General features: G+C 45.1%; 3 protein-coding genes and 1 long non-coding RNA gene across 5 annotated transcripts; 3 read left to right on the top strand and 1 right to left on the bottom strand.

Annotated features, from left to right (window-relative positions):
- The first annotated feature begins 32977 nt into the window (after positions 1-32977).
- On the top strand, positions 32978-50899 carry zc3h14 (zinc finger CCCH-type containing 14). 2 transcript variants are annotated; one of them, XM_079525583.1, is made up of 17 exons: positions 32978-33212; positions 33543-33585; positions 34501-34615; positions 34770-34810; positions 35602-35776; positions 35926-36280; positions 36705-36868; positions 41442-41545; positions 41857-42033; positions 43884-43964; positions 45525-45678; positions 47279-47493; positions 48015-48156; positions 48735-48874; positions 49471-49550; positions 49650-49756; positions 50739-50899. In XM_079525583.1, exons 1-17 carry the CDS (start codon positions 33177-33179, stop codon positions 50740-50742), a joined length of 2133 nt encoding a protein of 710 aa, XP_079381709.1. In that variant the 5' UTR covers positions 32978-33176; the 3' UTR covers positions 50743-50899. The 2 variants fall into 2 exon arrangements, with proteins under 2 accessions (XP_079381709.1, XP_079381708.1); XM_079525582.1 differs by having other exon boundaries at positions 48012-48156.
- A 582-nt stretch (positions 50900-51481) lies between these two features.
- Positions 51482-52599, bottom strand: LOC306940487. The gene is made up of 2 exons (XR_013792026.1): positions 51979-52599; positions 51482-51941 (listed from the first exon to the last, which is right to left on the bottom strand). It is a non-coding gene; the product is annotated as an uncharacterized lncRNA (long non-coding RNA).
- Positions 52600-56489: 3890 nt separating this feature from the next.
- On the top strand, positions 56490-58124 carry LOC306940558 (uncharacterized protein; the record flags this gene model as incomplete). The annotated part of the gene is made up of 1 exon (XM_079525654.1): positions 56490-58124. The coding sequence occupies one exon, from the start codon at positions 56490-56492 to the stop codon at positions 58077-58079; it is 1590 nt and encodes a 529-aa protein (XP_079381780.1). The 3' UTR covers positions 58080-58124.
- Positions 58125-60065: 1941 nt separating this feature from the next.
- LOC306940557 (exocyst complex component 4-like) lies at positions 60066-63461 on the top strand (the record flags this gene model as incomplete). The annotated part of the gene is made up of 2 exons (XM_079525653.1): positions 60066-62241; positions 62650-63461. The coding sequence occupies 2 exons, from the start codon at positions 60066-60068 to the stop codon at positions 63459-63461; spliced, it is 2988 nt and encodes a 995-aa protein (XP_079381779.1).
- Between the last annotated feature and the right edge of the window lie 8628 nt (positions 63462-72089).

Raw genomic sequence — 72089 nt, 5'->3', positions numbered from 1 at the left:
TAACTCTTGAGATTGTACAAAACGCAGCCAAATTGACCCCCTCAGGTACATTTGGTAACATAATCATGTTTCAGAGTATATGAACACTCAGAAATGTACGGTGCAATTACCGAATGCTACAGTATTAGAATCATCTCATGGAATCATCTGCAAACAAAGAGTCTGTACATATGTTGCCTATCAAATAAGGGGGGGGGGGAGTGGAGGAGGGGGAGTGGAGGGGGGGGGGGGGGAAGGGGGGGAGTGGAGGGGGGGGGGGAGGGGGAGTGGAGGGGGGGTCACTTGTTGAAGCCAACCAGCTGCAAATTGTTGCTGTCGGGCAGAAACCTTGTATCTCCATATTTTGTTTGTAAAATTAACGTCCTACTTGATCATCATACAAGAGTTTCGCAAAGAAATAGTGAATATAGCAGATCTACAAGCGAGCTTGTAGATCTGCTATTTTTGAAAAATCGTGAAAATGTGGCGCACATCTTTGAATGTATATTCTTTCAGAGTGAACGTTTTTAACTAAAATCTTTGCGTCTACGGGGGGGTCCCTGGAACAACATTTTTTTTTTAGATGAGGGTCCCCCCGGGGTCAAATACAGATAATTCTGGGGGTCCTTGACATGAAAAAGGTTGAGCACCAACTGACATATAGAAACATAGGGTTTTTCAAAAAACTGTTAGGATTTAGAAGACATTTATTTAGAATCGGCCTCAGGTCTAAATGGGTTAAAATAAACAATTATAAAGAAGGTTTTGGACGTACAAGGTTTCCACATGACAGCAAACGAAATGTAATCAGTAAAGGTTGTTACACATGACTCGCTGAGGCATGCCAAGACCAGGGTTTTTGTTAACAGGCTTTGGTTACGGCTACACATTTTTACAAAGAGTGGCTGAAAACTGAACCTGCATCTGTCACTGATTCCCCATTTACACTGACTTGCTAAATGCACAGCGAACAAAATCATGCTTGTGTTACTGCGTGTGTGTGTGTGTGTGTGTGTGTCTGTGTGTGTGTGTGTGTGTGTGTGTGTGTGTGTGTGTGTGTGTGTGTGTGTGTGTGTGTGTGTGTGTGTGTGTGTTACTGTGTGGTGTGTGTGTTACTGTGTGTGCGTGATTATCACATTTTTGATAAGAAATCCAGTTATTCATGGGTTGACTCAAGGAAGCAGACCACGAAAGCTGGCACTGATTGTGTGTGTGTGTGTGTGCGTGCGTGCGTGCGTGCGTGCGTGCGTGCGTGCGTGCGTGCGTGCGTGCGTGCGTGCGTGCGTGCGCATGCGTGCGTGCGTGCGCATGCATGCATGCAACGTGCGTGCGTGCGTGCGTGCGTGCGTGCGTGCGTGCGTGCGTGCGTGCGTGCGTGCGCATGCGTGCGTGCGCATGCATGCATGCAACGTGCGTGCGTGCGTGCGTGCGTGCGTGCGTGCGTGCGCATGCATGCAACGTGTGCACGCGACGCGTCCGTGTGTCGTGGCTGCGTTCGTGCGTGTGAATGAATGACTTCATTTTCATGTCTTGTCCCAAGACCCATCCCTTACGGGATTTGACACCAAAAGCATAATTAGACAAAGTCACATTAATTCACTTCTCATTAACTGGAAAACTGCGGCCCAGGCGGTGGCGTAACCGTCTGGGCACCCGACTGGTAATCCAGTCGCAGTGTGCCGCGGGTTCGACTCCCGAGCCCGACACGGCCTTTACTGCATGTCTTCCCCCATCTCTCTCCCGTTTCCTGTCAGCCTACTGTCTGTCCCTTCAAAAACCAATAAAAGGCGTAAGCCGCAAAAAAATATCTTAAAAAAAAAAAAAAAACTAGAAAACTGCACGATAGGACAATTTACACAAAAACACAAAACATTTGTGTGAATGCTTGAGGATTCAAGCATGTACATACAGTATGAGCCAGAGGAAGACAGTGCTATATTGCAGTAAATTGACACTTTTACTTAAGTTAAAATGAAATTGTGATTACTTTTTCCACCACTGATAAAAACAGGTTGTTGTCAAAACTGAGATTGTTACAGATAAATTCACCTCCTTTTCAGCTCGTTTTAAAACCCATTCTGGGCGGGAACCCCCTTTGGTGTTTTAACTAAGCATCATGCTATGCTTTAGCTATTGAAAAATAGCAGATCTACAAGCTCATAGCGCGCCACCGAGTGGCGCGCTATGAGCTTGTAGATCTGCTATTTTTGAAAAATCGTAAAAATGCGGCACAAATCTTTGACGTCAGGCCTAAATGGGATAAAGAGGAAGAGGTTCCACATGTATACGGTACCTCCTTTTCAGCTTGTATAAAGAGGAAGAGGTTCCACATGTATACGGTACCTCCTTTTCAGCTTGTATAAAGAGGACGAGGCCTCCACATGTATACGGTACCTCCTTTTCAGCTTGTATAAAGAGGAAGAGGTCTCCACATGTATACGGTACCTCCTTTTCAGCTTGTACAAAGAGGAAGAGGCCTCCACATGTATACGGTACCTGCTTTTCAGCTTGTATAAAGAGGAAGAGGCCTCCACATGTATACGGTACCTCCTTTTCAGCTCGTATAAAGAGGAAGAGGTTCCACATGTATACGGTACCTCCTTTTCAGCTTGTATGAAGAGGAAGAGACCTCCACATGTATACGGTACCTCCTTTTCAGCTTGTATAAAGAGGACGAGGCCTCCACATGTATACGGTACCTCCTTTTCAGCTTGTATAAAGAGGAGGAGGCCTCCACATGTATACGGTACCTCCTTTTCAGCTCGTATAAAGAGGAAGAGGTCTCCACATGTATACGGTACCTCCTTTTCAGCTCGTATAAAGAGGAAGAGGTTCCACATGTATACGGTACCTCCTTTTCAGCTTGTATAAAGAGGAGGAGGTCTCCACATGTATACGGTACCTCCTTTTCAGCTCGTATAAAGAGGAAGAGGTTCCACATGTATACGGTACCTCCTTTTCAGCTTGTATAAAGAGGAAGAGGTCTCCACATGTATACGGTACCTCCTTTTCAGCTCGTATAAAGAGGAAGAGGTCTCCACATGTATACGGTACCTCCTTTTCAGCTTGTATAAAGAGGAAGAGACCTCCACATGTATACGGTACCTCCTTTTCAGCTTGTATAAAGAGGAAGAGGTCTCCACATGTATACGGTACCTCCTTTTCAGCTTGTATAAAGAGGAAGAGACCTCCACATGTATACGGCACCTCCTTTTCAGCTTGTATAAAGAGGACGAGGCCTCCACATGTATACTGCACCTCCTTTTCAGCTTGTATAAAGAGGAAGAGGTCTCCACATGTATACTGCACACCTCCTTTTCAGCTTGTATAAAGAGGAAGAGGTCTCCACATGTATACTGCACACCTCCTTTTCAGCTTGTATAAAGAGGAAGAGGTTCCACATGTATACGGTACCTCCTTTTCAGCTTGTATAAAGAGGAAGAGGCCTCCACATGTATACGGTACCTCCTTTTCAGCTTGTATAAAGAGGAAGAGGTTCCACATGTATACGGTACCTCCTTTTCAGCTTGTATAAAGAGGAAGAGGCCTCCACATGTATACGGTACCTCCTTTTCAGCTTGTATAAAGAGGAAGAGGCCTCCACATGTATACGGTACCTCCTTTTCAGCTTGTATAAAGAGGAAGAGGTTCCACATGTATACGGTACCTCCTTTTCAGCTTGTATAAAGAGGAAGAGGTTCCACATGTATACGGTACCTCCTTTTCAGCTTGTATAAAGAGGAAGAGGTTCCACATGTATACGGTACCTCCTTTTCAGCTTGTATAAAGAGGAAGAGGCCTCCACATGTATACGGTACCTCCTTTTCAGCTTGTATAAAGAGGAAGAGGTCTCCACATGTATACTGCGCACCTCCTTTTCAGCTTGTATAAAGAGGCCTCCACATGTATACTGCGCACCTCCTTTTCAGCTTGTATAAAGAGGAAGAGGTTCCACATGTATACGGTACCTCCTTTTCAGCTTGTATAAAGAGGAAGAGGTTCCACATGTATACGGTACCTCCTTTTCAGCTTGTATAAAGAGGAAGAGGCCTCCACATGTATACGGTACCTCCTTTTCAGCTTGTATAAAGAGGAAGAGGTCTCCACATGTATACGGTACCTCCTTTTCAGCTTGTATAAAGAGGACGAGGCCTCACATGTATACGGTACCTCCTTTTCAGCTTGTATAAAGAGGAGGAGGCCTCCACATGTATACGGTACCTCCTTTTCAGCTTGTATAAAGAGGAAGAGGCCTCCACATGTATACGGTACCTCCTTTTCAGCTTGTATAAAGAGGAAGAGGTTCCACATGTATACGGTACCTCCTTTTCAGCTTGTATAACGAGGAAGAGGACTCCACATGTATACGGCACCTCCTTTTCAGCTTGTATAAAGAGGAAGACGGTACCTCCACATGTATACGGTACCTCCTTTTCAGCTTGTATAAAGAGGAAGAGACCTCCACATGTATACGGTACCTCCTTTTCAGCTTGTATAAAGAGGAAGAGGCCTCCACATGTATACGGTACCTCCTTTTCAGCTTGTATAAAGAGGAAGAGGCCTCCACATGTATACGGTACCTCCTTTTCAGCTTGTATAAAGAGGAGGAGGCCTCCACATGTATACGGTACCTCCTTTTCAGCTTGTATAGAGAGGAAGAGACCTCCACATACCTCTCAGAGTATGCAGGAATCCACACGACTACAGTGTGAAAACCTGAGTGTTCGTATATATATATATTGAAATTCTTTATTTGGAATACCCCTTGAGATACAATATCTCGTTTTCGAGAGGGTCCACAAGTATACAGTCGCACAGTATACAGTCAGTACAAGGTAATTACAAGTAATTACAGTACAAGGTAATTAACAGAAAATAAAAAAGGAAAAGAAAAGAAAACAAAACAAAATGTATATCACTTGGACAGTGTGTATAAGAAGATAACAGACCCGACGTCGAAATAAATTAAAAAAAAGTCTTCTAAATCATGACAGTTTTCTGAAATACCTATGTTTAGGTATTAGTGGTGCTCAATATTTCATGTCAAGGACCCCCAGAATTATATGTAATTGGCCGCTGACCCCCATCTGAAAATTTGTTGTTTCAGGGACCCCCCCCAGAAGTAAAGATTTGAGTTAAAAACTTTCACTCTGAAAGAATATATACTCAAAGATTTCAGGCACATTTTCACGGTTTTTCAAAAATATCAGATCTATAAGCTCGTAGCTCTGAGCTTGTAGATCTGATATTTTTCAATAGCTAAAGTATGATTAAAACACCAAAAGGGGTTGGCATTATGTTATGCTTTAGCTATTGAAAAATAGCAGATCTACAAGCTCATAGCGCGTGGCACGCTATGAGCTTGTAGATCTGCTATTTTTGAAAAATCGAAGAATGACTGACATAGAAACATAGCTTTTTCAGAAAACTGTCAGGATGTAGAAGACATTTCTTTAATCTGATCTCAGGTCAGAATGGGTTAAGCTTTGGGTCACACCGATGTGACAGAAATTCAGAGGCACCTGTTGAGCCATTTCTGCATAGCAGTATAGCACAGCAATGCATTATATTCAATCCACCATAACATGCACAACTCTTATGCCTGATTTAATGAGATGTGTTGTGAGCTTGTAGATCTGCCATGTTTCATGCGGGAATCATCATACGACAAAGGCATTTAAGAGTCAGATGTTTCCCATCTACTTTTGAAAGTTTCTTTTTTTTATAGCTATCAAACTTCATTAGTTTAATTAGGGCTACACTCCATGAAAGTGGAAGTTGTAATGATAAAGTGTGCCATTCAGACTATTAAACCACATACTTTTTTATTGTGTTATTAAGAGACTAAATGAAATGCCCTGACAGTCAGGCGCTCCTATAAAAAGGCCTAATTTCCTACTTTGTCTTATGACCATGTCACCCGCCGGAAATAACTGATTTTCGACTTAAAATCGCAACATGATAAAGATGAGGTACAAACGAATGAGCCATAAGACAGACTGTGAAAGTGGTCCCAGCTGTGTGTTCCTTCTGACTTGGTGGTTGAAAGCCTTCACAAGTGTCCCACCCAGTCAGTCTGAGGGGGATTTGGCAACAGTGAGAGGTCCAGGGCCATCTGTAAACTTTATTTTTTAAGGGACCATGCCCAAAAGGACTTTTTGGTCCCTTATTGTATTTGTCTGTTTGTTTATTTCTTCTCCTCCTTCTTCTTCTTCTTCTTCTTCTTCTTCTTCTTCTTCTTCTTCTTCCGCCAAAAATAGCAGTTCTGGCTGAACCGTGCACTCAGTTTTCACAAAACTTGGGGCTATGCCAAACGGTGAGGACGCGAAGCCCACGACTATTGGCCAAAGGTATAGCACTCAATTGAAAATGCAAACTTTGAAGAGCAGTTTGAAAAACTCTTAAACCTGATTTAACATTGCTGTTCCTTGGAGTGGTTGCACCACTCACAAAGCTAGGACATTATGTGTGCACGTCACGTCCTCTGGATCCATCGGTTAGTATTTTCATATGTTCAAAAAACATTGATGCTTGTAGATCTGCTATTTTTCAATAGCTAAATTATAACATAATGTTTTAAAACACCAAAAGGGGTTCCCGCCCAGAATGTGACTATGTTACTATGAGTACCAGTTAGGGGCGCTGTTGTGCCAGAAACACAGAGAGAGATATAGTGCTGCACTGTTGCCTGCTAATGAGAGAGAGAGCGAGAGAGAGGCAGGGGGAGAGGGAGTTGCACCACTCAGTTCACACGGGTGTGATTTTTCTTCGATATCAAACAAAATAAAATAAAATCCTTTTTTGGGGGGGTTGGCCTCTCCTTCTGCACCATACTCCTTGCTGTTTCGCGCATGCACGCTGCCGTCCATCACTTCCTTGTTTACGGCTCAGAAATAATGGTTTGTCTCTCCTAATCTAGGGCAGGGGGTTCTCAACCCGTGGGTCGCGACCCCTCGGGGGGTCGCCAAATTATTTTGGGGGGTCCCCAAATTATTAAAAAAAACAAGAATTTGTCTTGAGTGGGCTGCCCTGGGCCGCGGCTAATCCAGCCTGGCGGTGTGCCTGTCCTGGGCCACGGCTAATCCACCCCTGGCCAGCCGGGGCGCCTGATGGAGGGAAAAGGAACTGGTCGGAATAACGTGTTCCTTCCACGCGCTACGTCCGGCCAGGGAAACTCTCCCCTGTCAGGTGAAAAGAAGCAGCTTGGATTCCTCATGCATAGAAGGAAGCATGAGGTCAGTCCACTCCCCCCCCCCCCCCCCCCCCCCCCCCCCCCACCCAGGTTGGCAGAGGAAGTGTAGCGCCCAGGATTACATTAGATAATTGACACTGGGTGAAAGAAATGCGTTGCAAAATCGTGGGACAAAAATAGTAAAAAAAAAAAAAAGAAATGAGATTGTGTGAAGTATTTCGTGGCGTGGTGTAGAACTCCTCGCAGACCCGTGCACTGTACCGTAACTATGATGTCACTGTACAGTAACTATGATGTCACTGCACCGTAACTATGATGTAACTCAAAACCCAGGACTATACAATCAATGTCTACATTTTCACACAATGATGGGGCTGGTGACAGGCTTGCCCCCTCCCCACAACGCACGCGCACGCACACACACACACACACGCTTTTAAACTGTGTTTTGTATCGACTGTTTTTAACTTGTTGTACGGTGACCTTGAGCGCCCTGAAAGGTGCCTTAAATAAAATGTATTATTATCACACACACACACACACACACACACACACACACACACACACACACACACACACACACACACACACACACACACACCTTTGTGCCACAGTAGTGATACGATCTACTGCCATTATTGTACCACAATATCGTCTACTTAATTACTTGCACAGGTCTTTGAGTACAATGCTGTTCCTCTGGAGTAGGACTCTGGCCTGCAACAGCTGTTACCACGTGGACTTGTCCTCACTCAACCTCTCCTCTCCTCTCCAGGTGTCTTTGTGTGTGATTTTTGCATATGACCGAGTCAGGAGTTTTAGCGTGTGAATTTGTAAATGTGTGGAATGGATGCATCTCTCTCTCTCTCTCTCTCTCTCTCTCTCTCTCTCTCTCTCTCTCTCTCTCTCTCTCTCTCTCTCTCTCTCTCTCTCTCTCTCTCTCTCTCTCTCTCTCTCTCTCTCTCTCTCTCTCTCTCTCTCTCTCTCTCTCTCTCCTCTCTCTCTCCTCTCTCCTCTCTCTCCCTCTACGCAAGAGTTTGTACAGACATGCAGCTGCATCTTCATTCATTGCAGGTGTCATCCCATCCCGGTCCAGGACAGCCTATAATATCAGCTTACTAGACACTGTCAGAACAGGTGCAATGAATTACCTCCTAACTCGGCTCCTTTTGTAAAAGCCTTTTTGTCCGAACCTAAACCCATTATCCTTTCCTCTTTTCCTTACTCTCCTTACATCCTCAAGGCAGGATCAAGACCTATTAGTAGCACACTGTAACGTGACACCCAAGAAGTATTACTTTCGCTGATGGCTGACAGGTTCCAGAGGAGGACAACAGGAGCACTACACGGTGCCACTGGGTCAAGACCAAGGGTGGTGGTCCAAACAGGAAGGACCATTGTCATTGCTACACGTGTGGTGATAGAATTCTCGGAAGTGCATCAGCTGATTCAGCTGATTCGGGGGCCCCAGAGGCTCAGATTTGGCTTCAGTGTATTTGTCACAACGCTTCAAAGCAAAAAGGGAAGTGACACAACGACGGTTCTGAGCAGCAGCGGTGGTGACAGACACCTACCTTTCTGCCACAGAACAGATTTACCGGCAGGTGCATTTTACAGACGAGCAGACCGACAAGACATATCGGATACAGGAGTGACCAAACACCCATGATGAACACAATAGAATTTCTCCCAGATTTTCCATGCACAATTCACAAAGTATGGCAGGATAAGGATACATTCAACCACATTACTGCAGATGTCCCAGTTTGGGGCAAATCTTCGACTAAAAGGATTTTTTTCTAAATCCTTCAAAAAGGAGCAAATCATTCAATTTCAACCTTATCTACATGTTATTGGTCCTCACGAATGATCTTTAATCACTTAAACCCCAGCGTCCATATTTTATCCATATAAATAGCGGGATCTGTACAAGATCACGGTGTAATGTGTTTTGAGCTTGCGTATCAGCTAGCTATTTTCAGCAAAGATATTTCATGGCCGAAAACAAAGAAGTCACTTGGGAGGGACTCTGTTCAACAAAGTGAAGGGTTAAATGGGGCTCCATTTCTGTCTAACAGCCTACTCTCTGTCTGTGTCTCAGACGGGCTTTGGACTATTCAGAAACCTTCCTACCAATGACATCATCGAAGGGGATTCCTAGCAAATAGGAACTATACTTTCTCTTGCCGAAATAGAAGTCCCAATAGAAGTCTAATTGTAGAATTCCAATACAACTATTGCACTTTGTACTCTTTTTATTATACAAAAATCACATCCGTGTGAACTGAGTGGTGCAACTCCCCTCTCCCCCTGCCTCTCTCTCTCTCTCTCTCTCTCTCTCTCTCTCTCTCTCTCTCTGTGTAATTAGCAGGCAACAGTGCAACACCATCTCTCTCTCTCTGTGTTTCTGACACAACTGCGCCACTTTTGCCCCTACTGGTACTCATAGTCACATAGGTGAAGACAGACGGACATTGCTGTTCCTTGGAGTGGTTGCACCACTCAAAAATAGTGAAAATAGCAGATCTACATATATAGGCTACAATGTGTCGCAATGCTTGTGGATATATTTCTGCTATTCATAGGGCTTAAGTGGTTAGCTTTCTCACAAGTGGTCCTCATGCTTCGGGGTCACCTGACCTCTCTGCCTTACAGAAACATACCGTAGCTTGTGGTCCTCATGCTTTGGGGTCACCTGACCTCTCTGCCTTACAGAAACATACCGTAGCTTGTGGTCCTCATGCTTCGGGGTCACCTCATGCTTCGGGGTCACCTCATGCTTCGGGGTCACCTCATGCTTCGGGGTCACCCCATGCTTCGGGGTCACCTCATGCTTCGGGGTCACCTGACCTTTCTGCCTTACAGAAACATACCGTAGCTGCCAGTGATCACCTGACCTCTCTGCCTTACAGAGACATACCGTAGCTGCCAGTGATCACCTGACCTCTCTGCCTTACAGAAACATACCGTAGCTTGTGGTCCTCATGCTTCGGGGTCACCTCATGCTTCGGGGTCACCTCATGCTTCGGGGTCACCTCATGCTTCGGGGTCACCCCATGCTTCGGGGTCACCTCATGCTTCGGGGTCACCTGACCTTTCTGCCTTACAGAAACATACCGTAGCTGCCAGTGATCACCTGACCTCTCTGCCTTACAGAGACATACCGTAGCTGCCAGTGATCACCTGACCTCTCTGCCTAACAGTAACATAGCGTAGCTGCCAGTGATCACCTGACCTCTCTGCCTAACAGTAACATACCGTAGCTGCCAGTGATCACCTGACCTCTCTGCCTAACAGTAACATACCGTAGCTGCCAGTGATCACCTGACCTCTCTGCCTAACAGTAACATACCGTAGCTGCCAGTGATCACCTGACCTCTCTGCCTAACAGTAACATAGCGTAGCTGCCAGTGATCACCTGACCTCTCTGCCTAACAGTAACATACCGTAGCTGCCAGTGATCACCTGACCTCTCTGCCTAACAGTAACATACCGTAGCTGCCAGTGATCACCTGACCTCTCTGCCTAACAGTAACATACCGTAGCTGCCAGTGATCACCTGACCTCTCTGCCTAACAGTAACATACCGTAGCTGCCAGTGATCACCTGACCTCTCTGCCTAACAGTAACATACCGTAGCTGCCAGTGATCACCTGACCTCTCTGCCTAACAGTGACATACCGTAGCTGCCAGTGATCACCTGACCTCTCTGCCTAACAGTGACATACCGTAGCTGCCAGTGATCACCTGACCTCTCTGCCTTACAGAGACATACCGTAGCTGCCAGTGATCACCTGACCTCTCTGCCTTACAGAAACATACCGTAGCTGCCAGTGATCACCTGACCTCTCTGCCTTACAGAAACATACCGTAGCTGCCAGTGATCACCTGACCTTTCTGCCTTACAGAAACATACCGTAGCTGCCAGTGATCACCTGACCTTTCTGCCTTACAGAAACATACCGTAGCTGCCAGTGATCACCTGACCTCTCTGCCTTACAGAAACATACCGTAGCTGCCAGTGATCACCTGACCTCTCTGCCTTACAGAAACATACCGTAGCTGCCAGTGATCACCTGACCTCTCTGCCTTACAGAAACATACCGTAGCTGCCAGTGATCACCTGACCTCTCTGCCTTACAGAAACATACCGTAGCTGCCAGTGATCACCTGACCTCTCTGCCTTACAGAAACATACCGTAGCTGCCAGTGATCACCTGACCTCTCTGCCTTACAGAAACATACCGTAGCTGCCAGTGATCACCTGACCTCTCTGCCTTACAGAAACATACCGTAGCTGCCAGTGATATCCTAATACAAATAATGCTGTGATAAATGTCTCACTAAAGTTCTTTAAAACCCATTTAGGCCTGAGATCAGATTCTAAAAATGTCTTCTACATCCTGACAGTTTTCTGAAAAAGCTATGTTTCTATGTCAGTCGTTCTTCGATTTTTGAGTGGTGTAAACCACTCCTACAACTGGCTTTGTTAGTTTACGTGTCTGTCTGTCTGTCTGTCTGTTCGTACCAAAAAATGAGCATGGTTGCTATGGTCACCCAGTTCACACGGGTGTGATTTCATTACGTCAGACATTACGTCAGACCACAGTTGATCAGTCTATATAAGACCTTACACCACTCAGTTCACACGGGTGTGATTTTTCAAAAATAGCAGACCTACAAGCTTGTAGCGTGCCACTCGGTGGCGCGCTATGAGTTTGTAGATCTGCTATTTTTCAATAGCTAAAGCATAACATAATGCTAACACCAAAAGGGGTTCCCGCCCAAAATGGGTTAACTCTTGACTTGAGATTTCCAATCAAAGCCCCCCCATGACAAGCAGGCATGAGTGCTTTCGAAGGACTAATTAGGATAATAATAATCATACAAATAAGAAAAGATTAGCAAGGTCAAGTAGCCTAATATCTCAGAAACAAGGCAAATATGTTATTATCACTTATATGTTATGTTATATACTTGTTTATCTGAGACCTATATGGCATGCATCACCTGGGATTAACAAGTGTGGAGCAGACTATAGGCCACAGCGAGAGTGCATGTGTTAGACTAGGCCACAGCGAGAGTGCATGTGTTAGACTAGGCCACAGCGAGAGTGCATGTGTTAGACTAGGCCTCAGCGAGAGTGCATGTGTTAGACTGCAGCCGTCTAGACAGCCAGCAGATCCTTCCCGTCATTGTTGGTTGGCATTGAACGGCTGCAAAACAGGAAACATTCTCAGAGGGAAAAACATACAGCTTCAAACCTTATATGAAGTCTAGCACAACAAGTTGGTTCTCAAATGTTTTAATTTGCATGGGTTTTTGGTTAAAGCAAGCGTTTAAATAGCATTGGACTAAATTATTTTCGCTCCTATGCCACCAAAATGTGGAACGCCCTACCAACAGTCATTAAGACATGCGAATCCCTTTGACTCCTTCAAAACCGCTCTCAAAGGGCACCTACGGACGGCTGCAATTTGAAACTGGCCCCCGTAAAATCTGAATCCCCCCCCACCGGTCTTTGTATTGAGTTTGTGCTTGAAATGTACTGTAATTCTGCAAACTGTTAATAAATATTCCAATCAATCAAAAAAACACACATACTGTAGTAACACATCAGGTTAAGTTGACACAATTGGTTCAAACTAGATTTAACTGTCTGGCAGGCTAAATCACAGGTATATGACTAGAACTGCACCTCCTTTTCACACATAAGTAATACATCTATGCTGTCGGGCAGAAACCAGCGAACCATGTCCAAAATATGAGAAGAAAAAAAATAAAAGAAAACTGCATCAAAATACTGCCTCGTCAAAGTTGGTATGGTGACTTTATACATTCTCAGATCACCTGAATGTGTCCTTATGGTACCATCACTTTACCCAAATCCAGCTCAAGTGGAGTTGGCCATTAATGTTGATATAGTTCAGGGGTGGGCAACTGGCGGCCCGGGGGCCACATGCAGCCCCCACCTTCACTTAATGCGGCCCGCATGTTAATATCAGAATACTGATATAGTATTGATTTCAGCTGTTACAATTCCAAACCCGCTTTAATTACTTCATGACTAGTATTAAATGATTAGTACTTAATGACTAGTATTAAAATGTTATTGTCTTTTTGTGTTCAATGTAGAACTAGTTAACAGTTCATAAAGTTAACATAACTATAACTAAATGCATTTGAAATTCAATAAAGCGGTTACAAGGTTCCAATATAGCGAAAATATCTGATCTACAAGCTCAAAACGCGTCGCATTGCGACGGCTATTTTTGCTACGACAGTAATATGCACTGTGGCCCTCTGGAGTGAGTGTGGAAATATATTGGCCCTCGCCATCGTCAAAGTTGCCCACCCCTGATATAGTTGTTTTGTCCATCATTGATTAGAATGACGAAGTCAGGTGGTTTGAACGACAGTTTGAAGATGCAATGGAGTTAGGAGGTTTAGTCAGAATCGCTTTTTAATACTTTTAATTAGTTCAATATTTGTAAAACCCACACGCAGACATAAAGGGTGTTCAATAGCACAGATATTTTAAGCCATTTTAATACTTGGCTTGTCTGCCTTGATCTATATCTGCATGACTCTGAGATTCCTGTTCAAACAGCCTATTGTATGTCAACCATTCTACGGTCAGGAAGGCGAATGCTTTGCTGAAGATATTTCATGACATTAATTATCTCCTGTAATAATATAATCAATTCAGAGTGGCTATAGTTGCTTTCCTAAGACCTGCTTGTATAGTGGTCTGTTGTGCCATCTGGTGGCTGGTGGCTTCAACTGCAAGGTGACTATGACTCAGTATTCTCTATAGGCTATTTTCATTCTCCCCTCTGGATGGAAAACGTTTGAAACCGTCTTGAAGACTTGACTTCAAGTAATCTCTATAGCTATATGAAGGCTAAAGTAAAGTCCAAGCTCTAGAAAAAGAATATTTCCAAAGGTACCTGTTATATTACGAGTTGCCCATGTACATCTAAGTCTGTGTACTTGAACTTGAGATACAGTGTACTTGATATGTATTGTGTATACTGCCTGTACTGTAGCATACTTCATGGATAGGCTATACGAGAGACATCCCAGCGCCAGCAAGGTCAGCCTTGCTGCATTAGTCACGGTACTTTGTCTCATATCTTATTGTCACGTCATTATGATCCAGCACTATATTTCCTATTTGTGTAATAAACTTTGTGAACCTTTAGCGTGATACTGTCTCGTGTCGCGTTATTGTTCTCCTGGGCCCGCCACCGCAGTCGCCGTACCAAAGGAATATTCAACCGGATTATCACACACCACCCAGCCTGCACACACTACCTGTCTGTCAGAACCAGACAAGGGTCCAGTTTAGAGAACACAACAGTACCATGTTTCTCAGGTCTACAACTCATGTGGAGTGCAGCTGTTATACTAGAACTAAGAAAGGTGAAACCATTCAGATATCTGCTCTAGCTGGTTTCTAGTGAGTCATATAATAATTAGGGGGCCAAGAAAGAAATGAATGATGGCGTTAAGCAATAGGCCTACCTAGTACCTACATAGATAGACAATAGGTTTGGCAACCAATGGGCACCTATGCCACAACTGACAACTCACAACCTTCACCATCAACCACAACACAACAACACAGTAGATCCATCTCTTCCTTTGTGCAGGTTGGTGCCTTGCATGTTTGGATGCGTGTGAATGTAGAGTGCTTTGGATAAAAGCGCTATATAAATGCACCACTTCTTACCAAACCATTTACCAAACTCACACATAGGATAATTGAAGTGACAAAGAGCCACATACTAATATACTGTAGCCTCAACTCATCACCTTCAACAGCAGAAACACAACATACCGAGCATTCAACAGCAGAAACACAACATACTGGTCCTTCAACAGCAGAAACACAACATACTGGTCCTTCAACAGCAGAAACACAACATACTGGTCCTTCAACAGCAGAAACACAACATACTGGTCCTTCAACAGCAGAAACACAACATACCGGTCCTTCAACAGCAGAAACACAACATACTGGTCCTTCAACAGCAGAAACACAACATACCGGTCCTTCAACAGCAGAAACACAACATACTGGTCCTTCAACAGCAGAAACACAACATACTGGTCCTTCAACAGCAGAAACACAACATACCGGTCCTTCAACAGCAGAAACACAACATACTGGTCCTTCAACAGCAGAAACACAACATACTGGTCCTTCAACAGCAGAAACACAACATACCGGTCCTTCAACAGCAGAAACACAACATACTGGTCCTTCAACAGCAGAAACACAACATACTGGTCCTTCAACAGCAGAAACACAACATACTGGTCCTTCAACAGCAGAAACACAACATACCGGTCCTTCAACAGCAGAAACACAACATACCGGTCCTTCAACAGCAGAAACACAACATACTGGTCCTTCAACAGCAGAAACACAACATACTGGTCCTTCAACAGCAGAAACACAACATACTGGTCCTTCAACAGCAGAAACACAACATACTGGTCCTTCAACAGCAGAAACACAACATACCGGTCCTTCAACAGCAGAAACACAACATACCGGTCCTTCAACAGCAGAAACACAACAAACTGGTCCTTCAACAGCAGAAACACAACATACTGGTCCTTCAACAGCAGAAACACAACATACTGGTCCTTCAACAGCAGAAACACAACATACTGGTCCTTCAACAGCAGAAACACAACATACTGGTCCTTCAACAGCAGAAACACAACATACTGGTCCTTCAACAGCAGAAACACAACATACTGGTCCTTCAACAGCAGAAACACAACATACTGGTCCTTTAACAGCAGAAACACAACATACTGGTCCTTCAACAGCAGAAACACAACATACTGGTCCTTCAACAGCAGCAGAAACACAACATACTGGTCCTTCAACAGCAGAAACACAACATACTGGTCCTTCAACAGCAGAAACACAACATACCGGTCCTTCAACAGCAGAAACACAACATACCGGTCCTTCAACAGCAGAAACACAACATACTGGTCCTTCAACAGCAGAAACACAACATACTGGTCCTTCAACAGCAGAAACACAACATACTGGTCCTTCAACAGCAGAAACACAACATACCGGTCCTTCAACAGCAGAAACACAACATACCGGTCCTTCAACAGCAGAAACACAACAAACTGGTCCTTCAACAGCAGAAACACAACATACTGGTCCTTCAACAGCAGAAACACAACATACTGGTCCTTCAACAGCAGAAACACAACATACTGGTCCTTCAACAGCAGAAACACAACATACCGGTCCTTCAACAGCAGAAACACAACATACTGGTCCTTCAACAGCAGAAACACAACATACTGGTCCTTCAACAGCAGAAACACAACATACTGGTCCTTCAACAGCAGAAACACAACATACTGGTCCTTCAACAGCAGAAACACAACATACTGGTCCTTCAACAGCAGAAACACAACATACCGGTCCTTCAACAGCAGAAACACAACATACTGGTCCTTCAACAGCAGAAACACAACATACTGGTCCTTCAACAGCAGAAACACAACATACCGGTCCTTCAACAGCAGAAACACAACATACCGGTCCTTCAACAGCAGAAACACAACATACTGGTCCTTCAACAGCAGAAACACAACATACTGGTCCTTCAACAGCAGAAACACAACATACTGGTCCTTCAACAGCAGAAACACAACATACTGGTCCTTCAACAGCAGAAACACAACATACCGGTCCTTCAACAGCAGAAACACAACATACCGGTCCTTCAACAGCAGAAACACAACAAACTGGTCCTTCAACAGCAGAAACACAACATACTGGTCCTTCAACAGCAGAAACACAACATACTGGTCCTTCAACAGCAGAAACACAACATACTGGTCCTTCAACAGCAGAAACACAACATACTGGTCCTTCAACAGCAGAAACACAACATACTGGTCCTTCAACAGCAGAAACACAACATACTGGTCCTTCAACAGCAGAAACACAACATACTGGTCCTTCAACAGCAGAAACACAACATACTGGTCCTTCAACAGCAGAAACACAACATACTGGTCCTTCAACAGCAGAAACACAACATACCGGTCCTTCAACAGCAGAAACACAACATACTGGTCCTTCAACAGGAGAAACACAACATACTGGTCCTTCAACAGGAGAAACACAACATACTGGTCCTTCAACAGCAGAAACACAACATACTGGTCCTTTAACAGCAGAAACACAACATACTGGTCCTTCAACAGCAGAAACACAACATACTGGTCCTTCAACAGCAGAAACACAACATACTGGTCCTTTAACAGCAGAAACACAACATACTGGTCCTTCAACAGCAGAAACACAACATACTGGTCCTTCAACAGCAGCAGAAACACAACATACTGGTCCTTCAACAGCAGAAACACAACATACTGGTCCTTCAACAGCAGAAACACAACATACCGGTCCTTCAACAGCAGAAACACAACATACTGGTCCTTCAACAGCAGAAACACAACATACTGGTCCTTCAACAGCAGAAACACAACATACCGGTCCTTCAACAGCAGAAACACAACATACTGGTCCTTCAACAGCAGAAACACAACATACCGGTCCTTCAACAGCAGAAACACAACATACCGGTCCTTCAACAGCAGAAACACAACATACTGGTCCTTCAACAGCAGAAACACAACATACCGGTCCTTCAACAGCAGAAACACAACATACTGGTCCTTCAACAGCAGAAACACAACATACTGGTCCTTCAACAGCAGAAACACAACATACTGGTCCTTCAACAGCAGAAACACAACATACTGGTCCTTCAACAGCAGAAACACAACATACTGGTCCTTCAACAGCAGAAACACAACATACTGGTCCTTCAACAGCAGAAACACAACATACCGGTCCTTCAACAGCAGAAACACAACATACCGGTCCTTCAACAGCAGAAACACAACATACCGGTCCTTCAACAGCAGAAACACAACATACCGGTCCTTCAACAGCAGAAACACAACATACCGGTCCTTCAACAGCAGAAACACAACATACTGGTCCTTCAACAGCAGAAACACAACATACTGGTCCTTCAACAGCAGAAACACAACATACTGGTCCTTCAACAGCAGAAACACAACATACTGGTCCTTCAACAGCAGAAACACAACATACCGGTCCTTCAACAGCAGAAACACAACATACCGGTCCTTCAACAGCAGAAACACAACATACCGGTCCTTCAACAGCAGAAACACAACATACCGGTCCTTCAACAGCAGAAACACAACATACTGGTCCTTCAACAGCAGAAACACAACATACTGGTCCTTCAACAGCAGAAACACAACATACTGGTCCTTCAACAGCAGAAACACAACATACCGGTCCTTCAACAGCAGAAACACAACATACCGGTCCTTCAACAGCAGAAACACAACAAACTGGTCCTTCAACAGCAGAAACACAACATACTGGTCCTTCAACAGCAGAAACACAACATACTGGTCCTTCAACAGCAGAAACACAACATACTGGTCCTTCAACAGCAGAAACACAACATACTGGTCCTTCAACAGCAGAAACACAACATACTGGTCCTTTAACAGCAGAAACACAACATACTGGTCCTTCAACAGCAGAAACACAACATACTGGTCCTTCAACAGCAGCAGAAACACAACATACTGGTCCTTCAACAGCAGAAACACAACATACTGGTCCTTCAACAGCAGAAACACAACATACTGGTCCTTCAACAGCAGAAACACAACATACTGGTCCTTCAACAGCAGAAACACAACATACTGGTCCTTCAACAGCAGAAACACAACATACTGGTCCTTCAACAGCAGAAACACAACATACTGGTCCTTCAACAGCAGAAACACAACATACTGGTCCTTTAACAGCAGAAACACAACATACTGGTCCTTCAACAGCAGAAACAAAACATACTGGTCCTTTAACAGCAGAAACACAACATACTGGTCCTTCAACAGCAGAAACACAACATACCGGTCCTTCAACAGCAGAAACACAACATACCGGTCCTTCAACAGCAGAAACACAACAAACTGGTCCTTCAACAGCAGAAACACAACATACTGGTCCTTCAACAGCAGAAACACAACATACTGGTCCTTCAACAGCAGAAACACAACATACTGGTCCTTCAACAGCAGAAACACAACATACTGGTCCTTCAACAGCAGAAACACAACATACTGGTCCTTCAACAGCAGAAACACAACCTACTGGTCCTTCAACAGCAGAAACACAACATACTGGTCCTTCAACAGCAGAAACACAACATACTGGTCCTTTAACAGCAGAAACACAACATACTGGTCCTTCAACAGCAGAAACACAACATACTGGTCCTTCAACAGCAGCAGAAACACAACATACTGGTCCTTCAACAGCAGAAACACAACATACTGGTCCTTCAACAGCAGAAACACAACATACCGGTCCTTCAACAGCAGAAACACAACATACTGGTCCTTCAACAGCAGAAACACAACATACTGGTCCTTCAACAGCAGAAACACAACATACTGGTCCTTCAACAGCAGAAACACAACATACTGGTCCTTCAACAGCAGAAACACAACATACTGGTCCTTCAACAGCAGAAACACAACATACCGGTCCTTCAACAGCAGAAACACAACATACTGGTCCTTCAACAGCAGAAACACAACATACTGGTCCTTCAACAGCAGAAACACAACATACCGGTCCTTCAACAGCAGAAACACAACATACCGGTCCTTCAACAGCAGAAACACAACATACCGGTCCTTCAACAGCAGAAACACAACAAACTGGTCCTTCAACAGCAGAAACACAACATACTGGTCCTTCAACAGCAGAAACACAACATACTGGTCCTTCAACAGCAGAAACACAACATACTGGTCCTTCAACAGCAGAAACACAACATACTGGTCCTTTAACAGCAGAAACACAACATACTTGTCCTTCAACAGCAGAAACACAACATACTGGTCCTTCAACAGCAGCAGAAACACAACATACTGGTCCTTCAACAGCAGAAACACAACATACTGGTCCTTCAACAGCAGAAACACAACATACCGGTCCTTCAACAGCAGAAACACAACATACTGGTCCTTCAACAGCAGAAACACAACATACTGGTCCTTCAACAGCAGAAACACAACATACTGGTCCTTCAACAGCAGAAACACAACATACTGGTCCTTCAACAGCAGAAACACAACATACTGGTCCTTCAACAGCAGAAACACAACATACCGGTCCTTCAACAGCAGAAACACAACATACTGGTCCTTCAACAGCAGAAACACAACATACTGGTCCTTCAACAGCAGAAACACAACATACTGGTCCTTTAACAGCAGAAACACAACATACTGGTCCTTCAACAGCAGAAACACAACATACTGGTCCTTCAACAGCAGCAGAAACACAACATACTGGTCCTTCAACAGCAGAAACACAACATACTGGTCCTTCAACAGCAGAAACACAACATACTGGTCCTTCAACAGCAGAAACACAACATACTGGTCCTTCAACAGCAGAAACACAACATACTGGTCCTTCAACAGCAGAAACACAACATACTGGTCCTTCAACAGCAGAAACACAACATACTGGTCCTTCAACAGCAGAAACACAACATACTGGTCCTTCAACAGCAGAAACACAACATACTGGTCCTTTAACAGCAGAAACACAACATACTGGTCCTTCAACAGCAGAAACACAACATACTGGTCCTTTAACAGCAGAAACACAACATACTGGTCCTTCAACAGCAGAAACACAACATACCGGTCCTTCAACAGCAGAAACACAACATACCGGTCCTTCAACAGCAGAAACACAACAAACTGGTCCTTCAACAGCAGAAACACAACATACTGGTCCTTCAACAGCAGAAACACAACATACTGGTCCTTCAACAGCAGAAACACAACATACTGGTCCTTCAACAGCAGAAACACAACATACTGGTCCTTCAACAGCAGAAACACAACATACTGGTCCTTCAACAGCAGAAACACAACATACTGGTCCTTCAACAGCAGAAACACAACATACTGGTCCTTCAACAGCAGAAACACAACATACTGGTCCTTTAACAGCAGAAACACAACATACTGGTCCTTCAACAGCAGAAACACAACATACTGGTCCTTCAACAGCAGCAGAAACACAACATACTGGTCCTTCAACAGCAGAAACACAACATACTGGTCCTTCAACAGCAGAAACACAACATACCGGTCCTTCAACAGCAGAAACACAACATACTGGTCCTTCAACAGCAGAAACACAACATACTGGTCCTTCAACAGCAGAAACACAACATACTGGTCCTTCAACAGCAGAAACACAACATACTGGTCCTTCAACAGCAGAAACACAACATACTGGTCCTTCAACAGCAGAAACACAACATACCGGTCCTTCAACAGCAGAAACACAACATACTGGTCCTTCAACAGCAGAAACACAACATACTGGTCCTTCAACAGCAGAAACACAACATACTGGTCCTTTAACAGCAGAAACACAACATACTGGTCCTTCAACAGCAGAAACACAACATACTGGTCCTTCAACAGCAGAAACACAACATACTGGTCCTTTAACAGCAGAAACACAACATACTGGTCCTTCAACAGCAGAAACACAACATACTGGTCCTTTAACAGCAGAAACACAACATACCGGTCCTTCAACAGCAGAAACACAACATACCGGTCCTTCAACAGCAGAAACACAACATACCGGTCCTTCAACAGCAGAAACACAACAAACTGGTCCTTCAACAGCAGAAACACAACATACTGGTCCTTCAACAGCAGAAACACAACATACTGGTCCTTCAACAGCAGAAACACAACATACTGGTCCTTCAACAGCAGAAACACAACATACTGGTCCTTCAACAGCAGAAACACAACATACTGGTCCTTCAACAGCAGAAACACAACATACTGGTCCTTCAACAGCAGAAACACAACATACTGGTCCTTTAACAGCAGAAACACAACATACTGGTCCTTCAACAGCAGAAACACAACATACTGGTCCTTCAACAGCAGCAGAAACACAACATACTGGTCCTTCAACAGCAGAAACACAACATACTGGTCCTTCAACAGCAGAAACACAACATACCGGTCCTTCAACAGCAGAAACACAACATACTGGTCCTTCAACAGCAGAAACACAACATACTGGTCCTTCAACAGCAGAAACACAACATACCGGTCCTTCAACAGCAGAAACACAACATACTGGTCCTTCAACAGCAGAAACACAACATACTGGTCCTTCAACAGCAGAAACACAACATACCGGTCCTTCAACAGCAGAAACACAACATACTGGTCCTTCAACAGCAGAAACACAACATACTGGTCCTTCAACAGCAGAAACACAACATACTGGTCCTTTAACAGCAGAAACACAACATACTGGTCCTTCAACAGCAGAAACACAACATACTGGTCCTTCAACAGCAGCAGAAACACAACATACTGGTCCTTCAACAGCAGAAACACAACATACTGGTCCTTCAACAGCAGAAACACAACATACTGGTCCTTCAACAGCAGAAACACAACATACTGGTCCTTCAACAGCAGAAACACAACATACTGGTCCTTCAACAGCAGAAACACAACATACTGGTCCTTCAACAGCAGAAACACAACATACTGGTCCTTCAACAGCAGAAACACAACATACTGGTCCTTCAACAGCAGAAACACAACATACTGGTCCTTTAACAGCAGAAACACAACATACTGGTCCTTCAACAGCAGAAACACAACATACTGGTCCTTTAACAGCAGAAACACAACATACTGGTCCTTCAACAGCAGAAACACAACATACCGGTCCTTCAACAGCAGAAACACAACATACCGGTCCTTCAACAGCAGAAACACAACAAACTGGTCCTTCAACAGCAGAAACACAACATACTGGTCCTTCAACAGCAGAAACACAACATACTGGTCCTTCAACAGCAGAAACACAACATACTGGTCCTTCAACAGCAGAAACACAACATACTGGTCCTTCAACAGCAGAAACACAACATACTGGTCCTTCAACAGCAGAAACACAACATACTGGTCCTTCAACAGCAGAAACACAACATACTGGTCCTTCAACAGCAGAAACACAACATACTGGTCCTTTAACAGCAGAAACACAACATACTGGTCCTTCAACAGCAGAAACACAACATACTGGTCCTTCAACAGCAGCAGAAACACAACATACTGGTCCTTCAACAGCAGAAACACAACATACTGGTCCTTCAACAGCAGAAACACAACATACCGGTCCTTCAACAGCAGAAACACAACATACTGGTCCTTCAACAGCAGAAACACAACATACTGGTCCTTCAACAGCAGAAACACAACATACTGGTCCTTCAACAGCAGAAACACAACATACTGGTCCTTCAACAGCAGAAACACAACATACTGGTCCTTCAACAGCAGAAACACAACATACCGGTCCTTCAACAGCAGAAACACAACATACTGGTCCTTCAACAGCAGAAACACAACATACTGGTCCTTCAACAGCAGAAACACAACATACCGGTCCTTCAACAGCAGAAACACAACATACCGGTCCTTCAACAGCAGAAACACAACATACTGGTCCTTCAACAGCAGAAACACAACATACTGGTCCTTCAACAGCAGAAACACAACATACTGGTCCTTCAACAGCAGAAACACAACATACTGGTCCTTCAACAGCAGAAACACAACATACCGGTCCTTCAACAGCAGAAACACAACATACCGGTCCTTCAACAGCAGAAACACAACAAACTGGTCCTTCAACAGCAGAAACACAACATACTGGTCCTTCAACAGCAGAAACACAACATACTGGTCCTTCAACAGCAGAAACACAACATACTGGTCCTTCAACAGCAGAAACACAACATACTGGTCCTTCAACAGCAGAAACACAACATACTGGTCCTTCAACAGCAGAAACACAACATACTGGTCCTTCAACAGCAGAAACACAACATACCGGTCCTTCAACAGCAGAAACACAACATACTGGTCCTTCAACAGCAGAAACACAACATACCGGTCCTTCAACAGCAGAAACACAACATACTGGTCCTTCAACAGCAGAAACACAACATACTGGTCCTTCAACAGGAGAAACACAACATACTGGTCCTTCAACAGCAGAAACACAACATACTGGTCCTTTAACAGCAGAAACACAACATACTGGTCCTTCAACAGCAGAAACACAACATACTGGTCCTTCAACAGCAGAAACACAACATACTGGTCCTTTAACAGCAGAAACACAACATACTGGTCCTTCAACAGCAGAAACACAACATACTGGTCCTTCAACAGCAGCAGAAACACAACATACTGGTCCTTCAACAGCAGAAACACAACATACTGGTCCTTCAACAGCAGAAACACAACATACCGGTCCTTCAACAGCAGAAACACAACATACTGGTCCTTCAACAGCAGAAACACAACATACTGGTCCTTCAACAGCAGAAACACAACATACTGGTCCTTCAACAGCAGAAACACAACATACTGGTCCTTCAACAGCAGAAACACAACATACTGGTCCTTCAACAGCAGAAACACAACATACTGGTCCTTCAACAGCAGAAACACAACATACTGGTCCTTCAACAGCAGAAACACAACATACCGGTCCTTCAACAGCAGAAACACAACATACTGGTCCTTCAACAGCAGAAACACAACATACTGGTCCTTCAACAGCAGAAACACAACATACTGGTCCTTCAACAGCAGAAACACAACATACTGGTCCTTCAACAGCAGAAACACAACATACTGGTCCTTCAACAGCAGAAACACAACATACTGGTCCTTTAACAGCAGAAACACAACATACTGGTCCTTCAACAGCAGAAACACAACATACTGGTCCTTTAACAGCAGAAACACAACATACTGGTCCTTCAACAGCAGAAACACAACATACCGGTCCTTCAACAGCAGAAACACAACATACTGGTCCTTCAACAGCAGAAACACAACATACTGGTCCTTCAACAGCAGAAACACAACATACTGGTCCTTCAACAGCAGAAACACAACATACTGGTCCTTCAACAGCAGAAACACAACATACTGGTCCTTCAACAGCAGAAACACAACATACTGGTCCTTCAACAGCAGCAGAAACACAACATACTGGTCCTTCAACAGCAGAAACACAACATACTGGTCCTTCAACAGCAGAAACACAACATACTGGTCCTTCAACAGCAGAAACACAACATACTGGTCCTTCAACAGCAGAAACACAACATACTGGTCCTTCAACAGCAGAAACACAACATACTGGTCCTTCAACAGCAGAAACACAACATACTGGTCCTTTAACAGCAGAAACACAACATACTGGTCCTTCAACAGCAGAAACACAACATACTGGTCCTTTAACAGCAGAAACACAACATACTGGTCCTTCAACAGCAGAAACACAACATACCGGTCCTTCAACAGCAGAAACACAACATACTGGTCCTTCAACAGCAGAAACACAACATACTGGTCCTTCAACAGCAGAAACACAACATACTGGTCCTTCAACAGCAGAAACACAACATACTGGTCCTTCAACAGCAGAAACACAACATACTGGTCCTTCAACAGCAGAAACACAACATACTGGTCCTTCAACAGCAGAAACACAACATACCGGTCCTTCAACAGCAGAAACACAACATACCGGTCCTTCAACAGCAGAAACACAACATACTGGTCCTTCAACAGCAGAAACACAACATACTGGTCCTTCAACAGCAGAAACACAACATACTGGTCCTTCAACAGCAGAAACACAACATACTGGTCCTTCAACAGCAGAAACACAACATACCGGTCCTTCAACAGCAGAAACACAACATACCGGTCCTTCAACAGCAGAAACACAACATACCGGTCCTTCAACAGCAGAAACACAACATACTGGTCCTTCAACAGCAGAAACACAACATACTGGTCCTTCAACAGCAGAAACACAACATACTGGTCCTTCAACAGCAGAAACACAACATACTGGTCCTTCAACAGCAGAAACACAACATACTGGTCCTTCAACAGCAGAAACACAACATACTGGTCCTTCAACAGCAGAAACACAACATACTGGTCCTTCAACAGCAGAAACACAACATACCGGTCCTTCAACAGCAGAAACACAACAAACTGGTCCTTCAACAGCAGAAACACAACATACTGGTCCTTCAACAGCAGAAACACAACATACTGGTCCTTCAACAGCAGAAACACAACATACTGGTCCTTCAACAGCAGAAACACAACATACTGGTCCTTCAACAGCAGAAACACAACATACTGGTCCTTCAACAGCAGAAACACAACATACTGGTCCTTTAACAGCAGAAACACAACATACTGGTCCTTCAACAGCAGAAACACAACATACTGGTCCTTCAACAGCAGCAGAAACACAACATACTGGTCCTTCAACAGCAGAAACACAACATACTGGTCCTTCAACAGCAGAAACACAACATACTGGTCCTTCAACAGCAGCAGAAACACAACATACTGGTCCTTCAACAGCAGAAACACAACATACTGGTCCTTCAACAGCAGAAACACAACATACTGGTCCTTCAACAGCAGAAACACAACATACTGGTCCTTCAACAGCAGAAACACAACATACTGGTCCTTCAACAGCAGAAACACAACATACTGGTCCTTTAACAGCAGAAACACAACATACTGGTCCTTCAACAGCAGAAACACAACATACTGGTCCTTTAACAGCAGAAACACAACATACTGGTCCTTCAACAGCAGAAACACAACATACTGGTCCTTCAACAGCAGAAACACAACATACTGGTCCTTCAACAGCAGAAACACAACATACTGGTCCTTCAACAGCAGCAGAAACACAACATACTGGTCCTTCAACAGCAGAAACACAACATACTGGTCCTTCAACAGGAGAAACACAACATACTGGTCCTTCAACAGCAGAAACACAACATACTGGTCCTTCAACAGCAGAAACACAACATACTGGTCCTTCAACAGCAGAAACACAACATACCGGTCCTTCAACAGCAGAAACACAACATACCGGTCCTTCAACAGCAGAAACACAACATACCGGTCCTTCAACAGCAGAAACACAACATACCGGTCCTTCAACAGCAGAAACACAACATACTGGTCCTTCAACAGCAGAAACACAACATACTGGTCCTTCAACAGCAGAAACACAACATACTGGTCCTTCAACAGCAGAAACACAACATACTGGTCCTTCAACAGCAGAAACACAACATACTGGTCCTTCAACAGCAGAAACACAACATACTGGTCCTTCAACAGCAGAAACACAACATACTGGTCCTTCAACAGCAGCAGAAACACAACATACTGGTCCTTCAACAGCAGCAGAAACACAACATACTGGTCCTTCAACAGCAGCAGAAACACAACATACCGGTACACTGTAAATTCACATGAGCATTCAATCCAGATCCACATGATCAAATCAGTGACTGTTTGAACAGTTCAGTAACTGGTCATTGAACATTTCTCATTGCCACCCATGGGTCCAAAAATTATCACAACAGCTTCAATCACACATACAACAGCAGTAAAGAAAAGGTACATACCTTGAGCAGTCTTCTTCGACTTCAACAGTTGAGTAAGTGGTATTTAAAGTCAATTACTTCTTTCAGGGCATTGCCATCCATCCATCTTCAACCGCTTATCCGTAGTCGGGTCGCGGGGGCAACAGCTCCACCAGAGTGCTCCAGACTTCCCTCTCCAGAGCAACATTAGTGACTTCCTCCTGGGGGATTGCGAGACGTTCCAAGGCCAGTGAGTCGATGTGTTTCCTCCAACTGCGCCTTGGTCTGCCCCGGGGTCTCCTCCCAGTGGGACGTGCGTCGAGGACCTCCCTAGGGAGATGCCCGAGAGGCATCCTAACCAGATGCCCGAACCACCTAAGTGGCTCCTTTCCAGGCGAAGGAGCAGCGGCTCTACTCCGAGTCTCTCTCGTGTGACTTCTCACCCTATCTCTAAGGGTGCACTCACACGGTTAATGCAATTCTCGTGCTCGTTGGATCAATGCTGTGTTGTGTCATGGCCGCCCAATGCATTTCCAATGGAGGTCACATGGTTTGACACAACATTGTGTTGTGTGAGGGGGAGGGGCGCAGTCGAAACACAGCTGAAAGCCATACAACAGACCCCTCCCCCTATGTTGTGTCAAACCATGTGACCTCCATTGGAAATGCATTGGGTTTGACACAACCTCCTGGACTCCAACCAGTCTGGTTTCAAAGTGGGTCACTCGACAGAGACTGCCCTGCTGGCAGTGACGGAGTCGCTCCATGCCGCTAGAGCGAACTCTCTCTCCTCCGTCCTGATACTCCTGGACCTGTCTGCAGCGTTCGACACGGTGAACCATCAGATCCTCCTCTCCACCCTCGAGGGGATGGGTGTCTCAGGCTCTGCACTCTCCCTGTTTGCATCCTACCTGACGGGTCGCTCCTACCAGGTGATGCTGAGAGGGTCTGTGTCAGAACCACACAGGCTCACAACTGGGGTTCCCCAAGGCTCGGTTCTGGGTCCTCTTCTTTTCTCTCTCTACACTACATCTCTGGGTGCTGTCATCCACTCCCATGGCTTTTCCTACCACTGCTATGCCGATGATACCCAGCTGATCCTCTCATTCCCCCCCTCTGATACCCAAGTGGAGGCACGCATTGCTGCTTGTCTGGCTGACATCTCGGCGTGGATGTCGACAAACCACCTGAAGCTCAACCTGGACAAGACCGAGCTGATGTTCCTCCCGGGGAAGGGCTGTCCGCACCGAGACATGGCCATCACCATTGATAATGCTGTGGTGACCTCAACTCGGACTGCGAAAAATCTGGGTGTGACCCTGGACGATCAACTGACGTTCTCGGCAAACATCGCATCAGTGACAAGGTCCTGCAGATTCCTCCTCTACAACATCAGGAGGATTCGCCCCTTCCTCACGGAGAAGGCAGCCCAGGTGCTCATCCAGGCTCTCGTCATCTCCCGCCTGGACTACTGCAACTCCCTCCTTGCTGGTGCTCCGGCATCTGCCATCAGACCTCTGGAGCTTGTTCAGAAAGCTGCGGCTCGTCTGGTGTTCAACCGCCCCAAGTTCTCCCACACAACCATCCTTCTCCGTTCTCTACACTGGCTCCCCGTAGCGGCCCGCATCCAGTTCAAAACCCTGGTGTTAGCCTATAGGGCAGTGAAAGGAACAGCTCCTTCCTACCTCCGGGCTATGGTCGATGCCTACACCCCTGCCCGACCACTTCGGTCTGCCACCTCGGGGCGACTGATTGCCTCGTCACTCAAGGGTCCTTCTGGCCGATCCACACGGTCACGACTCTTTTCTGTTCTGGCCCCACAGTGGTGGAATGAACTCCCCACTGATGTTAGGACAGCAGAGTCACTGCCCATATTTCGCCGCAGGTTGAAAACCCACCTCTTCAGGAAACACTACCCTTCCTCTCTGCCTGACCTACTTGTTGTTAACTAGTTGTACGAACGCTTGTTTTCTATTGTTGTATTGTTTATTGGATCTTGTTTAGTCGATACACTTAATTGTTTTAGCTCATGCTCATTTGATTTAGCTATTTTGTCTCATCTGTTTAAGGAAATAGGTAGCTGATATATTGCACTTTTACCTTAGCGCTAGGTATACTCTTGGTTGCTTGTTTTTGCAGAAAATGCACTAAAGACTTCTGGTGATTAGTAGTTTTTGTTCCCTACCTATGTTGAATACACTTATTGTAAGTCGCTTTGGATAAAAGCGTCTGCTAAATGACTGTAATGTAATGTAATGTAATGTAATGTGTTGTATGAGGGGGAGGGGCGCTTTCAGCTGTGTTTCGACTGCGCCCCTCCCCCTCATACAACACAATGTTGTGTCAAACCATGTGACCTCCATTGGAAATGCATTGGGCGGCCATGACACAACACAGCATTGATCCAACGAGCACAGAGAATTGCATTAAAGGTGTGAGTGCACCCTTAGGCTGAGCTCACACCTTTAATGCAATTCTCGTGCTCGTTGGATGCGCAGTCGAATGCGCCCCTCCCCCTCACACAACACAATGTTGTGTCAAACCATGTGACCTCCATTGGAAATGCATTGGGCGGCCATGACACAACACAGCATTGATAACGAGCACAGAGAATTGCATTAACCGTGTGAGTGCACCCTAGGGCCTCACTCAGACCTTTACTGCATTGCTGTATGCTTGTTGGATGAATGTTGTGTAGTGTCATGGCCGCCCCAATGCATTTCCAATGGAAGTCACATGGTTTGTAGTCCACATTTTGGACTACAAGCTGTTGTATGGCTTTCGGCTGTGTTTCGACTGCGCCCCTCCCCCTCATACAACACAAATGTTGTGTCAAACCATGTGACTCCCATTGGAAATGCATTGGGGCGGCCATGACACTACACAACATTCATCCAACAAGCATACAGCAATGCAGTAAAGGTCTGAGTGAGGCCTAAGGGAGATGCCAGCCACCCGTCGAAGATGTTATTAAAGGTAGATGGTCTGTGAGAGTGTGATAACCTTGGTTTTCTTGGCATTTATCTCAAGACCTAAACTTTGGCACACTCTTGACAACTCTGGCCACGTAGCCTAGATGTAGTTCTGCATAGTTTAGGAAGAGGGCGCTCCTGCAACACCTCTGCCATGCAAGGATGTCGTCTGGGGTCAATGGGTCATTCATTACCTTATCAATAAACGCTACATTTATTATTGTAAATTACGTCATATTTACTGCCGGAATATGAAGCTGACTAATCATGTTCTGTCTCTATGGTGATAAAATGCTTAGGCTAAGATGAAGATGAAGATGTCTACAGATGAAGTAATTAACACAAGTTTGCTTAATCCCCCCCCCCCCCCCCAGTTATTTCCTATCGGGGCCTCAGCGGATCATCTGTTTCCATCTGCTTCTGTTTTCTGCGTGCCTCTTCTTCTCTCACTGCATCCATATTAACCACTTAGGCCTTGATCCTCTTGCCTTAAACATCTTTTACCCAATGTACCCCTCATCTCTCCTCTGCACATGCCCAAACCATCTCAGCCTTGCCCCTCTTGTTTTATCTCCAAACCTTCTAACCTCAAAGTCAAAGTCATACAATTTGTCACACAAGTTACCGCAGTGAAATTTGTTCTCCGCATTTGACCCATCTCTTGGAGCAGTGAGCCGCAGCCAAGGAGCGGTGAGCTGCAGCCGTGCCGTGCTCGGGAGTCATTTGATTAGTTGATTTGACCCCCCAATCCAATCCATTGATGCTGAGTGTCAAGCAGGGAGGCATTGGGTCCCATTTTACAGTCTTTGGTATGACCCGGCCGGGGATCGAACCGCTGATCGAACCCCGACCTCCCAGTTTCAGGGTGGACACTCTAACCACAAGGCCACTGTCTGGCCTGGGCTGACTCTCTCCAATGTAGTCATTTCTGATCCTTTCAATACTGTAATGCTGTGGCTCTTTTGTTGGTTCCAAACATTTCCACAAAGCCAACAAACCCACTGATGCACCCAGAGATTATGGATGTCCACTGTGGTTCAATGTCATTTTGGTTTGCATTTACTATCCTTAAAGTGCAGTGATACAATGCAATACAAACTGTCTTTCTCCCTGTCTGGTAAAAAAACTGTTTGTCCACCAGGTGGCTGCCACTCCCCAATCACCCCAGGCCTACTTATGCTCTCCATCAATCAATTAGGCCTGGGGGAGGCGTGCCCTGGGGGAGGCGTGCCCTTGGCGTCCAAACACTAAACAGTAATTCAATTAACTAATAACCCATTAAACCAATGCCCAAATAATGCTAATAATAACTACAACAATTGTGATGATAATAATACTAATAAATAGACAAACAAAACAGTGAGGATGGCTTCTACAAATACTTCACTCCGTCGTAGCAGCCACCTACTGCATATTGGCCTACTAGTAGCCCAGGGCCTATGGTCTACTCTACTCTACTACTCTCCCACGATTTGAGCCAAATTCCAATACCAAAAATCTCAGCCACTCGGTCACTCCATGCATGGCAGTGTTGCGGTGAAATTGGTGACCTGCCGAAATATGTGACCACCTTGTGGAAAATAACAGATCTACAAGCTCACAACGCGTTGCAGCGCGACATTGCTGCTATTTTCAGCAAGTGTAAAATCAGTCATCACGACGGCATCAAGGCGTGCCAAAATACATTGTAGTCGACTAAATCAACTGTAGATTTAGTCGACTAAAATCTTATGATATTTAGTCGACTAAAATTGCTGCCAAAAACAACACTGCTTTAAACAACACTGATCTTAAGAGTTTTTCCTGAATACTATTTAAATAGTCCTGAGAAAAAAAATGCTGCCATTTGTCCCAAAGTGACTACAAAGAATTGCTGCTGAATATATACCCTGTTATAACGATGCAATGTGACTGTTTACAAGATGCTGTACTGTACCCCCTCCAACTGTAGCCTATATACTTTCCCCATTTTCAACAGTTTTTTTTATTGTATTGCATTTGTGACACTTGCTTTGGCAATGTTCTACACGTTTGTTTTCTCATGAAACCCAATAAAGCTTCTTTGAATTGAATTTAATTGAATTGAAATTGAATTGGAATTCAGCTTTTAAAGAGTTCAGTTCCCACTTCAGACGCCAGGTGGCGATACCCACTCATCCACTGATCTTTCCCCCACCACCGCCACCATACACCACCAGTGTGTAATGTGAGTGTTTTAGCATTTGGGTTTTGGTTGATGTTGTCACTGCGATTCCTCTGCAAGACAGAAGACACAACAAAACCAGCTAAAGGTTTTACCTTTCTTTCTGCGTATCATAATTTATTTCACCTCAGACATCAGCCATGGAGATCGGCACGGAGATCAGCAAGAAGATAAGGGTGAGCAGGAAGACGGATTTAACTCATTTTAGCTCCGAAACGAACCCCCCCCGAGGGCAGGATAGCCGTTAGCTTAGCATTATGATAAGATAGCTGTGGTGGGTCGTCTAGGCATGGTTTACAAGGCCAAGAAGCTATATATGGGGTTGTTGTTTGATAGCCAAGCTTTGGTCTGCTTTCAACTGACAGCCTTGTTTTAATTGTAACTTGTATTTCTTACGTTGTCGGTGCCGTTATTGTAAATTAAGCTTTTATTATAGCTTTAGCTGTTGGTTCTGCATTTGGAAGCATCTCACGGGCTGACTAACATCTTGTTTTGGTGTTTTGTAGGCTGCCATCAAGGGTAAACTCCAAGAACTTGGTGCTTATGTGGGTAAGTAAATGGAATGGAAGTCAGTGGTGCCCTGTAAACCAATGTCAAGGACCCCCAAATTGACACCAATTAGCCCCGCGGACCCCCATTTGAAAAATATATGCCAGAGAGAGACCCCCATAAGAGAAGATTTTGACGGCTCTGGCAGCAGTGATTCTCAACCTGTTTAATTTCAAGGACCCTCAGTTTTGACATGCATATTAGTCGACTCTACACACCCCCATTTAATGGCATTTCTGTCTCAGGGACCCCAATTTATATTGTAAAATCAATGTTAATTTAACTCTGAGAGTGTACAAATGGAACGGGTCCATTTGGTTCCATTTGTACTGTTGTACGTACACTCTGAGTTACAGACCTATTATGGTGCATTTGGTTCCAAACTATCATTTAGCTGGGTACCCCCTGGAACTCTCTCAAGGACCCCTGGGGGTCCCCGAACCCCACTTTGGGAACCACTGCTTAAAACCACTATCTAGATAATGAATCTGTATTTTACAAATCTTCACTGATGATTTTAACTATCAGTCCATGCAGAGGCGTATCTACAATAAAGCGAGGGCAGGTGTCCGCCTGTCCAAATCCATTTCTGGCCTGGCCAAAATCCATACAATGAGAAAACAAGACATGAGAACTATTAGTGGACAGCTGTCGCTGAGCGCGAACCTCAATCACCCATTGGAATGTAAATGCATGCCTTTCAGCCTTTGTATCCTACTCGTCTGGCAGGTATATCTCTTTGAAAACCTTTAGTGCTACGATTGTGTATATCTCTTTGAAGACCAAGTGCTACGATTGTGCGCGGGGACTGGGGAGACGACAATTAACACATCTTGCCTGTCCAAAATGTAATTCTTGCCTGCCCAAAATGTAATTCCTGGAAACGCCACTGATTGCAACGATGTGTCCTTTCAGATGAAGAGTTGCCTGACTATATTATGGTGATGGTGGCCAATAAGAAGACCTCTCAGCAAATGGCTGATGACCTGTCCCTCTTTCTGGGAAACAACACCATCAAATTCACTGTCTGGTAAAAGATCACATCTATTTTTGTGGAATTTTCGTGGAAATCAGATTATATATATATATATATGCTGCTATTCTCACTGGATCACATTGCACGTATGACATGTGTTTTTTATTATTAATGGTCACCATAACTTTTTGTTTTGTTTACCTCTTAGGTTACAGGGTGTCCTGGAGAAATTAAGATCTGTAGCAGTCGGTAAGTAAAATATAGAAGTGTATATTTGTACACGTCTCTAAATGTTTTGATGAAGTGAACAAGGTGGACCCTCTTGTAAACGAGTGTAATGCTTTATCGTGTCGTCCGCTCACAGTTAACCGTTTCCGTCCATAGGACGTCGCCACACGTCCTAGGGGTCCCAATCGACGCGTACATCCGACGTCCTCACACGTCCTAGCGCATCCTCAATGATACGGGGCGAGATAAGAATATTCAGATTTTTTTCCTTTTTTTTATTTGTCAGTTCGCCTTTCGGCTACCGTATGCTACACTCTAGGCAATTGTTAGCTTACCATTGACTTAGCTGCTAGCGCGGCGGAAAAAATGACTCGTCTCTCCTAATCCAGGGCGCTCTCCGTGGTGTTGAACGGATCGATATACTGGCGCTTCATCTCTGCTCCTCATCCGTCTCTCCCGCAAAATATGAATGCTTTTTGGATCATATATCGTATAAATTAAAACGATCGCAATGTAAGCTAGCTATGTAAAGTAAACTTTTTTTTAGTGGATTGTTTCCGGGTCGTGGGTTTCCGAGTAAAAGCGGCCATGTCTTTCCGGCACCCCAGAGCTCCTATTTTGAAGGACTTCCGGCACTGATTGTGTTAACAGTCTTTGTATTGACGTGTGCTTGAAATGTACTGTAATTCTGCAAACTGTTAATACATATTTCAATCAATCAATCAAACAGTTTCTGCTGTTGCTCCTGAATTGTGCTGCTTGTCGGCCCTAGAAAGTGAACCTTCTCTATCTATACTGTGGTGTGATTCTAGAGCCTGCACCCGTGAAACCTCAGCTTCCGTCGGACAGTGGCACCTCCTCGTCTGGGAAAAGCCAGGCCTCTGTGAGCGACGACAAGAGGAGAGACGAGTCGAGGGCTCTGGCGGTGTCCAGCTCACGCTTCGATAAGACGGAGACTCGCGTGTCCAGCTCTGCCCATGAACACAGGTGATTGTTACTGCAGTGAACATCAGTGACAATTTTTTTTTGTCTGTGTACACACACATAGATGGACAGACATGATTATACGTAGATGGCTCGACCACCTAGGAGCCAAGCCATAAAAGCCGCATACATAACCATTGTTTTCATTGCAGAAGAGGCTCAACGGAGAAGAACTCGTCCCGTCTTACCTCTGCGGTCAAGCCGCTGGTGGAACCGCTGCCCTCCGAGGCGGTCCTGGACATCAAGCCTGACCTGGACGACGACCTCATCGCTGACGATGCCGTGGAGGTCGCCCCCAGCGTGGGTCGCGTGCGCAACGCGGCCGCTCGACCCACGGCCCAGATCTACAGGCCATCCCAGAGCAGGATGGCGGCGTCGTCGTCAGGCAGGTCCGCGGACAGCTACAGGTCCATGGAAGGGTCCTCATCACACAACACCAGGCAGCATCACAGCCACCTGCAAGACAGCAGAAGCTCTCGGCCCGCCCGGAATGGGTCCAGTAGTAAGGTATGGGGGATTCAATGAGAGCAAAATATATTGACTTAAATACCGTGAATCTTTGAATATTCCTTCAGAGAGAACGTTTTTAACTAAAATCTTTGCTTCTGGGGGAGGTCCCTGGAACTGTACAACATATTTTCAGACGACGGCCAATTACATATAATTCTGGGGCTCCTTGACATGAAATAGTTTGAGAACAACTGACACAAGTTTTTCCAGAAAACTATCATGATTTAGAAGATATTTGTAGAATCTGGTAGGTCGAAATGGGTTAACTCAAGGGGTTTCGCAACCCCTCAAGTTGATGTACAATATGTGATGAACAGTAAGTGATGCTACATGAGTGAATATGGCCAGTGCAGTGGTGAGAGATGATGACCAATGCCAGCTCTTTACAACGTACACAACACTTGTGTCATTCTCTCTATAGGAAGATGGATCGCGGAAGCGCAAAGCCCCGGTCGCCAGCTCCGTGGTGCGGGTGAACCGAGTGGAAGACGAGGATAGTGAAGATCTGGAGGAGGAGGAGGATGAAGGCTATGGCGGAAGAAGCATGTCCAGCCGAGTGTCCTTACCCACCAAACCAGAGCGCAAGTAAGTGGTAGCGCAACAAATATTGAGGGTCGCTAGCCTATATATATATATATATATATATATATATATTAGACTGACAACGTACCTCAAACGGGAGCAGCGCATGTCCGACTGTTGTTTCCGCATTTTTTTAAATTGAAAACTCAAAATTAAGATTCAAATAAAAATAAAATAATCCGCCTCCAGAGTTCTCAAGTAACCTTACACAGCAGCTGGTCTCGTGAGGTCACAGATTCATTTTTTTTTTCTTTTCCTAAAAGTTTTTTTGTGGCTTTCGCCTTTTATTTTATATTCTTTATGGAGGGACAGACAGTAGGCTGACATGAAATGGGGAGAGAGATGGGGGTAGTAAATGCAGTAAAGGCCGTCGGGATCGGGAGTCGAACCTGTCTGGCACACTGCCAGGCGTGGGCTACCGGCCAAGGTGCCTGGACCACTGAGCCACGGCCCAGGCCACAGATTAATTTGTCAGAGAGAATGCTAGCTACAGTGCTACAACTTCAACTTACGCCCCTTCCCTTGTGACTCCTCGCCGTAGAGTAGACAGACTTGCTTGGTAGAACGCAACACTTGTGTCTACTGAATGTGTGTTCACAGCATGTTGAATCAACACAACATACGGATTATAGTGTAGGTTTTGCATTCCAAAACTATGGAATGCACTTCCCATCACAGTCAGAACTGCAGCCTCACTCCCAATCTTCCGCCGTAGTCTGAAAACCCACCTCTTCAGACTCCACCATGGCCCGTAGCACTTGCCCTAGCCTAGCCCCTTAGCTAGCACATTATGTAGACTTAGATAGTATTTTAAACAGACTTATAGCTTGTTACGTAGACAGCTCTAGAATTGCACTTTATGTAGTCATAGCACTTTATAGTACACATGTATAATATATTATATAGTATAGTATGTATAGTTTACATAGATACTCCACTGTTACGTTCTTAGTCTACGCATGATTCATGATAACTACTTTTTATATATGTGATGTATGCCATGCTTTTGTTATTGCTTAATGTAAGTCGCTCTGGATTAAGAGCGTCTGCTAAATGCCTAAATTGTAAATTGTAAAGTGCTGGCGGTGATCCCTTTGGTAATGATGGCAGACAATTTACAACCAAACTGCACCGAAAAAGCAGGACGTAAATATCTTATCTATACAAGCTCAAAACACAACACGTTGCATGTATACCAGAATGGGTATGCTAGGTTTCACAACACGTTGCATGTATACCAGAATGGGTATGCTAGGTTTCACAACACGTTGCATGTATACCAGAATGGGTATGCTAGGTTTCCAGGGTTGCATGTATACCAGAATGGGTATGCTAGGTTTCCAGGGTTGCATGTATACCAGAATGGGTATGCTAGGTTTCCAGGGTTCAGAATGCACTAATGATGAATAACCGTCCTGTATGCCTTACATGCATGTATATGGTGGTTGCTGAAAGTCTTGTCTTGTCGTGTCTAAAAATGTAACTTTTCAGTAATAAACAAAGACACACAGGCCCTCATTTATCAACCGTGCGTACGCCAAAATATGGGTGTACGCCGAAATTACCGCAATTTTCGGCATTTACGATTTGCGCCAAAGATTGAAAATGATCTTGTGCCAAGACAAAAACCACGTCTGGTCGGGAGCTGTCGTACGCTTTGTCCTCACCTGTTTTTCTGTCGTAGAACAGCGGAGCAGCATTGTTTGACCAGCTGAGAGGCTGTCACAGGCATCGAAACATATGTATTCACTCCTAAAATGTTTATATAAAACTATAGGTATGTATATGGGCTAAATGTAAAAAAGTAATGGAATACATCAACGATGTGTCTTTGTGTCATATGAAATTAGTAGGAGATTTCCAACTTTACAAGCAAGCAATTAAAATCGCGCATTTAAAAACAATGTTGCAAGTTAGATGCGTAAGCCATTTAAACAGTGTTTTGCATGATGAGCGCATACATGCGAGGATTTGGGCTGTCTGTTCTGAAATATTTCCATGACGGGACGTTGGAGAGTATAGTGCAGTGCTGCAGCGCGGAGAGTCCCAACATGGGTAGCCTACTGTAGCCTAATCTACAGCAGGCCGATGTCTTTCTGGAGTTACAGTATGTGCAATCTCCTCCTCGTTTAATAAACCCGACGCGTCGCTCGAATGCCAAATGTGCCGTGCCAGCGCAAGTGGGAACGCATCGGAGATAGTATAGGCTAAGCCAGCCTGCAGCCTACCACCACCACCACCACTGTCCAGTGCCACATAAGGCTACGGTTTTGGCTGCAATATTCATATAATTGACAGTTGACAGCAAGGCAATTTAAATAGACTGAACGTGCAAACTGCATGGTCAATTGGTCACGGTGTCACGGACGGACCACAGTGATAGAGAGACAGACAGGACAGGAGATGCACCTTGCAAAACAGCAGCGTATGTGCGCGCCTATTTGTTATATAATTCATGGTTCACAGGTTCAGGTTTTCGTTCACTAATATATCTTGTTGTATATTAAATGAATAAAGACTTTAATAATTGAATATAGGCCTACAACTAACAACACAGTGACATGCTTGCAAATTGCGATATGTGCGTGCGTGCGGGGGGGTGAGGCGGGCAGCAAGGGAAGCGAAGCGAGAGGAGAAACAGACAGGGTAGTCCTACAGCTTTATTTAATTCATGCAGGTTTATTTATTTAAGATACAACAAGTTGCGTGTGCGTGCGTCTGTGTATGGGAGGGGGGCAGGGGCAGCAAGGCAACTTGGGCAAGCGAGTGAAACTTTTTTTCTTCCTGTAACCATGGTTTCCAGGTCGTATTGCAGTTGTTCATGTCGCAAAAACGAGGGCGAGGCTTTATTTCATAGGGCGTGCCAGATTGATTTCAGCCGTCACATTTATCACTGCTAGGAATTAAATTAGGAAGAAACAGCTGTCTGCGATCACTTTGTAAATGCCGACCCGACGTGGGTGTACTACGAATCCTACACTCGAATTTGGGGCAGATTTTACACTCGATTGATAAATGAGGGCCATAGACCTAATCACTTTCAACCTGTCGTCCCTACTTTGGGCATGTCATTTATATAGAGCACCGAAGTCCTGACGTCACTCCCTCATCCCTTCGATTCCCCTGGTTCGCGGAAGTAATTTCTCTATGGAGAATAACATGGGGCTCATCTTAAAATCGTTTCATATAAGCGTTGTGGTCCAAAAATAAACAAGCTGTCTCGGCGTTATTGTCAGGGAGGTGTCTCTGTATCGTTTGCCAGTCACTCATATGATACAGTCTGTTTCTAGCAAAAATCTAACTAATTCAGTAGCAGTAACAATAGCGTTTTCTCTCAGTCAGTTGATTCTTCATATCCATATGAGTGAAGCGGCCTGGATGATTTGTTTATTTTTCAAACACAGTTCTTATATGAGGCGATCTAAAATCCCCCCTATGGGGATTACAATGCAAATAAAAAGTACATGCGGATCTGCGCCCTCTACCGATATTGACGTCAGACTTCGGTGCTCTATAGCAGAAAGTTTTAAAGATTTCCGTGACTTGCTAAACCTCACATGGGATCACTGAGGCAAGCGGTAGACAGCAAACGGCACCACCTGCTGGACGGCACGGAACTGTGAAAAGATAAAATATTTTAACATTGAAGGGCAATGCTGTCTGCCGTTACCGTCGCTGGTTCTGGCTGCCGTGCCGTCATTGCGGCACATTTTCACGATCTTTCAAAAATAGCAGACCTACAAGCTCATAGCGCGCCACTCGGTGCCGCGCTATGAGCTTGTAGATTTGCTATTTTGCAATAGCTAAAGCATAACATAATGCTTAAAACACCATAAAAGCATAATTTATTATGAGCTGCTCAGAAAGCGCTAAACGACTGAACAGTGTGTACAGTTGTTTTTGCAATTAAATCCAAATTCATATGTTTTAGATGTATTGTATTTTTTTGATAAATCCTTGCATATTCTTTCTGGAGTAATCCGATGCGTCTTGTGTGTGGTGCTATTCTAAGTAGAGAAGGCCGGGGCCTTGCATTTTCCTTATGACCTCTGACCTCTGCCAGTATCTTGTTCGCCAGGACAGACTTAAATTGATAGCTTAGGCCTTAGGGCCGATTCATACTCCTATTTTACCGCTGTTTCGGAGCTGTAGTGCCGAAATGATTTCGGCTCGTCAGATATTTTCAGTAGCACCGAAGAGCCGACTTTAGGACGGTACCCGCCCCCCCCGAACCTCAAATGACGTCACATTGTAGGCTCTACAGAGCCGAACCGAATTTTATTCGGCTCTAAAATAGGAGTATGAATCGGCCCTTAGGGTATGACATATGCAAATGTTAAGGTGGTTGCCCACTGGACGCGTTTTTCGGAAAACCGCTAAAGATCCGAAAATGGCGCCCGGTGTGTAGGGACCTTTACTTTATTTAAATTGAGGGGTCACCAGCAACAATATAGTCTTTATTGATTCAGAGCAGACTCTGTGGTTCATTAGTCTTATAATGTTCTCTGAATGCAATTTTCATAAATCCATGGAACTGTATTTTCACACTGACATTCCTCTACTCGTATCATTTCAGACCGACCCTCCCACCAGCCAAACAAGCCAACAGGAATCTCATACTGAAGGCCATCTCCGAAGCACAGGATTCCATCACTAAGACTACAACGCCTTACCCGACCAGTAGGTCTCCCATTATTAGTCCCACAATATGTTAATATTCCATTTAGGCCTGAAAAAAACAAGTCTTCTGAAAGAATATATATTCAAAGATTTGTGCCGCATTTCACGATTTTTCAAAAATAGCAGACCTACAAGCTCGTAGCGCGCCACTCGGTGGCGCGCTATGAGCTTGTAGATTTGCTATTTTTCAATAGCTAAAGTATAACATAATGCTTAGTTAAAACACCAAAAGGGGTTCCCGTCCAGAATGGGTTATACAACTACAATACATGCCAGTTCAGTTATTATTTCGTTTTCTTTGTCTACTGCAGTGCCCCAGAGGCAGACGGAGAGGCAGACTGTGCCAGTAGCACCCCGTACTCGCTTGGCCAGCAATGAGGAGATGACCGCAGCTATCCAGCTAGTCCAGGAGCACCTTCAGAGCCTGGCCCCTGCCAGGGTGCAGTCCTATACACCCACAGAGCGACCACTTGCTGCCAGAGTGCTTGGTATGTATATATATACTGTACATGCAAATGAGTAGCGCCACCCATAGACATATATATATATAAAGGCTAGATGGCTCAAGGCGGAGTCTCTGACGCGTTATTATGTATCCCACCGCAGTTCTAGGAAAGCCCTGCTGTGATTGGCCAGTAGTCGTTGTGATTGACAGTTCTCGTTTTTGCGACCAGTCATTTAGTCCTACAACTACAACCTATCTCAAACCCTCACCCTAAACCTAACCTCCCACGGGGCAGCACACCTAAACCTAACCTTAACCTATGTCTAACCAAGGACTAGTCTAAACTAAATTGAGCAAGTTATGGTTATAAGTACATGCCCCATAGACACATCTCCATTGGCATGAGCATCTAGCATGAGCATCTAGCCTTTCTTATATATAATTGATGTGGCAGTGTCAAACTTGGCCTCTGACTTTGTCTCATTGCAGCAGCAACTGCTAAACAGCAAACTGCTACTAAATGGCCACAAAACCAAGGCCATGCCATTTTCTCCAAATAGCCTAGTCAATGTCCCCTCAAATATCACCACTCTGGATGGAGTATCCATCGAATGGGTTGAGTTGTATAAATATCTTGGAATTTGGTTGGACAACAAGTTAAACTTCAAACACCACATTGACGCCTTGGCAAAAAAGCTTAAGTTCACGCTGAGTTTCTTCTACAGAATGAAGTCCTGCTTTTCTAATGCTTCTTGCAAAAAGCTGGTTACAGGCCTCTTCCTGTCGCAGCTCCATTATGGCGATACGGTCTACCGCTTTGCTAGTTACTCAACTCTGAGCAAACTCGACCCCCTGTTTCATGCTGCATTGAGGTTCATAACCAACTCCCCCTATAGGACTCATCACTGTACTCCAGGGTTCCCCAATTAATTTTCCTCGAGGGCCATATTTTGACTAGGGTACCAGGCTGGGGGCCGAGTCCGCACGCGTGAGGTCGAGGTCTTGCCCTGAAAATTCATTTTCAGGGCAGGACCCCATTTGAAAAGGATGCCCAGTTTGACATGCATAGGCTACTGACCACCATTTAATGCCATTTAAATGGTGGTATATATTTTTTTTTAATTCTTCCGCGGGCCGCAATGGGGCGCTCCGCGGGCCGCAAATGGCCCGCGGACCCTGGTCTTGGAATGACCTACAGACCAGACTCAAACTGGCTGCTGTGATTCCCCTAGTGAACTTTAAAAGGATTGCCATGGGCACACTTCCCATGCACTGCTCCTGCTTTGACGTATAGAAAATGTCTGCTTGCTTTTTAGTCTACTAAGCAATGCTTAGTTTTTATTTATTAGTCCTTATTGGTCGCGTCACTAAACGTTCCTGTTCTCCCTTTGAGCTTCTTAGTAGTGGGTACTGTATGTATGAGCATTGTATGTCTGTCCTGTTTTTTTGTGTATCTTTTTGTTACTGGCAGAGCTGTGTCACTTATTTTGCCTCTTGTCTTGGCCAGTTCACACTTGTAAAAGAGACTTCAGTCTCAATGTGGTTTTTACCTGTTAAATAAAGGGGAAAAAAATAATATCTATATCTATATATATATATCTATATATCTATGGCGCCACCACACACAAAAAGAGTAACACATTTGCCATCATGTCGTGTTTCAACTGGCCAGCCTAATGGGTTGTTGGTATACAAGTGATATTTCACTAATTGTCTGCGAGGTAATTTATTATCACCCAAAATCATGAAGGCCGATTTGACCTTTGAGACAAATTAGTCAAATGTGTCAAATTTAAATATGTACAAAACTGCACATGCGGCTGATTTAACTATCTGGGATCAGGCCTTTAAATAATACAGTATATCCTGACCTTTGACCTTCATGTCTTCCAGCCCCTGCAGCCAAATCGCTGGCGTCACGCCTTCAGCTGGAGATCCAGGAGAACAGTGTCCGCAAAGAGCAGTGTGACTACGGTACGGCCATGTTTTAGTTGCATTTATCAAAGAGCAGTGTGACTACGGTACGGCCATGTTTTAGTTGCATTTATCAAAGAGCAGTGTGACTACGGTACGGCCATGTTTTAGTTGCATTTATCAAAGAGCAGTGTGACTACGGTACGGCCATGTTTTAGATGCATTTATCAAAGAGCAGTGTGACTACGGTACGGCCATGTTTTAGATGCATTTATCAAAGAGCAGTGTGACTACGGTACGGCCATGTTTTAGATGCATTTATCAAAGAGCAGTGTGACTACGGTACGGCCATGTTTTAGATGCATTTATCAAAGAGCAGTGTGACTACGGTACGGCCATGTTTTAGATGCATTTATCAAAGAGCAGTGTGACTACGGTACGGCCATGTTTTAGATGCATTTATTAACCCAAAGAGCAGTGTGACTACGGTACGGCCATGTTTTAGATGCATTTATCAAAGAGCAGTGTGACTACGGTACGGCCATGTTTTAGATGCATTTATCAAAGAGCAGTGTGACTACGGTACGGCCATGTTTTAGATGCATTTATCAAAGAGCAGTGTGACTACGGTACGGCCATGTTTTAGATGCATTTATCAAAGAGCAGTGTGACTACGGTACGGCCATGTTTTAGATGCATTTATCAAAGAGCAGTGTGACTACGGTACGGCCATGTTTTAGATGCATTTATCAAAGAGCAGTGTGACTACGGTACGGCCATGTTTTAGATGCATTTATTAACCCAAAGAGCAGTGTGACTACGGTACGGCCATGTTTTAGATGCATTTATCAAAGAGCAGTGTGACTACGGTACGGCCATGTTTTAGATGCATTTATTAACCCAAAGAGCAGTGTGACTACGGTACGGCCATGTTTTAGATGCATTTATCAAAGAGCAGTGTGACTACGGTACGGCCATGTTTTAGATGCATTTATCAAAGAGCAGTGTGACTACGGTACGGCCATGTTTTAGATGCATTTATTAAAGAGCAGTGTGACTACGGTACGGCCATGTTTTAGATGCATTTATCAAAGAGCAGTGTGACTACGGTACGGCCATGTTTTAGATGCATTTATCAAAGAGCAGTGTGACTACGGTACGGCCATGTTTTAGATGCATTTATTAACCCAAAGAGCAGTGTGACTACGGTACGGCCATGTTTTAGATGCATTTATCAAAGAGCAGTGTGACTACGGTACGGCCATGTTTTAGATGCATTTATCAAAGAGCAGTGTGACTACGGTACGGCCATGTTTTAGATGCATTTATCAAAGAGCAGTGTGACTACGGTACGGCCATGTTTTAGATGCATTTATTAAAGAGCAGTGTTTTCTTTTGGAGCACATGCTCCTTAGGAAAAAGTGTTGCTGTGTAGAAAGTGGAGACATGTACTGTAGGGAAAAAAATACATAAACACAAACATATTTTTGTGACAAAATAGTCTTGCTGAGCTTTGATATAGTTTTGTATACAAGCATGAATTGTAGATATATATAACGTTTTTGGATGACCTCGGATGGCGTATGTGAACATATATATTTGGTGTTTTGGTGATTCTAGGTGTAGTCGCCGAGAGGAGCGAGCCGTCGGCCTTCGATACTCGTTCCTTCATCATGAGCCAACCACAGCTGGAAGAGGCTCCGCTCAGACGTCAGCAGCAGGTTCAGGTCAAAGAGGCTGTCCAACCCGCTGTGCCACGCATGGTCCAGTCCAGGTAGACCCGTGCTCTCCTTGTTGTCTTGAGTTTATCCAACCAAGGTTGGATAAGAAGGTAGCTCTGGTCCATAGCTCTAATGCCTTCATTTAGAGCTATGGAACTGTTCTCTTCCTACACTCGCATACATGCAGACCAGCCTCTCGTCTGTAGCGTAAATATTAAAAAAAACGTTTTAACCTATTCACCAAAACAAAGGCGGTTTGTGTAATTAGAAAGCCTACTTTCCTTAGAGGACGCACTCAGTGCCCCCACCACAAAAAAACACTTTTTGGCCAGAAAGGGTTTTTTTTCTCCGGTTGGCAATATCGGTAGAGGGCGAGAGTGGAGTAACTAAAGGTATTTATTTTCTGGTGTAAAAACAATCCCTTTCTGGCCAAAAAGTGCATTTTTAACATGTGGTGGGGGGCTCAGAGTGCGTCCACTAAGGAAAGTAGGCTTTCTAATTACACAAACCACCTTTGTTTTGGTGAGTAGGTAAAACGTTTTTTATATTTCCGCTACAGAGGAGAAGCTGGTCTGCGTTTCATGCGAGGGCTAGAAGCAAAGAGTGAGAGAGCCTTAATCCATTTTGGGCAGGAACCCCTTTTGGTGTTTTAAGCATTCTGTTCTACTTTAGCTATTGAAAAATCGCAGATCTACAAGCTCATAGTGCACCACCGATTGGCGCGCTACGAGCTTGTAGGTCTGCTATTTTTGAAAAGTCGTGAAAATGAGGCGCAAACCTTTGAATTTATATTATTTCAGAGCGTTTTTAACTCAAATGTTTGCTTCCGGGGGGGTCCCTGGAACAACATATTTTGAGATGGGGGTCCGTGGCCCAATAGAGATAATTCTGGGGGTCCTTGACATGAAAAAGGTTGAGCACCACTGACATAGAAACAATGTTTTTTTCAGAAAGGATTTAGAAGCCGACCTCAGTCCTAAATGGGTTAATGCAAGAGCAGTAAGGCTATGGACCAGAGCTAATAAAGAAGGGTAACACTTGGGTAGTCACATGCCGGTTATAATTAGTTTATCACATACATTGAAAGATGAGGAACTGCCCTAGGTGGGGATTTCCCCCGACTGTGGGGCTGAGGGCATCATACGTGCTTTGGCAGGCCTTGCTCTAGTTGCTATAGGGTTAGATTCTACAAATGCCTTCCAAATCCTAAAGGTTGTCTGAAAAACCCTATGTTTCTATGTCAGTGGTTCTCAAGCATTTTCATGTCAAATACCCTCATAAATATATGTAATTGGCCGCTGACCCCCATCTGAAAATATGATGTACCAGGGACGCCACAGAAGCAAAGATTTGACTTAAAACATTTGCTCCGAAAGAATATATATTCAAAGATTTGCACCACATTTTCAAGACTTTTCAAAAAATAGCAGACCTACAAGCTCGTAGCACAGCACTCGGTGCCGCGCTATGAGCTTGTAGATCTTTCAATAGCTAAAGTATAACCTAATGCTATAAACACCAAAAGGGGTTCCCGCCCAAAATGGGTTAACACTTATTTTATTTGTTCCTTTTTTTTTCTGGATGTTTATTATTATAATAACACTACTACCACAATCCCTGATGTGGAGTTTTCTGTGTCTTTTGTCTCCCTAGTAAGGAAAGAGGAGACACGGCGGACTCTGCCAGTCCCAAGTTCATTGTGACCCTGGACGGGGTGCCCAGTCCCCTGGGGACCATGACGGACTGCGACATGGAAGTGGACGACCTCCGACCGCACTCCAAGGTCACAGACGCCACCATCCACCTCAGCAGAGAGTCCAAAGTCAGTGTCCTCCACAGGCTGCAGGGAAGCATCAACTCCTCTGATGGTACGTCATGGTTTGATTCACATGCAGTCGCAGCTGACACATTTTTGCGAATGCAGTGAGCACTAACTATAGAAGCTGGCCAAAACTCTGTCATGTTGTAACACCACCGGCCCGCCACCAGAGGGCGCAGCTGTATCACACACACACAAAAAACGTTTTAAAAAAACGCACACACACTAAAAATGAACTTAAAAAAACGTAACTTAAAAAAACAACTTAAAAAAATCTTTAAAAAAACACTTTACATTTTTTTTTAATTAAAAAAAGAGAACTTAAAAAAAACCTTAAAGTATGTAATTTATTCTAATTGTTATTGAAATTTACGAGCTGCGTTCGCTTCCCGTGTTCACGCGTCTTACTTGTCTATAGTAGTCAATTCGGGTGTCTGGAGGTTCTCCAAAACACATCCACTTTCCACTTCCAATGCACTTTTATAAGTGAATACGTGGACAATGCGGGCTACTATTGTGCTCTGCTTTGGTTGTCATTTCATGCTTTTATGTTGTCCCTTTGTATAGAAGATGGCATGGAGACGGAACCAGGCGAAGATGACTCTGTGCCGTTCAACAACAAGAGACAGAAGGTTCTGGAACGCTGCAAGTTCTGGCCCGTGTGTAAGAGTGGAGATGAGTGTGTGTACCATCACCCAACAACACAGTGCAAGTGAGTTCTGGCCCGTGTGTAAGAGTGGAGATGAGTGTGTGTACCATCACCCAACAACACAGTGCAAGTGAGTTCTGGCCCGTGTGTAAGAGTGGAGATGAGTGTGTGTACCATCACCCAACCACACAGTGCAAGTGAGTTCTGGCCCGTGTGTAAGAGTGGAGATGAATGTGTGTACCATCACCCAACCACACAGTGCAAGTGAGTTCTTGGTTTACATGTAGAGATTTTACTAGGGCTCGACTGATGCTAGATTTTGGGTCCGATCTCAAGTTCTAGACCACAGATCACTGACGTGTTCTTCCACGTGCTATGTCCAACCAGGGAAACTCCCCCCCCGTCAGGTGTAAAGGAGCAACTTGGACACTCAGGCATGAAGGAAGCATGAGTTCAAGTCCGTTGCTCTCCCCATGTCCCCCATATATGGGGACTAGGTTGGCGGAGGGTGTGTAGAGCCCAGGATCACATTAGATAATTGACACAGGGGTGAAAAATGGGTTACAAAAATCGTGGGATAAAAATGATAAAAAATATAAAAATAAAATAAAGATTTACATTTATCTCCCTTTTTGTTCTAGGACTTTTCCGAACTGCAAATTCGGGGACAAATGCCTCTTTGTTCACCCGAACTGTAAATATGATGCCAGATGTGCCAAGCCAGACTGTCCGTTCACCCATGCCAGCCGCAGAGCATCCATGGCTCCTCCCCCCAGATCAGGTTGGTTTGACTTTATAGATTGTCAATTATTACTTGCATGAGAGGGAGAGAGGTGTGGTGGAGTTATAGCTGCTTTAGCGGACAGTTTGCTTTACCTGTTGAAAAATAGCAGTGGCACAGAGGAAAATGTCGTGAACACGGCTGTGCTTAGATACTTTGTTGAACGTTATATCTCTGTACAGCCGAGATCCAAGCCATTCTACGTCTTTTTGTAAACTCGTCAATCTGGGTTCCTTGATGCTGTCTCCATGCTGGAAAGCCGAAAATCGAATTCCGTTTTCTGGCTCATTCCCTCGACGTGACCTGCTGTGGCACTTATTTACTGAGCAAGTCTGCACCATTGTGAGGGCAGTTTAAAAAAAGAACGTATACAAGCACACCGGATAGTCGCTCAATGTAAACAAACCAGACAAGCCAACAAGTATGGCGGCCGCTACCACGTGACGCATATGTTGACGCCCCCTCAAGGAGATTTTGGTACGCTCTATAGGACTCCCTCTAAAACGAGACGCTGCATCTCAAGGGGCCATCCTCTCAATAAAATCCTGCCAAATTGTGACAAATATGAACTAATTTGACTGTTCTCTTCACTGCAGTGCCTGCACCACAGAGTGGTAGTGTATGTCGGTTCTTCCCAGAATGCAAAAAGATGGACTGTCCATTCTATCATCCTAAGGTAAAAAAATCATTATAGTCATTGAGCTTTGATTTCAGATCATTTGTAGGAAGTACAAGGACCTGATGTGACGTGTCTGTTTTTTTACCTTCTCCACAGGCGTGTCGTTTTGCTGCTCAGTGCAAACGGTCCGGCTGTACCTTTTACCATCCAGCCACAGTTGTGCCACCGAGACATGCCCTGAAGTGGACAAAAGCCCAGAGCAGGCAAGTAGAATGCATACATTTGTTTTCCGAAAAATCTCATACTTCTCAAGGAAACGTGTTTTTAATCGATATTTGACCATCACAACTAAATGTCATGCAGCTTTAACCCATTCTGGGCGGGAACCCCTTTTTGGTGTATTAAGCATTATGTTATACTTTTAGCTATTGAAAAATAGCTATTTTTTTGAAAAATCGTGAAAATGTAGTGCAAATCTTTGAATATATATTCTTTCACAGTGAACGTTTTTTAACTCAAATCTTTGCTTCTTGGGGGTCCCTGGAACAACATATTTTCAGATGGGGGTTGGCGGCCAATTTCATATATTTTTGGGTGTCCTTGACATGAAATATTGAGCACCTACTGACATAGAAACATAGGGCTTTTCAGAAAACTGTCATGATTTAGGAGACATTTGTAGAATCGTCCTCGGGGTTTAATCGATATTTGACCATCACAACTAAATGTCATGCAGCATTATCCCATTCTGGGCGGGAACCCCTTTTTGGTGTATTAAACATTGTTATACTTTTAGCTATTGAAAAATAGCAGATCTACAAGCTCATAGCGCGGCACGAGTGCCGCGCTACGAGCTTGTAGGTCTGCTATTCTTTTGAAAAATCGTGAAAATGTAGTGCAAATCTTTGAATAATATATTCTTTCATAGTGAACGTTTTTAACTCAAATCTTTGCTTCTTGGGGGTCCCTGGAACAACATATTTTCAGATGGGGGTCGGCGGACAATTTCATATATTTTTGGGGTCCTTGACATGAAATATTGAGCACCTACTGACATAGAAACATGGGGTTTTTCAGAACTTTTAGGATTTAGAAGAACCTTTTTTAGAATCGTTCTCAGGTCTAAATGTTTAATCGATATTTGACCATCACAACTAAATGTCATGCAGCATTTATATAAGATGATGATTCCATGTCGTAACTGTTTTATTGTACTTAGTAATGTCTCCTTGTCTGTTTCTCTAGTTAACTGTGAAAGACCGTCTTCAAGAAAATTCAACGACCAACAATGAACATGTGAAGTCATGGAAGTTTTTTTTTTTCCTCCTACTGTATCTGTCGATGTACAGTATTTTATTTGCATTTGTTGGAAGTATTTAAAGAATTAAAAGAGAACCCCCCCCCCCCTTTTTTTTTCTTTATGCGTTTATATACGTATCCAAATCCAATCATTTGTTCCTGTAAATCATAATGTGATGATGTGTGCTTAAATAAGCACCAACCACTACTATAATATGATGACATCCACCTGTCAGTCAAATCTTACACTTTTTAGCGACCGACATTAAATATGGTACAGACACTGGATCCGCTGGACTCATTGGTTATAATCGCTCCGGCTATAGTCGACGGAAATGGTAACTGAACTCATTTATAAATATAACGCCCTCTCTAGGCTTTTAAGATTGCAAAAGTGCTTTACAGCGTATTTCACATTTCACCCATTTCACACCTTAGAGTATATATGAATAGAGACGGCACCCGAGTTCTCCTCCCATCCACTTGCATTAAGTTGCTCTAAAGCAACTTAATGCACTCCTTAATGCACTCCTTCCGGGTAGGAACAGAGTGCATTCTGGGATGGATTGGACCCAAATCGTGATCGCGCTGGCCGTTGACTATCATTGCACGCGTTCACGTGCGCTGAAACAGCGTTCACGTGTCATGAACGTGCGCAATGATAGTCAACGGACCAGCGCGTTCATGTGTTTGGGTCCACGCTGCAATACCACATTCGGCCACTATGTCCATTTCGCCTCAGGGTTTCCTCCGGGTGCCGTCTCTATTCATATATACTCTAAGATTCACACACTGATGTCGTAGGAAAGGAAACCATACAAGGCACCAACAACATGCTCATCAGGAACAGTTGGGTTAAGTGTATTGCGCAACAGGGACGTGCACACATGGACATCAAAGGGGGCTTCAGTCCCCTGCCCTTTTCCCCATCTGTAAAACAACTGCCCTCTCCAGACCCCGAATGAATGCAGCATTTACTACATGGTGAAAGAAATGCGAAATGCCACTCCTTTCCATGCCATGCTGGAAGGCAGCATTCAGGAGAATTTCTTTTTTTTCCACCCGAAGTCTCCTGAACTTGGAACAAATTTGTTTAGAAATCCATGTCGTTACACACCGCATCAGTGCAGGGTTGCGCCCCGAAAATAGCTGATCTACAATCTCTCAACGTGTCGCAGCGCGACACGTTGAGAGCTTGTAGATCTGCTATTTTCGCTAATTTGGGCCAAAAGTGCCCTCTTAGGGGATTTCAGCCCCTGCCCCTCTCTGGACGTCCCTGTTGTTCCAAGGTCAAGGACTCAAGAAGCTCCTCTACCTCTTGAGCCACTGCCACCCCCAGGTGTGGAATGCAGTTAAATAACTTAAAGTACTGCAATCGAATTCCTCCCAACATTTATATGTTAGGCCTCACTATTGTTTCACTATACCTTCCGTATACGACCGACGTTGGATCTCTCAACTCTCAATACCAGTTTCACCTGGATTTTAAGAAGTGCCACAGAGTCCTTCCTGCGGCTTGTCCTTATAAACTTGGGTTGGCTTTATTTCCGTCTTCTTCATCGCCAATACCACCTATTGTCTCTAAGATGTTTTAATGCATGGGTCAGTTTTCATATTCCTCTGACAATTTTTCTTTAAGGAATCCAAGCTTTTGCATGGAAAGTGGTCTACTTTGAAGCCATTTTTGTGCATACACAGACTCAACATTTTATTTTGTGTTATTGTTTTTGTGAGTGTGTGTGTGTGGGGGGGGGGGCGGGGGGCTGCTTTTTAAATTGAGTGGTTTATCTGTAAATCTTAAATGATATGGCAGTGTTTAATTAAAATGTCTGTATAAACAGTTCATTTTTTATTAAATTACTTTTCCAGTGTGATTTTTGTTGATTGTTTTGTGGACAGCATGTTGTTCCACATGGACAGTTTCAGCTCAGGGTACCAATTTTATCCAATCGGGAGAGAGATAGAAACACAGGATAAACATGAGATGTGGAATAGAGAGTATGCGCATGCTTAAAGTGAATGGCACATCGAGTGGCAAAGCAACAGGCAAAGTGAGTTTAATGTTGTTTAATGCAATCAAATAGGACTTTTCTGATTGGATGTATGGGCTGTCAAGGCCAGAAAGTAGTTTTTTGCCTCTCAGTAGGCATTCCTGCATAACTTCCTGGTTTGATGATGATGTCACACGCATACCCTCTATTGGAAGACTGGGCAAATGAGGCATTGTATGCGCTAATTTGCATTTAATTCGCGACGATAAATCTGAAGATTGGATAAAGCCAGGTTCAAAATTATTGTTTCATTTTCTTGACATATTAGAGACAAAGAAAATTACAGAAGGGATTTTAGATATCTCTAATTATCACTCCATAAATCAGAAAATACTGTCAACAGGCATAAAAAAACCAATTTTCGCCATGTTTTTTAGGAATAAAATGTGATGTAAATCAGGCTATGAATGATATATCAACAATCCCTTCTGTAAATATCTGCAGGATATAGATATGAATAAAACTGGAAGGTTTGGTGTATGTATGTGCAACTGAACTGGAGATTCTTTGTCCCAAGTATGAGGAAAAACTCATTTTGAGAAAACAGACTTCAAAGATTTGTATTGTAAAATTCCAAAGCTTTTTATTTGAATCAACTATTTTGAGACACAGTATCTCATCTCTCACTTGGCAACAACAATATCATATCATAGCATCATATGAACATATCAATCTCATCAAAAACAACAATAACTGATTGTATACGGCCCATAATATTATCAATTGTTTGACCAAACATTTTTGTTTGATGAGGGGAGCAATCAGCAATCAAACACAAATGTTTGATCAAACCATGTGACTCCCATTGCGGGCTCAAGAGGTAGAGCAGGTCGTCCAATGATCCATGGGTCGGCGGTTCGAATCCCGGCTCCTCCTGGCTACATGTCGAAAGTGTCCTTGGGCAAGACACTGAACCCCAAATTGCTCCCGATGTGCTGGTTGGTACCTTGCATGGCTTCTGCCGCAATCGGTGTATGTATGTGTGTGTGAATGGGTGAATGTAATGCACATCTATGTAAAGCGCCTTGGATAAATGCGCTATATAAATGCACCATTTACCATTTTTATTTTATTTACCATTGGAAAAGCATTGTGGTGGCCCAAAAAAAACGACCAAACATTGCTTGATTGGTGTTTGGTACGTGTGAATGAGGCCCTAGAAAACACGGCCCAAATTGGCTACTACACCTAAACTTGACTTATCCATAGCTGGTGAGTTCATAACTTCATACAACAGGTGGTTATGAACCTGACTTATCCCATAGCTGGTGAGTCCATACAACAGGTGGACAACGTCAAACTGCTGGGCATCGTCCTTGACAGTCAACTATCGTGGACTGAGCATGTAAATACAACAGTCAGCAAAATGGGCAGAGGTTTTTGCAGTCACAAGAAAGTGTCAATCTTATGTTCATTCTGACATCATGGGTCAAGTTTGTAAATCATTAGTTTTGTGTCACTTGGATTATTGTTCAATCTACGTCTACAATGAATCTAGCTAAATTACAGGTTGCACAAAATAGGGCAGTCAGACTTGTTCTGGGCTGATCTATAAGAACTAGTATTGTAAATATGCACTCCAGCCTCTCGTGGCTCACTATTGAGCAAAGAATTCCCTGAAGTTTGGCCACATTTTTCTTTTGTGTTATTAAGTCAAAGATGCCTTTGTTTTTGTTTGAAGAAATGGATTATTGTCAAGATATACACACCCACAATACAAGACATGCTGTTAATGGGCATATCGCTGTATCTAGTTCAAACACAAACTCTATGAAAAAAAAACTGTAATTTATAGAGCTATAGATCTTTGGAACAAGTTAGCACTTGACATCCGTCTAACAAATAATAAATCAGCCTTTAAGAAAAAGGTAAAGAGTTATTTACTTGAATGACCAGTTGAAAGAACAACTTTAGGCTAAATATACAAGTTATTCTGTACTAGTGTTTGTTTTAATCTGTTTTATACGTAATTGAGAATTGATGTATGTTATTTAATTGTGTTTTATATACTGATATTGATGAACTGAATTAATGCAATCCATGTTTTAGTTTTCTTTCTTTTGTAATATGTTTTGTAATATGTTGTGTGTGGACCCCAGGAAGACTAGCTGACTGGGGTCACACACACACACACACACACACACACACACACACACACACACACCCTTGATCATCCAGGACAATGGAAGTTATGGAACCGATATGAAGAGTCATTAATCACAGGTAACCTAATCAACAATGAAACTACAACGATGGTCATTGGTTAACTCAGGAACCCACATTTGCATAAAGGTTGCAGCTAGAGGCGGGACCCCCAAAAAGGGGGGCGGGGCCAATCCAGCCCGAGAGCCTCATAAACTCAAAGAATCCCTGGTCTCGTTCCATTACCTTTTCTCACCTGCAGAGAGAGCTCCCCAGCATCAGAGTCTGTGGAGAAACTAGACCACCTGGACCTCCAGGACCACCCAAAGACCCTGTACTACATCTACAGCCCTCCAGGACCACCCAAAGACCCAGGTCTACATCTACAGCCCTCCAGGACCACCCAAAGACCCAGGTCTACATCTACAGCCCTCCAGGACCACCCAAAGACCCAGGTCTACATCTACAGCCCTCCAGGACCACCCAAAGACCCAGGTCTACATCTACAGCCCCTCCAGGACCACCCAAAGACCCAGGACTACATCTACAGCCCTCCAGAACCACCCAAAGACCCAGGTCTACATCTACAGCCCCTCCAGGACCACCCAAAGACCCAGGACTACATCTACAGCCCCTCCAGGACAGACTGTTTCATCAGCGAGCGTCTGAGTGGACAGCAGTCATTCTACACGGAGGAGATTCCAGGACGGACACACAGATATTGACGTTCTACAACTCAGGTCAGGTCACCTCTCTCTCTCTCTCTCTCTCTCTCTCTCTCTCTCTCTCTCTCTCTCTCTCCAACCAGAGATAATATTCAATGTCATGAAGGGATTTACATTCATGTCTAATGTTAGTTTTATGATCCATGATATAATGTGGATTTGTTTTGATGTTTATGTTGAAAGTGGTTGATTTTTTAAAAATGCCTTGGAATAAGTGACTGCGGTCTGAAATTGAAATGAAATGTCTGTGTTAATTTTAGGAGTTTAAATGTAATTTCCAACTCTAGTTGGAGGCGACGTTTTTGATTGATTGATTGAAATATGTATTAACAGTTTGCAGAATTACAGTACATTTCAAGCACAAACTCAATACAAAGGCTGTTAACTGTGAGTGGACGACCCAATTAAGCATTACACTTGTTTACAAGAGGGTCCACCATGTTCAATTCATCAAAACATTTAGAGACGTACAAATAGACACTTCTATAAAGACAAAGCTGAAATGCTGAAATGTCCCTCATGTGAGGCTTTTCTTGTCCGCTAGAAAAAACCCTCTATGTTTCACCTCAGGATATTTGACTTCCTTCAGCTTTATTGTTACACAAATATCAATGCTAAGAAACTATTACTGTTACTATGAATGCTACAACCACTACTACTAGTATTACTACTATTGATACTCATAATGTTACTGTTGTTGTTTTGTCTTAGTAGTATTCCTCTGGTGTAACGACAGCCTCAGAGAACATTCCAGATCAGGTGTGTGAGCGGCAAACCAAATGGCTTCAAGTTTGACTGATGTTCAGGAAGAGGAGCTGACCGGCCGTGAGTTTCACCTGTCCCCCGGTTGGCATTTCATCCGTTCTGATGACGTCCTGGGTTCTGAGGGCTTCAGGTCAGGGTATCACAGCTGGGATGTTCATGTTGGACACAATCAGCGCTGGTCACTAGGTGTGTGTGAGGAGGTTTCCTGGAGGACTGGACTGTATGGACACCTTCGATGCTGGTTCATAGAGTTCTATGAGGATGAATACAGAGCAGTTTTCTCTGCACGGCTTGGATCTGATGAGCATGAGGAGACATCAGACTCTGACGAGGGCATATCAGAACCTCAGAGGTTCGAAGATCGGACTGTTCTCTCAGTGAATCAGAAACCCCAAAGGATCAGAGTCCAGCTGGACTGGGACAGAGGACAGCTGTCCTTCTCTGATCCTGACTCTAACACGCACCTGCACACCTTCACATACACCTTCACTCACACACTGTTTCCATGCATGTATAATGGGGATTATAATGCTGACGGTGGCATGTATCTGAAGATGTTACAAGGACCTATGGAACAGAAGGTCCAGGAATCACTGAAGCCTTTAAAGAAGAAACTGAAGCTCTTTGATAAAGTTAAAACAAATTACTACATAACAGAAAACCACATGAAGGTTCAGGCCAGGAACACAGAGACGCAGATCAAGGAACAGTTTGAGAATCTCCGCCGGTTCCTACAGGAGGAAGAGGAGGCCAGGATGGCCGCTCTGCGGGAGGAAGAGGCTCAGAAGAGTCAGGAGATGAAGGAGAGGATTGAGGCTCTGAGCAGAGAAATGGAAACCCTCTCCAACGCAATACAAGCTGCCGAGGACCAGCTGAGAGCCGACGACCACGTCTCATTCCTGCAGAACTACAAGACCACCATGGAGGGAGTCCTGCAGCTCACCCTGCAAGACCCAGCGCCGCTCTCAGGAGGAGCGCTGATAGACCAGGCCAAACACCTGAAGAACCTGACCTTCAGAGTCTGGGACAAGATGAAGGACATTGTCTCCTACACTCCTGTCGTCCTGGACCCCAACACTGCTGGTCTTGATCTCATGCTGTCTGATGATCTGACCAGTGTGAGATGGGGAGGAGAGGAGGAGCTTCCTGACAACCCAGAGAGGTTTCAGTGGTGCAGTGTCCAGGGTTCTGAGGGCTTTGACTCAGGGTCTCACAGCTGGGATGTTGAGGTTGGAGACAATACATGCTGGGTGGTAGGTGTGTGTGAGGAGTCGTACGGGAGGGAGGGAGACACAGGGAGAGGAGGCTGGAGAATAGAGTTCTGTGATGATGAATACACAGCATACTCCTCCTCATCAGGACGTGCTGATGCTTATCAGAGCACTGTTCTCTCAGTGAATCAGACACCCTGGAGGATCAGAGTCCAGCTGGACTGGGACAGAGGACAGCTGTCCTTCTCTGATCCTGACTCTAACACACACCTGCACACCTTCACACACACCTTCACTGAGACACTGTTTCCGTACATTCATGATGATGATGATGGTCCGTCTCTGAAGATGTTACCAGGGAAGATCTGTGTCACTCTGGAAAACCACAGTTAGAACGTCTGGCGTCCAATAAGAGAATAAATCCCACCTGTGTGAAGTGAGGGGCGCTCTCATCATCATCACACATCATCTCATTCCGGCCAATCACAATCTGCGTCCTCACTTAATCACCCACCCTCCCCACTCTGTATACATAGTGTTCTATTTTTGAGTGGTGTAAACCACTCCAACAACTGGCTTTGTTAGTTTACGTGTCCACGTGTCCACGTGTTTGTTCGTACCAGAAAAATGAGCATGGTTGCTATGGTCACTCAGTTCACACGGGTGTGATTTCATTACGTCAGACATTACGTCAGACCACAGCTGATCAGGCTATATAATACCTTACACCACTCAGTATGTTTGTGTACCTGTACGTGTCCGTGCACAGGTGAGCATGGTTACCATGGTCACTGACATTACGTCAGACCACAGCTGATCAGGCTATATAAGACCTTGCACCACTCAGTTCACACGGGTGTGATTTTTGTTGTTATTGATGATATTGAATTTTGTCGTTATTCTTCATGTCCATGCTATACTGTTCCCTGGTTTTGCCGTACCTAAACTACTGTACAGAGGTTTGGGGGAATACTTCACTTAATGCAATAACTATACTTCAAAAACGAGCTATAAGAATTATACATAATGCTGGATATAGAGATCACACTAATATATTATTTTTAAACTCATATCTTTTAAAATTCATGGATATAATAGAATATAAAACTGCCCTTATAATGTACAAAGCAAGGAATAATCAACTCCCTGGAAATATTCAGGTGATGTTCTCTGATAGAGAGGGGGGCTATAATTTAAGGGGGGAACTAAATCTAAAAACTAGAGTGGCTCGGACAACACTAAAATCATTTTGTATTTCAATATGTGGAGTAAAACTATGGAACAGTATGCATGTGGAACTCAAGCAATGCTCAAGTGTGAACCAGTTAAAAAAAAGATATAAAGAATGCATTATTATGAGGTATAGAGAGGAAGAGTTAGTTAGATAATTGTACTTGTATGTAGATAGGTATATATATAATATGCCAAATGTATGTATTATATGAAATATATAAAGTATTTTGTATTGATAATACGATATATAGAATTGAATACATTATAGAGCATATACATGTTTATAAATATATATGGCTTACACTATTACATTATTTAATTATGCAATTAATTTCTCTGTTATGAATTATTTTATTTAGTTTATACCATGTTGGTACTTATGTATGACGTCAAGTGATGACGCTGAAATTAAGTTATTAAGGGGTAGGGTTATATAAGTTTGTTACTTCTCCCTACTCCTTTCCGAACATATAACAAAGTAAAAAATAAAGAAAAAAAGAATTATACTTGCAGCCAGTGAGGCTTGGTTTTTTTGTTGTTGTTGTTTTTGTTTTGGGAATATTATTTTATTTGTTCTATATTGAACTTATTTTAATTCTTGACTTTTGTCTAATTTTTATTTTATCATGTTCGGAATAAAGTTTTTCATTCATTCATTCATCTCATGTCTATGAATCATTGGGCCTAAATGAAAACAAGACCACTTGTCTTATTCCTTTTTGGAATAAGACAGGTGTTTGACTGTAGGCTCTGTTGCTGTTTTACTTTTTACATTTATGTCTAATAAAGTATTCAATCAGTCAAAAACAAAGAAAGGTGTGCTCAGTCTAGCTAGCTCATATCTACGCGGCTACGCCAGGTTATAGATGACTGATGTCATCTATAATTTAACATATCTATGACATATGACTCCATATTTGGGTAAGGTTTCAGCCTGATCCGACCCACATTGACTAATATAGAATTTAAGTCACCGCTCTCTCCAAGGCTTACATTTTTGTTAACCCAAACGTTTTTGTTAACTTATGTTTGCAAAGTTGATCTGAGCTTACCGCCATTTACTAGTTTCACCTTACGTAATTTCTTACAAATATAAAAAGCCCAATAAGTCCTTTTATCTCTTGTTTTGATGCATCAGCTGGAAATATGCCACCGGATCAAGGCAGTTACAGGGGTGCAGAAAGCCAAAATCCATCTGGTCTTCTCATCTCTGTCATAAGGACTTTGTCCAGCATTGATGACTTGCAGGTCAGGGAGACAGAGAAGGGCCGTCTGGAAGAAGCGTTTGAGAAGTGTGACAGGGATCTGAATGAGAAGATCGTACAGCATTATGCCGAGCTGACCACCGCCATCAAGACCTACCAGAGCATCACTGAGCGAATCACCAGCTCCCACAACAAGGTCAAACAGGTGAAAGAGAATCTTCTGTCTTGTAAGACGCTGCTCCGTTGCAAGAGGGATGAGCTCAAGAAGCTGTGGGTTGAAGGCATAGAGCACAAGCATGTTCTACAACTCCTCGATGAGATGGAGAGCATCAGGAAGGTTCCCCAGAGGCTTGAGGCCTACATGACCAGCAAGGACTACCTTAATGCTACTGATATGCTGGTGTCGGCGGTCGAGTCCCTGGAGGGGCCCCTACTGCACGTGAAGGGTCTGGGAGACCTGCGTCTGGAACTTCACAGGAAGAAGATCAACATCCACATGGTCCTCATTGATGAACTCCACAAACACCTCTATATCAAGTCTACAGGTCACCTGGGACATAAGAACAAGGCCGAGAATTCTGCTCGCGTACCCGCCTCTGCAGTGAAAGACACGACTCCTATGCCTATTTTTGACATCAACCCAATGTCCAAAACCGACAGTGTGCGTGAGATGCAGCAGGAGACACGGGACCACAACCAGACAGCCCTTCACGAGGTCCAAACCGACAGTGTGCGTGAGATGCAGCAGGAGACACGGGACCACAACCAGACAGCCCTTCACGAGGTCCATCCGGAAGACAACAGTGCCGAGTTCATGGGAATCCTCATTAAGGCTCTAGCCAAGCTGAAGAAGATCCCGGAGACCATCAATGCCACCGTGGAGCGACTGGAGCCCGAATTGAAACAGATCCTGAAGATGTCCACCACCCAGGTAGCTGAACATTCCCATCAGAGAGGAGATACTGTGACGACGCGGGAGAACCAACCCAATCTGCTTCTGGAACTGCTGGAGCTGTTGTTTGATAAGTTCAAGGCGGTGGCTCTGGCTCACAGTGTGGTGCTGGCCCACCTGCATCAGATCATGGTGCAGTGTCCTGGCGGGGCCCGTGAGGACATTAAGCTATATGAGCTGTCTGACGTCTCTGCCAAGATACAGACAGTGCTTCAGGTTCTGCTTATGGACTACCTGGATGTGAAGAACCGCCGCGCTGCCAGTGAGCCCTTAGCCCAACTCTCCCACGCAGGTACTGGCAAGAAGAAAACCCAGCGTGCCAAATTCTTCAGGTTTGAGTCATCATCTCACGCCATCAGCTCGAGAGAACAGAAGAGGGAACTTTACAGCAAGAGTGAGGAGCTACAAGGCAGAGCAGATGACAACCTGATCGAAGAGGAGACTACGTTTGTGAGTAAACCAGGGGCCAGGAACATCACAGTCATCTTCCAGCCTCTTCTCAGGTTCATTCAGGAGATTGAGTTGATGTCCTGTGACTTGGGACCAGGCCAGGCCAAGCAGTACCAGCTCAGAACCTTCCTTACTCACTACATGAACACCTTCCTCAACCAGGTGCGAACTGAAATCAACAAGGAGATGGCGGCAGTTAGCCTGGCCAGCTTCGACACCATGACGCTTCTGGGGGTTCAGAGACCTCTGCTACAGAGCACTGTAGTGGTGGAGAAGTCCATCCAGGACCTTGTGGGTCTGATGCAGGACCTTAGTACATACTCCAACCAGTTCCTAGAGATAGTCTGTGACAAGCTCAACCAGTACAAGGACATCTGCAACACTGCCTACAGGGGTATAGTCCAGCGTGGGAAGCTGACCATCAGTGCTTTCTGGTCCACAGATGAAGACTTCAGGCTTTTGCTGCAGTCTCTCCCGAATTGGGTCAACATGACCCAGCCCAGACGGACCCAACACAATAAAGACCAGGAGTTCCTCAGAGTGTCACTTGTCAAGGAGGCAGAGGTGCTGACGTGTAACCTCGCTGACAAGTTGATAACCCAGAATGAGATCCTGCATGATGTCAGTGACCTCAAGGCTCTGGCCAACCTCCACGAGAGCATGGAGTGGATCTCTGGGCGACTCAAGACGCTCTCCACCCTGAACCACACGACCAGTGTGTCTCCAGGCCAGGCCGACCAGGTGTACAGTGAGACGCTCTCCACCCTGAACCACACAACCAGTGTGTCTCCAGGCCAGGCCGACCAGGTGTACAGTGAGACGCTCTCCACCCTGAACCACACGACCAGTGTGTCTCCAGGCCAGGCCGACCAGGTGTACAGTGAGACGCTCTCCACCCTGAACCACACAACCAGTGTGTCTCCAGGCCAGGCCGACCAGGTGTACAGTGAGACGCTCTCCACCCTGAACCACACGACCAGTGTGTCTCCAGGCCAGGCCAACCAGGTGTACAGTGAGACGTTCTCCACCCTGAACCACACAACCAGTGTGTCTCCAGGCCAGGCCGACCAGGTGTACAGTGAGACGCTCTCCACCCTGAACCACACGACCAGTGTGTCTCCAGGCCAGGCCAACCAGGTGTACAACTACAGTGAGACCGAGTACAGCAGAGAGCAGCTCCTTCAAACCCTTAGTGACATTTCGAGAGGTTTCCAGGACGCCGCCGATCGCTGCCTCCTGGTGCTTCACCTGGAGGTCAGAATCCATTGTTTCCATTACCTGATCCCGATCGCCAAGCAGGGCAACTACGACATCATGGCCAACGTCGTGCAGAGCACGGACTGTGACCCCCTGGTGGTCAAGCTCAACAAAGACATCTCGGCCATTGCAGAGGCCATGAGTACAGCTCTGCAACAACATAAGTTCCAGTATGTCTTTGAAGGTCTGGGAAATCTCATCTCCTGTATCCTCATCAACGAGGCTCAGTACTTCAAGAGGATCAGTAGATCCGGCATCAATAAGATGTGCAGGAACATCGTTGTCCTCCGACAGAACCTGGCCAACATCCCCATAACCAGAGAGGCGGATCTCCACTCTGCCAAACAGTACTACGAGATGTTGTACAACACGGCAGACGAGATGCTGAACCTGGTGGCGGATCAGGGCGTTCGCTACGCGGAGCCAGAGTACATCAATGCTCTGCTGCTGCTCCAGCGCAGCCAGATAGGTGTGGGTGACCCGGGTACCCAGAATATCCGTCTGCAGCAGCTGAAGGACATTATCCATGTGGAGGCGACCATCAAACAGGCCACCAAAGACAACAAGAACGATCAGTGCGTGTCGCTCAGCCTGCGCCATCCCCCCTCTCGGAGAATGAGCTTTTCCTCCAAAGCACGGTCTTTCCTTTCAAAGACCCCCAGCAGAAGGAATACGTAAAACCTCTTTGATTGATTGATTGAAATATTTATTAACAGTTTGCAGAATTACAGTACATTTCAAGCACAACTCAATAAAAAGACTGTTAACTGTGAGTGGACGACCCAATAAAGCATTACACTTGTTTACAAGAGGGGTCCACCTTGTTCAATTCATCAAAACATTTAGAGACGTACAAATAGACACTTCTATATAGTCAATGAACAGAACAGAACAGAACAGAACAGAACAGAACAGAACAGAAAAGGAATTCATCATCATTAATTTTGCATATACTCCCTTCTGGAGCCCGAGATCACCAGATGGACTCGGGGGTAAAGCGGGGCCAAAGTCAGAAACATCATGCCCTGTCAAGAATTTGAGAAAACATATGGGCACATACATTGTTCATTAATAACATTAAACTATGTTAATAATAATATAATATCTATTAATTCATGAATCCTGTATGTTTCTGTGCGTCTGTCAGTCCCTGGCTTAACCTGGGTGCTGTCCGACCAACGGACTCAAACTTGGCGTGTGTGTCCCATATGACCCGGGGGTTTGTACTAGGGATGCACCGAAAGGGAAATTCGTGGCCGAAACCGAATACCGAATATAGGAAACAGTTGGCCTAAAACCGAATATCGAATATCAGAACTAATAATAATATATAATTATATAATAATTAATATTATATATCTTTTTTCCTACCATTGCTGTCATGGCCTTACCTTAAAGCTACCTGATTTATGGCAAAATAAATGGTTATGGAAAAACTTTACTTAAATAATAATCACTATTATGGGTCCATAAAACATTTATTCAGCTCGTTTGAATACATTAATTGCATACACTATTCGGTGATATATTTTCTGCCTATTCAGGCCGAAACCAAATAGGCCGAAAATGCATTTTCAAATATTTTCTGCGGCCGAATATTCGGTGCATCCTAGTGATGCACCGAATATTCGGTGCATCCTAGTGATGCACCGAATATTCGGCCGCAGAAAATATTTGATAATACTGGGTGGCAGTTTGATCAGACCGACAGTTTACGGCAACCAAAACAACACAAATGTCTGCACGTGTCTGTGGTCTGGAGAGTATTCACCGAATCTCTGCATGTTTGGGAGGCTTGGTGTGCACTGGGCACACACCTGTTACCTATATGGCCATACCCGAACATTTCGGCTCAACCGATTGGCTGAGGTTAGCGTCACGTTTGTGCCTCTATACGCCAATATCAGTGGCCTGGCGCTAAAGTGAGAAACAGCCTGAACCACAACCAAACCACACCTACAGCCATTATGTCAGATAAAGGAGTATAACGGGCAGCCTGAACCACAACCAAACCACACCTACAGCCATGATGTCAGATAAAGGAGTATAACGGGCAGCCTGAACCACAGCCAAACCACACCTACAGCCATTATGTCAGATAAAGGAGTATAACAGCCTGAACCACAGCCAAACCACACCTACAGCCATTATGTCAGATAAAGGAGTATAACAGCCTGAACCACAACCAAACCACACCTACAACCATTATGTCAGATAAAGGAGTATAACGGGCAGCCTGAACCACAGCCAAACCACACCTACAACCATGATGTCAGATAAAGGAGTATAACGGGCAGCCTGAACCACAACCAAACCACACCTACAGCCATGATGTCAGATAAAGGAGTATAACGGGCAGCCTGAACCACAACCAAACCACACCTACAGCCATTATGTCAGATAAAGGAGTATAACGGGCAGCCTGAACCACAGCCAAACCACACCTACAGCCATGATGTCAGATAAAGGAGTATAACGGACAGTCTGAACCACAACCAAACCACACCTACAGCCATGATGTCAGATAAAGGAGTATAACGGGCAGCCTGAACCACAACCAAACCACACCACAACCATTATGTCAGATAAAGGAGTATAACGGGCAGCCTGAACCACAACCAAACCACACCTACAGCCATGATGTCAGATAAAGGAGTATAACGGGCAGCCTGAACCACAACCAAACCACACCTACAGCCATGATGTCAGATAAAGGAGTATAACGGGCAGCCTGAACCACAACCAAACCACACCTACAGCCATGATGTCAGATAAAGGAGTATAACGGCCTGAACCACAACCAAACCACACCTACAGCCATGATGTCAGATAAAGGAGTATAACGGGCAGCCTGAACCACAACCAAACCACACCACAACCATTATGTCAGATAAAGGAGTATAACGGGCAGCCTGAACCACAACCAAACCACACCTACAGCCATGATGTCAGATAAAGGAGTATAACGGGCAGCCTGAACCACAACCAAACCACACCTACAGCCATGATGTCAGATAAAGGAGTATAACGGGCAGCCTGAACCACAACCAAACCACACCTACAGCCATGATGTCAGATAAAGGAGTATAACGGCCTGAACCACAACCAAACCACACCTACAGCCATTATGTCAGATAAAGGAGTATAACGGGCAGCCTGAACCACAACCAAACCACACCACAACCATTATGTCAGATAAAGGAGTATAACGGACAGCCTGAACCACAACCAAACCACACCTACAGCCATTATGTCAGATAAAGGAGTATAACGGACAGCCTGAACCACAACCAAACCACACCTACAGCCATTATGTCAGATAAAGGAGTATAACGGACAGCCTGAACCACAACCAAACCACACCTACAGCCATGATGTCAGATAAAGGAGTATAACGGCCTGAACCACAACCAAACCACACCTACAGCCATGATGTCAGATAAAGGAGTATAACGGGCAGCCTGAACCACAACCAAACCACACCACAACCATTATGTCAGATAAAGGAGTATAACGGGCAGCCTGAACCACAACCAAACCACACCTACAGCCATGATGTCAGATAAAGGAGTATAACAGCCTGAACCACAACCAAACCACACCTACAGCCATGATGTCAGATAAAGGAGTATAACGGGCAGCCTGAACCACAACCAAACCACACCTACAGCCATTATGTCAGATAAAGGAGTATAACGGGCAGCCTGAACCACAACCAAACCACACCTACAGCCATTATGTCAGATAAAGGAGTATAACGGGCAGCCTGAACCACAACCAAACCACACCTCCAACCATTATGTCAGATAAAGGAGTATAACGGGCAGCCTGAACCACAACCAAACCACACCTACAGCCATTATGTCAGATAAAGGAGTATAACAGCCTGAACCACAACCAAACCACACCTACAGCCATGATGTCAGATAAAGGAGTATAACGGGCAGCCTGAACCACAACCAAACCACACCTCCAACCATTATGTCAGATAAAGGAGTATAACAGCCTGAACCACAACCAAACCACACCTACAGCCATGATGTCAGATAAAGGAGTATAACGGGCAGCCTGAACCACAACCAAACCACACCTACAGCCATTATGTCAGATAAAGGAGTATAACGGCATGTGATCCCATCCTGCATGGTGGGGCCTCATGCATGTGATCTCATCCTGCATGGTGGGGCCTCATGTGATCCCATCCTGCATGGTGGGGCCTCATGCATGTGATCTCATCCTGCATGGTGGGGCCTCATGTGATCTCATCCTGCATGGTGGGGCCTCATGTGATCTCATCCTGCATGGTGGGGCCTCATGTGATCTCATCCTGCATGGTGGGGCCTCATGCATGTGATCCCATCCTGCATGGTGGGGCCTCATGGTGATCTCATCCTGCATGGTGGGGCCTCATGTGATCTCATCCTGCATGGTGGGGCCTCATGTGATCTCATCCTGCATGGTGGGGCCTCATGCATGTGATCCCATCCTGCATGGTGGGGCCTCATGCATGTGATCCCATCCTGCATGGTGGGGCCTCATGGTGATCTCATCCTGCATGGTGGGGCCTCATGTGATCTCATCCTGCATGGTGGGGCCTCATGGTGATCTCATCCTGCATGGTGGGGCCTCATGTGATCTCATCCTGCATGGTGGGGCCTCATGTGATCTCATCCTGCATGGTGGGGCCTCATGCATGTGATCTCATCCTGCATGGTGGGGCCTCATGCATGTGATCTCATCCTGCATGGTGGGGCCTCATGCATGTGATCCCATCCTGCATGGTGGGGCCTCATGCATGTGATCTCATCCTGCATGGTGGGGCCTCATGTGATCTCATCCTGCATGGTGGGGCCTCATGTGATCTCATCCTGCATGGTGGGGCCTCATGCATGTGATCTCATCCTGCATGGTGGGGCCTCATGTGATCTCATCCTGCATGGTGGGGCCTCATGCATGTGATCCCATCCTGCATGGTGGGGCCTCATGCATGTGATCTCATCCTGCATGGTGGGGCCTCATGCATGTGATCTCATCCTGCATGGTGGGGCCTCATGCATGTGATCTCATCCTGCATGGTGGGGCCTCATGTGATCCCATCCTGCATGGTGGGGCCTCATGTGATCTCATCCTGCATGGTGGGGCCTCATGTGATCTCATCCTGCATGGTGGGGCCTCATGCATGTGATCTCATCCTGCATGGTGGGGCCTCATGCATGTGATCCCATCCTGCATGGTGGGGCCTCATGGTGATCTCATCCTGCATGGTGGGGCCTCATGGTGATCTCATCCTGCATGGTGGGGCCTCATGCATGTGATCTCATCCTGCATGGTGGGGCCTCATGCATGTGATCCCATCCTGCATGGTGGGGCCTCGTGTGATCTCATCCTGCATGGTGGGGCCTCATGCATGTGATCCCATCCTGCATGGTGGGGCCTCATGCATGTGATCTCATCCTGCATGGTGGGGCCTCGTGTGATCTCATCCTGCATGGTGGGGCCTCATGCATGTGATCCCATCCTGCATGGTGGGGCCTCGTGTGATCTCATCCTGCATGGTGGGGCCTCATGTGATCTCATCCTGCATGGTGGGGCCTCATGCATGTGATCTCATCCTGCATGGTGGGGCCTCATGCATGTGATCCCATCCTGCATGGTGGGGCCTCATGTGATCTCATCCTGCATGGTGGGGCCTCATGCATGTGATCCCATCCTGCATGGTGGGGCCTCATGTGATCTCATCCTGCATGGTGGGGCCTCATGGTGATCTCATCCTGCATGGTGGGGCCTCATGCATGTGATCCCATCCTGCATGGTGGGGCCTCATGGTGATCCCATCCTGCATGGTGGGGCCTCATGCATGTGATCTCATCCTGCATGGTGGGGCCTCATGGTGATCTCATCCTGCATGGTGGGGCCTCATGCATGTGATCCCATCCTGCATGGTGGGGCCTCATGGTGATCCCATCCTGCATGGTGGGGCCTCATGTGATCTCATCCTGCATGGTGGGGCCTCATGCATGTGATCCCATCCTGCATGGTGGGGCCTCATGTGATCTCATCCTGCATGGTGGGGCCTCATGCATGTGATCCCATCCTGCATGGTGGGGCCTCATGCATGTGATCTCATCCTGCATGGTGGGGCCTCATGCATGTGATCCCATCCTGCATGGTGGGGCCTCATGTGATCTCATCCTGCATGGTGGGGCCTCATGCATGTGATCCCATCCTGCATGGTGGGGCCTCATGTGATCTCATCCTGCATGGTGGGGCCTCATGCATGTGATCCCATCCTGCATGGTGGGGCCTCATGCATGTGATCCCATCCTGCATGGTGGGGCCTCATGCATGTGATCCCATCCTGCATGGTGGGGCCTCATGCATGTGATCCCATCCTGCATGGTGGGGCCTCATGCATGTGATCTCATCCTGCATGGTGGGGCCTCATGCATGTGATCCCATCCTGCATGGTGGGGCCTCATGTGATCTCATCCTGCATGGTGGGGCCTCATGCATGTGATCCCATCCTGCATGGTGGGGCCTCATGTGATCTCATCCTGCATGGTGGGGCCTCATGCATGTGATCCCATCCTGCATGGTGGGGCCTCATGCATGTGATCTCATCCTGCATGGTGGGGCCTCATGTGATCTCATCCTGCATGGTGGGGCCTCATGGTGATCTCATCCTGCATGGTGGGGCCTCATGGTGATCCCATCCTGCATGGTGGGGCCTCATGCATGTGATCCCATCCTGCATGGTGGGGCCTCATGTGATCTCATCCTGCATGGTGGGGCCTCATGGTGATCCCATCCTGCATGGTGGGGCCTCATGCATGTGATCCCATCCTGCATGGTGGGGCCTCATGGTGATCTCATCCTGCATGGTGGGGCCTCATGCATGTGATCCCATCCTGCATGGTGGGGCCTCATGTGATCTCATCCTGCATGGTGGGGCCTCATGCATGTGATCCCATCCTGCATGGTGGGGCCTCATGCATGTGATCCCATCCTGCATGGTGGGGCCTCATGCATGTGATCCCATCCTGCATGGTGGGGCCTCATGTGATCTCATCCTGCATGGTGGGGCCTCATGCATGTGATCCCATCCTGCATGGTGGGGCCTCATGTGATCTCATCCTGCATGGTGGGGCCTCATGTGATCCCATCCTGCATGGTGGGGCCTCATGTGATCCCATCCTGCATGGTGGGGCCTCATGGTGATCTCATCCTGCATGGTGGGGCCTCATGGTGATCCCATCCTGCATGGTGGGGCCTCATGTGATCTCATCCTGCATGGTGGGGCCTCATGTGATCTCATCCTGCATGGTGGGGCCTCATGCATGTGATCCCATCCTGCATGGTGGGGCCTCATGCATGTGATCCCATCCTGCATGGTGGGGCCTCATGTGATCTCATCCTGCATGGTGGGGCCTCATGTGATCTCATCCTGCATGGTGGGGCCTCATGTGATCTCATCCTGCATGGTGGGGCCTCATGCATGTGATCCCATCCTGCATGGTGGGGCCTCATGGTGATCCCATCCTGCATGGTGGGGCCTCATGCATGTGATCCCATCCTGCATGGTGGGGCCTCATGGTGATCCCATCCTGCATGGTGGGGCCTCATGGACCGACATCCTATCATTTGTGTGGTTGCCGATAGATAGGCAAACAGACTATTGACCCATTCTGGGCGGGAACCCCGTTTGGTGTTAGCATTATGTTATGCTTTAGCTATTGAAAAATCACACCCGTGTGAACTGAGTGGTGCAAGGTCTTATATAGCTGTGGTCTGACGTAATGTCAGTGACCATAGTAACCATGCTCATTCTTTTGGGCCCCACGTACAGGTACACACAAACACGGATACAAACAAAGCTGGTTGTTGGAGTGGTTTGCACCACTCAAAAATAGCAGACCTACAAGCTACAAGCTTGTAGGTCTGCTATTTTTGAAAAATCGTAAAAATGTGGCACAAATCTTTGAATATATATTTCAGAGCGAACATTTTTGAGTGGTGCAAACCACTCCAACAACCAGCTTTGTTTGTATCCGTGTTTGTGTGTACCTGTACGTGGGGCCCAAAAGAATGAGCATGGTTACTATGGTCACTGACATTACGTCAGACCACAGCTGATCAGGCTATATAAGACCTTGCACCACTCAGTTCACACAGGTGTGATTTTTAACTAAAATATTGGCTTCTGGGGGGTCCCTGGAACTACATATTTTGAGATGGGGGTCCGTGGCCCAATAGAGATAATTCTGGGGGTCCTTGACATGAAAAAGGTTGAGCCCCACTGACATAGAAACATGTTTTTTTCAGAAAAATGTTAGGATTTCGAAGACATTTTCTTTAATCGACTTCAGTCCAAAATGGGTTAATATTGGTATTTTTGTTCTCTCCTCCGATTGGACAACACTTATGCGCCCCTGTATCTCAGAGGTACCTGATGAAGGTCGTTTAGACTGAAATGTTGTCATCTGAATTAAACTACTGCTCTATAAGTGAAGACAGTGTGTGGGACATACCCCCCCCCCCCCCACACACACACACACACACACACACACACACACACACACACACACACACACACACTCTATCTCTCTGTCTCTAATCTTTTTTCCTATTTACCAACATTTCCAGACAATCTATTGCTCTCGCTATGTTTTCACAGACAACATGAAACCTATGTTTTGATAATTTTGTGCATGGTTAGAAAAGTCCCACAGTCATTTCCAAGGAAATGAGAAAGTATTTTGTATTGTATACGGGTCCTCCTATTTGAAGAAGAATTAGGCTAATGACTCTCCCTTCCATTTTTTTCGTCAACCGTTTGGACAGTGTTAAAATGCCAAGTATTAGAAACGTCTGCCCTTGTCCAAGCTCTTCAGAATCCATGTGATGGCCAGACATGTTGTGTGGGAGGCCTGTTCTGCCACGCAAAGCTGTTTTGGTCCCTTGTTTTGTTTTTGTAATCTGGTGCAAGAAAATCTTGATCTCATGCTATCTTGTGAAAACAAGAAATGCTGAGTTTTACATAAATGACAAATAAGGCACCACATGTATGTGTTCACCAGACTTGGACATGATGAAGTCCTGTAGCTTTATTATTTCTATATTTATTGGCTTATGATTAGTTACTGTTATACCGATCTTACAGACTCTTTTGTATCTCTCTACTCTTACCTGTATCTCTGTTTCATGTACTACAGTGCTTCTGTCTGTCTGTCTGTCTGTCTGTCTGTCTGTCTGTCTGTCTGTCTGTCTGTCTGTCTGCCTGCCTGCCTGCCTGCCTGCCTGCCTGCC

Source organism: Electrona antarctica (assembly GCF_951216825.1).
Source record: "Electrona antarctica genome assembly, chromosome: 17".
Classification (NCBI taxonomy): domain Eukaryota; kingdom Metazoa; phylum Chordata; class Actinopteri; order Myctophiformes; family Myctophidae; genus Electrona; species Electrona antarctica.
Note: the sequence above shows the minus strand (reverse complement) of the source record. Positions and strands in the feature narration are given on the sequence as shown.

Bases quoted from the DNA above. Each gene is read 5' to 3' on its own strand.
- zc3h14 (XM_079525582.1), top strand. From the start codon at position 33,177: ATGGAGATCGGCACGGAGATCAGCAAGAAGATAAGG. The intron at 33,213-33,542 runs GTGAGCAGGAAG...GGTGTTTTGTAG, and splicing joins AGATCAGCAAGAAGATAAGG to GCTGCCATCAAGGGTAAACT. The intron at 34,811-35,601 runs GTAAGTAAAATA...GTGTGATTCTAG, and splicing joins ATTAAGATCTGTAGCAGTCG to AGCCTGCACCCGTGAAACCT.